The 70,355-nt window shown below is 34.1% G+C and overlaps 5 protein-coding genes and 3 pseudogenes across 5 annotated transcripts in view; 5 read left to right on the top strand and 3 right to left on the bottom strand.

The window, feature by feature from the left end:
- The window catches only part of ORC6 (origin recognition complex protein 6), a 3,056-nt gene extending 2,457 nt beyond the window's left edge, over window positions 1-599 (bottom strand). The window contains exons 1-3 of the mRNA XM_085714882.1: window positions 352-599; window positions 111-262; window positions 1-21 (exon numbers count right to left, since the gene is read on the bottom strand). The exon at window positions 1-21 is cut by the window's left edge and continues 60 nt beyond it. Coding sequence (XP_085571008.1) covers window positions 1-21; window positions 111-262; window positions 352-471 — 293 coding nt within the window. The 5' untranslated portion in view covers window positions 472-599. The remainder of the gene's footprint in view (window positions 22-110; window positions 263-351) is intronic.
- Window positions 600-9,673: 9,074 nt separating this feature from the next.
- On the top strand, window positions 9,674-12,156 carry LOC146921476 (uncharacterized; annotated as a pseudogene).
- A 1,292-nt stretch (window positions 12,157-13,448) lies between these two features.
- LOC146921475 (uncharacterized) lies at window positions 13,449-14,801 on the top strand (annotated as a pseudogene).
- A 7,725-nt stretch (window positions 14,802-22,526) lies between these two features.
- On the top strand, window positions 22,527-27,861 carry LOC146921474 (cullin-3B-like; annotated as a pseudogene).
- A 5,149-nt stretch (window positions 27,862-33,010) lies between these two features.
- Window positions 33,011-37,136, bottom strand: LOC146921473 (uncharacterized). Its single transcript, XM_085711318.1, has 4 exons — window positions 37,124-37,136; window positions 33,569-33,681; window positions 33,295-33,471; window positions 33,011-33,189 (listed from the first exon to the last, which is right to left on the bottom strand). Exons 1-4 carry the CDS (start codon window positions 37,134-37,136, stop codon window positions 33,076-33,078), a joined length of 417 nt encoding a protein of 138 aa, XP_085567444.1. The 3' UTR covers window positions 33,011-33,075.
- Window positions 37,137-37,327: 191 nt separating this feature from the next.
- LOC146921472 (cullin-3A-like) lies at window positions 37,328-40,472 on the top strand. Its single transcript, XM_085714878.1, has 2 exons — window positions 37,328-37,541; window positions 39,337-40,472. Exons 1-2 carry the CDS (start codon window positions 37,414-37,416, stop codon window positions 40,265-40,267), a joined length of 1,059 nt encoding a protein of 352 aa, XP_085571004.1. The 5' UTR covers window positions 37,328-37,413; the 3' UTR covers window positions 40,268-40,472.
- Window positions 40,473-45,032: 4,560 nt separating this feature from the next.
- LOC146921471 (cullin-3A-like) lies at window positions 45,033-47,929 on the top strand. Its single transcript, XM_085714877.1, has 2 exons — window positions 45,033-45,421; window positions 46,630-47,929. The coding sequence occupies exons 1-2, from the start codon at window positions 45,294-45,296 to the stop codon at window positions 47,612-47,614; spliced, it is 1,113 nt and encodes a 370-aa protein (XP_085571003.1). The 5' UTR covers window positions 45,033-45,293; the 3' UTR covers window positions 47,615-47,929.
- Window positions 47,930-49,500: 1,571 nt separating this feature from the next.
- POL{LAMBDA} (DNA polymerase lambda (POLL)) lies at window positions 49,501-56,848 on the bottom strand. The gene is made up of 14 exons (XM_085714876.1): window positions 56,749-56,848; window positions 56,519-56,656; window positions 54,044-54,394; window positions 53,710-53,788; window positions 53,492-53,622; window positions 53,012-53,074; window positions 52,733-52,912; window positions 52,583-52,636; window positions 52,075-52,163; window positions 51,360-51,450; window positions 50,856-50,936; window positions 50,369-50,436; window positions 50,044-50,128; window positions 49,501-49,958 (listed from the first exon to the last, which is right to left on the bottom strand). The coding sequence occupies exons 1-14, from the start codon at window positions 56,833-56,835 to the stop codon at window positions 49,860-49,862; spliced, it is 1,596 nt and encodes a 531-aa protein (XP_085571002.1). The 5' UTR covers window positions 56,836-56,848; the 3' UTR covers window positions 49,501-49,859.
- Between the last annotated feature and the right edge of the window lie 13,507 nt (window positions 56,849-70,355).

The following is a 70,355-nucleotide window of genomic DNA, read 5'->3' as shown; positions in this document are numbered from 1 at the left end:
TCCCTCACATCAAGCTTCAACCTAAACACAAATTCATCATTAAAAAATAATAAACCAAAAAAATGATAATTAAAAATGTAAAAAAAAAAGATTAAAAAAGATTAATTTACTTGACACCAATGGTATTGTGAAGTGAATTATAGGATCTAATATAACCCCTATCAGACATTCCACTAAGCTTCACCGCAGAAGATCGATCGAAAAGAACACCAAGCTTCGTCGCAGCGATTTCCATACAGATAATAGCTTTTGCAACTTCACCCTAAAACAAAATTGAACAAAAAAAACGGTTATAGAAAAAAGATAACTAAAAACGGTTATAGAATTGTAAGTAACGAAAAAACGGCTTACAACGCCGATGATGGAGGAATCGAAGTGGACATCGCAGAGGCGACGGAGTTCGGCAGCTTTACGGATAAGAAGTTTGGAATCGGAGAGTTTGAGTTTCTTTGCGATCTCTGAGATATCCATTTTTGTTTTGTTTTTTGGAAGTGAAGATGGGAAATGAGATTGGCATTTTAGAGGTTTTTATTTTACTCTGTTTTTTTGGGTTTTGAATATTCTCGCGCGCGTTGTTTGCCGGGAAATATTTTTCGTTTGGCGCTTCTGTAGTGTGAAATTTGGTTTTGATGATGATTTAGATTTGGAATTTTAAATTAAATTATTTAAAATTAGATGCACACTTTTTATTATCATCACTCATTGCTTTAGATTTAATTGATGTCACGTTTATGCAAACGTGACATCAACTAATACTTAAAGCAAAATTTCAAAAATCTTTTTTTTCAAAAAAAAAAAAAAAATCTTTTTATGCAAATAACAAACATGCACTATCTTTGAACTTATGAACAGGTGAAACATGTATTAACATCCATCTCAACATGCAATATGAACATACAATCTCTCCAGGACAAACTGTGGTCAATGGCAAGAATGAAAAAACAGAATGAAAGTAAAAAAAATGCAAATAAAAAGCTCGCTAAGTTGAAAACCCGAAAGGACGGCTTAGGCAAAAATGAGCACCCCGCTGATTGACAATCTATGAAGGCAATTCAGGCAAAAATGGGGCAATGAAAAGAATTTATTCCCGGTGAATCGAAAACCCGAAAGGGCGGTTCAGGCAAAAATGGGATTGAAAAATGAAAGAATGAAAAATGAAAATGAAAGCATTGACCACGGGTGCGACATTCAAAGTCTATCCAATGCTGGTTCTGGAGGACTGACGACCTCTGCCAAAGCCTTGTCTAAAGGACTTCCATGTGAAACATCCAATGTATATCCATTACTAATTCCTGAGAAATGGCGACTTCTGCCCGAGTTTGTTCGAAGAATTTTCAAGGGCAATTTTCAAAGTTTATCCAGCTTGCGACTTCTACCAAGGTTTTGATCAAATGGCTTCCCCCAAGAAGCATGTACTATTGCAAGTATGATATGATCAGGTTCTCTCAGTTATGGTTTTGATACGTCTTTCAACGACGTCATCCCCTTTGAAGATAGCCGAGTGCGTATGTTGTAGCTCAAGTCACTACGTGCCCAATCTTCCAAAGTTTTGTCTATCTCTGTGAAACTTTCTTGCTAAATTGTAAACCAATCATGCATTTCCAAGCATTTATACATGCATAAGCATGCATTTTACGCGCTCATACATTCAACGATGTTGTTATACCATACATACATGTTGCATTTCCAATCTCAACTTTCAATTTAACCCAATTTCAACTGTCAATTCAACTCAATCTCAAACTTTCAAATTCAACTCAATCCCCAGGTTCAATTCAATTCAATTTCAACTCCCAATTCAATTCAATTCCAACTCTCAAATCAAATATCAATATCAATGTCAATGTCTATGTCTATGTCTATGTCTATGTCTCTGTCTCTGTTAAACTCTCTATTCAATACCATGTCAATGCATTTGTCAACTTTCAATTCAATTCAAATCAATGTCAATTCACTCTCAATTTGCTTTTGGGCCAACAATAATGGTCATGTCTATTTTCAAATCAGGTCAATGTCAATTTACCCTCAATTTGTATCTTGTTAAATCAAACTTCCAATTTGAATCTTGTTATAGGTCAAGTGGCTAGTTCGATCCAAAGAACAGCTTGTACCTGCTTATATGCCTATGTTTCCGGTCAAACGGCAAGTTCGATCCAAAGAACAGTTTGTACCCTGCTTATGTTTGGTTATCGGTCAAACGACAAGTTCGATCCAAAGAACAGTTTGTCCCTACCTACATGTTGTGATACTGATCAAGCGGCAAGTTCGATCCAAAGAACAGCTTGTATCAGTCTTTGTCTATATTTCTAGGTCAAACAGCAAGTTCGATCCAAAGAACAGTTTGCACCAACCTACATGTTGTGATACTGATCAAGCCGCAAGTTCGATCCAAAGAACAGCTTGTATCAGTCTTTTGTCTATATTTCTAGGTCAAACAGCAAGTTCGATCCAAAGAACAGTTTGTACCTGTCTATCTGTTTGTATCATCAATCAAGCGGCAAGTTCGATCCGAAGAACAGCTTGTACCCATCTCTTGTTTGTATCTCTTGGTCAAGTGGCAAGTTCGATCCAAAGAACAGCTTGTACCTGCCTATCTGTTTGTGTTTTCAATCAAGTAGCAAGTTCGATCCAAAGAACAGCTTGTATCTACCTGTCTTTTGTTTGTATTTCCGGTCAAGTAGCAAGTTCGATCCAAAGAACAGCTTGTACCTATCTTGTATTTCTATTCCCAGTCAAGCAGCAAGTTCGATCCAAAGAACAACTTGTATCAGCCTTTTGTCTATGTCTCCAGATCAAGTGGCAGGTTCGATCCAAAGAACAGCTTGTACCCATCTCTTGTTTGTATATCTTGGTCAAGTGGCAGGTTCGATCCAAAGAACAGCTTGTACCCATCTCTTGTTTGTATCTCTTGGTCAAGTTGCAGGTTCGATCCAAAGAACAGCTTGTACCCATCTCTTGTTTGTATCTCTTGGTCAAGTGGCAAGTTCGATCCAAAGAACAACTTGTACCTGCCTATCTGTTTGTGTTTTCAATCAAGTAGCAAGTTCGATCCAAAGAACAGCTTGTATCTACCTGTCTTTTGTTTATATTCCCGGTCAAGTAGCAAGTTCGATCCAAAGAACAGCTTGTACCTGTCTATTTGTTGCCCGTTCTTTCTACCTTGATGTCTATAAATCCCTTGGTGGTGTGACACAGCCCGTAGATTCCGGTTCGATTGTCTTGCATTCATAAATGAAATGTTGCATGACATTCATAGTGTTTGAAAATGTGAAAGCATATTTTTAGGTCCAAAATAGCGTCATGTCTGATATTTAAGTATCTTCGTCTCGTCAAACAAAGACTTCGTCTTGTGATTCTCTGGACAAAGAAACTTAAATAGGGGCAGCTGTTATACCCTGATTTTGGACCTAAAAATACTGACTCAATTCTTCTTTTCTTGCATGTTAAAACCATCCAAAGGGTTTTTCTTGCATTTTAAGTCATTTGATTTGTCTCTGATCAATTGCATCTTTCTCTGCATCTTATTTCAATGTTATTTACAAAATTCATGAAAAAGGGTATTTTAGTCATTTCCTGCATTCAAATTCATTTTAGTCCTTGAAAATTGTTTGTGTCTTTTCATTTGATTTGTATAAGTCCTTGTTTAATTCCATGTCAAAACCAATTTCAAAAATCGCATTTAAAGTCATTTTGAGTCAATTTAGCCCCTAGGGGCATTTTGGTCATTTCCCATGTTAAAATTTCTTTCAATCCTTGAGAAATTGTCCCTGGGTCATTTCAATTGGTTTGAATGAGTTTTTGTTTAATGCCATGTCAAAATCCATTTCAAAAATTGCATTTGGAGTCATTTTGAGTCAGTTTAGCCCCTAGGGGCATTTTAGTCATTTCCAGTGTTAAAACTCTGTTTAATCTCTAAAAATTGTCTCTGAGTCTTTTAATTTGCTTGTATAAATTCTTGCTTTAATTCCCTGTTAAAAAACCATTTTAAAATTGCATCGGAGTCATTTTGAGTCATTTTAGTCCCTAGGGGCATTTTGGTCATTTCACACAAAATTTTGACGGAGAGAGGTTACTTTAAAGTGCCTCATTTAGCAGTCGATTCATTTTAGTCCGTTTTGTTATTTTTAATCGTTTCGCTTTACGTTAATTTTCAAATTACTTTTTAAATACAACTTTAGTTAATTTTTGCATTTTAGTCCTCAAGTTATTAAAATTGCATTTTAATTCATTTTTTGTCCAAGAAGTTAGTTACGCCACATGTCCTCCTCCCATTGGTCCAAAGATTCACACATCACCTATTTAATGGGTCCCATGGTCAAAGAGTCAACACACTAATCATTTTTTCACAAATACACAAAAATCACAAAAAATCAATTTTCTTTTCTCTCTTTCTTCTCCAAATCGCAAGCCCCTCCATCACCACCATAACCAACTTTTTCCACCACAACAACCTCCATAACAAACTCTTTCCACCACCTCTAACCACCCTAACTAACTTCTACCACCACAACTTCATCTTCAACCTCTCTCTAACCACCACAATCTTCTTCCTCCACCATCATCATCAACAACATCCACCATTAAAATTCACCACAAAACCTCCATAACCACCACAACCTTCATCTCTAACAAACTACAACCACCACAATTAACCTCAAACCTCCACAAATCCATTGCCAAATTCAAGGATTCATCCAAAATATTCATCAATACAAACCTTCAATTCCACAAAAATCACATCCATGAACAACAATCTTCAATTAATTCCATTGTGACCGAATTCAACAACGACGAACCGGAATCGGACGAAGGAAAGGAATACAATCGAAGCAAAAGGAGAAGAAAAACAGCACCTAATCCGAATACATAGGAAGAATCCGGAGCCATTCAAAGCTTCGTCAAGCATCACGGTATTGTTATTGATCCAAGCTTTTTTATTCCATTCTTTTTCCCTCCATTTGCGCGGCTGTAGCTATTAGATGTAGGTGGATTGATTGTGTTTTGGATGTTTCCGGGTTCATATTTGAAAAGAGGATAACGATCCGGTTTTAAAAGTGTGAAAAAAATTCGAATCGGAGCTCGCCGGAATCCGGAAGTGTCGCCGGAGTTATGAATTTTCCGGCGAACCTTTGAAGATTCCGGCGAGTTTGTTGAACTTTCCGGTGACATTCATGAGGTTGAAGATGAACATTTTAGAGAGAGGTGAGAGCAAAATTTTAGAGAGAGGGAGAACAAGAAGGAATGAGGTTTTCTACAGCAAAATGAATTTATATGCCTCTTCCATAGGCCCATTTTCGCAGCTAACCAAGGCCCAGCACTCCTCTTTCATTTCTGTTTCATTTCTCTACAGATTTGCTCCCTGCACCCCCCCTGTCTGTGTGTTTGTGATAATTTCTTGCTGTTTGCACCCCTATGCGTTCAAAAATTTTGCAAAAAATTCCAAATAAATTTCTATTAATTTTCTTGTGTTTTTTGATGAATCTTGATGCTGTTTGCATGTTGAATATTGATTAGAGGTGTAGGAAAATATTGTTGTGTTCTTGTTAATTCAATACTTTGATTCTTGTTAAAATTTTGTTAAAAAACTCTTAAGTGTTGGTGCACTTTTTCTTGTAGTAATTTTGGCACTTGAAACCTATCCTTTAAGATGTGGTTTCCTGCCAAAATTCACCTCAAGAGTATGTGTAACCTTTCCTTACTTGTAGCTTACTTTTTGTTAACATTTTTTGTGAAATTGTGGTGTGATCTTAAACCCGGATTTTGGCATATAATTGTGGTCTTGAATATGTAACTTTTGAAGTGAGTTTGCCCCTTGTTTTGGTGTATGCTTGCTGTTTTGATTTAGTTTCTTGTGGATTGTGTGTTTGGTAAATAAATGTGAAATAAAAGTGCATAAAGAACTTGAAAATCTTGTAAACTTTGGCATAGTTAAATCCTTAGATTCTCATGTTGATTTTCTCGAAACAAGTCATCCAAAACTTCTCCAATATTATGAGAATCTAGGCTTCAATCTAGTCTTAGTTTTGCATTAAGTTTCAAGTTCTTTTATCACTTGTTGTCAAGCTTGATTGGTTTACTTTTCTTGCAAGTTACAATAGCTTTACTATGCATTTTGATACTAGTTTCTATATCATTTGTGCTACTAACCCCTTTTGTTTCATGTCTCATTTCCATAGCATCTCACATCATATTTTAATCTCTTATTTCTTGCACTTTAATTTCTTGCACTTTAATTCATGCAAAGGTTAGAATGTAAAACTTAGGGATTTTGTAATATTTTTCTTATGCTTTTAAATTCTTACAAGACCATAGCATGTATCTAGGCCAATGATGTAAAGGACAATGGACTCTAATAATGTTGTACACCGACACAAGCACCGACACATGCACACACATCACATAGATATTTTAGATGTATGTTTAGGGTATGTATGTTTAGATGTATGCTTAGGAACCGCGATACTTAGAAAAATCCTTTTTCCAAAAAAATATATGAACAACATCACTCAAATCTTTTTCCTAATAAACTTTGGGATCCAAATTCCCATTGATTTTCCCTTTCTTTTCTTAAATAAAATCTTAATGAATTTTAATCATACTTTGACTTTCTTTTGCAAAATAACTAATTCAACCTCACAATTTCACAATCTTATGCCCTTGAGGCCTCTCTCTCTCATTCTTAAAAATTCCAATTTTCAAGCTTAAAATCAACCAACAAAAACAAAAACATTTTTTGGAAGAGAACTACGGTGGATTTGCTCCCTTAAAAGGGTACGTAGGCAAGGAATCAAAATTCCTTCAATTCAAATAAAATAAAAATTCAAACGCTTTCTTCTCCCTCCAATTCTTCACTTAGTAAACCCTTAGGTGTAAATAACACTTTTCAAATAGCATTTAAAAATAAAGCGCACACGTAGAAAATAAAGACGGTTCCTATATGATACTATAGTCGTTATGGGTGCCTAACACCTTCCCGTAGCGAAAACAACTCCCGGACCTCGATTCTCAAGGGTTTTGCTTATTTTTTCCCTTCCCAAAAAAAAAATAAGATATCAAAGGTTAAAAAGGTTCAAACGTAATCAACGTTTGACACCCGAAAACCAAGATAAAACACCGATCACAATTTGAAAACTAATATTATATCAAATCTTTGTACCGAAACAAAAAAAAAAAAATATTAGATAAAATCCAAAATGTTAGGGTTAATATTCATTCAAAACCTAGACCAGTTCGTCGATATTTGTAGACATACAAAAAGAATTAACACAAAAATATTTACTAAATAGTAACTAAGTATTACAATTGCCTTCAAAGGTACTCAACGAATTACATAAGTATTACAATTGCCTTCAAAGGTACTCAACGAATTAATGTTCAAGTAAATATAGAGTAGATTCTCTACATGATTTAAGAAATTAGCTACTCATGATCCAATTAAACATAGGCTAAGAGTTTATAAAGAACAATACATGAATATATGATTACCAGAAATTGGAATCTTGCCTCTGGATGTTTTTGGCACCCTCCAACCTTTAAGAACCACTTTTCTCATCTTCATATCGTTAAAAATCGAGTGAATGGAAGAATGGGAAGCTACATTTTTTTATTTGTGTTTCCCACGGATTTAGTAACAATCATGCTGGATGTACATGGCTTTGTGCATGGTGCGCATGCATACGCAGCTGACCCCTTGATTTTGGCTTCAACCTGCACGATAGGCAGGCTCATCATGTGTGCATCACATATGAAGACATGGGTTGCATCTTCTGATTCTCTTCATTTCTTGTCAATTTCTTCACATTGTAACTTCCATAATGATTATACCCCAAGAGGTCATCTAACATAAAAAACATAACACAATTTAGACTCTGTAAAGAGAATTCTTCAATTTGCAACAAAACTCAATTAAAACATGCATAAACTCGCCTAAAGACTCGTAAAATGACTAAAAAAGACTCTAAAAACGTAGTATGATAAATTGTCAACATAATACTCAAGCTTAATTTGTTTTGTCATCTCAACTTCTCTAATAAAGTGATATTTGATAGCTATATACTTGGTTCGATGATAATGAACCAAAATCTTTGCAATTGCTATATAGATGACATGTTGTCATCGTAGATCAAAGTAGGCTCATCTTATTGTCCACCCAAGTCTCCTAGTATTCTTCGAAGCCACATACCTTTCCTTGTTGCTTCAGTTGCTGCCACGTACTCAAACTCTATTATGGATTGTTCAACTTGTTACGTAAATGCCCATGAGAAAAATCTTGTTCATAACGAGAAGGTATAACCTGATGTAATTTTCCTGTCATCGATGGATCCTTCCCAATCACCGCCGGAGTAACCAAAAAGCTTTGAGTTGGACATACTTATTTGTGCCTTGCAAGTATCTTAGAATTCTCTTACTAGCTCCAAAGTGAACTTGACTTGGTTTTTGCATGAACCTCTATAAAATACATGTAGCATACCTGATGTTTGATCTTATGGTATTAAGATATATTAGACTTCCAATCAAACATTGATCAATTATACTGCACCAGGTAGTGAAATCATGGCTATCTGTTATAGAATCTATCATAAAGTCCTCAGTACTTTAAATACCAAAGTTAAACACATGAGTTTTCCGGGAAAAACAACATTAGTTCAGACTAATCTTCTGACTTCAAATGTTGCAACTAATAGACTAATTAGATGGGACGAAATAAACTTCCATGAAACTTGGGATCTTCAACAAGAGATTGAACCTGAACCCGTCCTTAATAAGGATATTGATCAAATAATACAAACTACTGAAGGAGATATAAAAGTTAAATTTACTCCTAGAAGAAGTTTAAAAATTCCAAGAAGTTTATCTTCTAGATACGAGAATAGTGATTTTTACACTGCACCTAGTAATTTGTCTAGGGCCTCTACATCTAGAGCTTCTACCTCTCAAATTAGAGAAGAATTAGAATCGGTTGAAAATATAATAATAAGTGAAAATAAAATTCCTCAAGGAATTTATAATCAACATACCACAAATAGGAAATCACCTACCCAATCAGAGATGAGTTTTCATCTCCCAGATCAATGATTTTTTATGGATTTTACACTCGGAAGTGATTTTAGAAAACTTATCAATGATGAGTTTGAAATGGAAAGATATGCTGAATTTAGAAAATGGTATTTTAAAATCTTTAAATCTTGGGAATTAGCCGAGATAAAACAAGATTATTATAATGATCTTAGTATGAAAAAAGATTATATTCCATTTGTCAAATGGTTTCTAAAGTATTTTTTAGAAAAAATTGAAAATGAGATTTTAGTTTTAAAATCAAAATCTTGGACTCTATCCAGTGGAGAAATTGTTGAGTCTCCCTTTCCTCCTGAACAATGCACAAGTTTAGGGAAAAACATTGAAGCTACTGCTTACATTTGTCAAAAAATTGGTAATAATCAAGTTACCCTTCAAGAGCTAAATCCTAATTACAGCTCAAAATTATGCTAATGCTTTCCTTACTCGTATAGGAGACCAACTTATTTCTTTAGAAAAAGAATTAAGTAATTTAAAAAATCTTTTTGAAAAACACATAATTCAAACAGAAAATAAATCTTCTGATTTTCCTAGTTCTTCTACCTCCGTTAGTGATGCTCCTATAATTCAACCACCTATTAATATAAAGGATTTTAAAATGGAAAAAGAAATTGATGAATTTGTTAAAATTCTTGAACGAAAACTTAGTCAATTAAAAATAAATATGGTATCTCAAAAGGATACTTCTGATATTTCTGATACTTCCAGTAATAATGAAAGCAGTAATAATGAGAGTGAAATTGGTGATGTTGACCAACTTACTGCTATGTTCAATAATCAAGACCTTAACGAAGCAGAAATAAATCCAATTAGTATTACTACAAGAGGCCTTCACCTCAAGATCTTCTTTTTGAAGAAAATGAATTTTATCAAAATTTTTATTCTGGAAAATCCATTTATGAATGGAATATTGATGGGTTAAATGAAAAGCAAATTCTTGATGTTATACATCGTATGATCATGTATTCTACTGTTTGTAAACAACAAGGAAACCTTGATAGTTCCATAGCCCAGTTTATTGTAACGGGATTTGTAGGTCAATTAAGAGGTTGGTGGGACCATTATCTCAATGAAGAGTAGAGGCTTGAAGTTCTCAAACATAAAAAAATTATTGTTAAAGTAGAAGGACCTAGTAATAATCCCGCTACTATTAATACAGAAGAAGAAGATGCAATTTATACTCTGTGTCTTGCTATACTTCATCATTTTGTAGGATCTAATATTCCTATAGCAGAAAAACTTGGTACTCTTCTTCAAAATTTGAGGTGTCCATCTTTAACTCATTTTAGATGGTATAAGGATACTTTTTTATCCAGAGTCTTTCAATTAAAAAATCCTCATGCGGACCATTGGAAATATAAGTTTGTAGATGGTCTTCCCTATTTATTTGCCGAAAGAATTAGGCAGCCATTAAGAAATAAAAATGATGGTGTAAATATTAATTACCCAGATTTAACTTATGGCCAAATTATTGGTACATGTATTAATGAAGGATTAACTTTATGTAATGATATAAAGTTAAAAAATCAATTAAAAAAGCAAAAATTAATAGAAAAACACCAAATAGGAGAATTCTGTGAACAATTTGCTTTTGATTTAGGAAAACCTCCTACTAATAAAAGTAAGAGAAAAGAAAAAATTTCTAGTAAAAAATCACATAGAGATAATAAAGGAATTTATAAATCTTCTCATAAGAAGAGAAATAAACATAGAAAGAATTTTTCTAAAAACAAATTTTAAGAAAATAATCCTAAAAAGGATTATAGAAAAAGAAAAGCCAAAAATATGGATATAACATGTCACAAATGTGGCAAAGCTGGCCACTATGCAAATCAATGTTGGACAAAAAAGGCTCTCAATAAAATCGAAGATGAAAATCTTCGTATTCAATTAGAAAAGGTTCTTCTTATCGAATCTGATAGTGAAAATGATAGTAAAAATAATTCTTCAGATAATGATATCGAGGTTATCAATGAATCCTCTTCAAAATCTGAAAATTCTAATGAAAATTGCCAGTGTGATTATTGGAAAGCCATTGTTGAAATGAATGGATTAAATGTTCTTACTAAAGATCATGATGAAGCTTTAAAAGCTCTAGAATCTATTACAGATAATGATCTGAAAAGAAAAATGATAGAATTTCTTATAAGGGAAAATTCTAAGAAGGAAACGCCTCTAATTATAGAAGCGCCTTATCAATTAAGTGAAGTCTTATCAAGATTTCATCAGTCTAATATTAAGGAAATTCCTGTTTCAACCAATGATTTAAAAAGAGAGATAAGTCTCTTGAAAACTGAAATTGTTCAAATCAAAAGAGATAATAATATATTATCTCAAAGGATTAATGCTTTAGAGAATAATAAGAATGCTAATCTTTTTAAAGAAGAAATTGCTTCTGATGATAATCCTGAAAAGGGTTATTTAAACCTTTTAGAAAGAGTAACTTCACAAAAATGGTTTGTTAAAATTACTCTTGTTATTAATAAAGAATTCATTCTTGAAGATGAAATAGCTTTAATAGATAGTGGTGCAGATCTTAATTGCATCCAAGAAGGAATAATTCCAACTAAATATTTTGAAAAAACCACTCAATCCATTACTCATGCCGGAGGTAATAAACTCCAGGTTAAGTATAAGTTAACTAACACCTATGTTTGTAATCAAAATGTTTGTTTACCAACTCACTTTATTTTAATAAAAAATTTAACTCACAGAATAATTCTAGGTACACCTTTTTTAAATAATATTATGCCTATTGTCAATATTGACCAAAAGAGAATTACTACTTTTATAAAAAATAAAAAAATAATTTTTGAATTTATTACTGATCCTCAAACTAAAATGTTAAACGAAGTTAAAGACATTTTTCTCAAAAAGGAAAAACAATTATGATTTCTTAAAGAAGAAGTTAATTTCCTTAACATTAAAGATCAACTTAATAAAGATGATGTAAAAAGACAAATTAAGTTTATTGAAAAACAATTTTATAATGAAGTTTGTAACGATCTTCCTAATGCTTTTTGGGAAAGAAAGAACCATGTTATATCTTTACCTTATGTAGATGATTTTAATGAAAATTAAATTCCAACTAAAGCTAGACCAACTCAAATGAATCAAGAATATCTTGATCTTTGTAAAAAGGAAATTCAAACCCTTCTAGATAAAGGATTAATTAGAAAATCTAAATCTCCTTGGAGTTGCACAACTTTCTATGTTAATAACGCAACTGAAAAGGAACGTGGAGTTCCTAGGTTAGTTATAAATTATAAACCTCTTAACAAAGCGCTAAAATGGATTAGATATCCTATACTAAATAAAAAGGATTTATTAGATAGGTTAAGCACTGCTTTAATTTTTTCTAAATTTGATATGAAGTCTGGGTATTGGCAGATTTAAATTAAAGAATCTGATAGATATAAAACAGCCTTTACTGTCCCTTTTGGGCATTTTGAATGGCTTGTCATGCCTTTTGGGCTTAAAAATGTCCCTTCTGAATTTCAGAACACTATGAATGATATATTCAATCCTTATTCTGATTTTATAATAGTTTATATTGATGATGTTTTGGTATTTTCCAAAAGTATTGATCAGCATATAAAACATTTGAAAATATTCAAAGATATTATAAAAAGAAATGGGCTAGTTTTATCTGCCCCAAAAATGAAAATTTTTCAAACTAAAATAAGGTTTTTAGGTCATGAGATACATAATGGAACAATTATTCCAATTCAAAGAAGTATTAAATTTGCTTCCAAATTCCCAAATATCATTAATGATAAAAAACAAATAAAAAGATTTCTCGGTAGTCTAAATTATATTTCAGATTACTACAAAGATTTAGCAAAAGATACAGCTATTTTATACAATAGACTAAAAACTAATCCTGGTCCTTGGACTGATAATCATAATAAAGCTGTCCAAAAAATTAAATCAAAGGTTAAATGCCTTCCTTGTCTATCTTTGGCTAATCTAAATTATTTCAAAATAGTTGAAACTGATGCTTCAGATATTGGGTATGGTGGCATATTGAAGCAAGTCATTCCTGAAAACTCAAAAGAAGTTTTAGTTAGATTTTATTCGGGTAAATGGAACCCAACACAAGCTAAATATTCAACTATTAAAAAAGAAATGCTTGCAATTATTAAATGCATTTCTAAATTTCAAAGTGATTTACTATATGAAATTTTTTTATTAAGAATTGATTGTAGCTCTACTAAATCAATAATAGAAAAAGATGTAAAAAAATCTTGTTTCAAAGCAAATCTTTGCTGGATGGCAAGCCCAATTAGCTGTCTTTGAATTTGACATTCAATTCATTAAAGGAGAAAATAATTCTCTGACTGACTATTTGACTCGTGAATTCTTACAGGGAAATGACAACCCCTAATAGGGGAAGAAGCAGAGGCCGTGGCTCTGGAAGCTATGGCAGAGGTAGAGGTAATAATATATTACCTTACCAGGAATCAAACATTCCCCTAATAGAGGATTGGACTACAATATCTTATAGCAAGGGTAAACCATCTTTTACCCAGAAAAAGGAAGAAGCATCTTCTTCAAAGACTTCTGATAAGATAATATCTTATAAAGAAGTAGCTATTAATGAACCTCTTCAAGAACAGATTTCAGATTATTTCGAAAATCCTGTTACTGAAAATATTTTTCATATTGAAGAAGAAGATGTCGAAATGGCCAATAATGATGGTTGGTTCATAAAAACCAGATACCTTGAATCAAGGGGATATCCTGGTATGTTTGGGAAATCTAGCCCTTATTTAAAAATTCTTTTAAAAATCACAGAATATGTGACTATCACTCATTATTATCATAATAATGATCCAAATTTTTTTATAAATTTTAGCAAATGTCATATTACCAAAATCTTGTCTCCCAAAGAATGGGGATTAGATCCTAATGGAGAAAAGGCTATTAAAATAGCCGATTACAAAATTATTTCTTTTAATTACTGGGACTATGTCCAAGCTTTCACACAAGCTTTCTATTATCAAAATCCAAAGAATAAACATTCTTAGTTTTTCTCAATTAATCCTCAAATTATTAATAGACCCATACCAAATTGGTTTCTTGATTGGTGGACTAAATTTGGTCCCATTACAAATGAAATTTTGCCAGAAAATCTCTCATAATTATATAAAAAATGGAGTGACAATAGTCCTCTAATTTCTAAAATTAGACCAGATAAATTAATAACTGGACAAAGTCCAATGTTGTTCTTTATAAAATTCCAAATACCATGGATATGGAGGTGGTCACTTATAGTGACTAAAGACAAATTCAATATTCCAGTTCTTCAGAGAATATTCTTTTATAAATGGTGGTAAAAAATGAGCACTGAAGATGTTCAAACATTAATCAAAAATGTTGAAAGTATTATTAAAGAAGACCAAATTAATAAAGAAAAAGAACAAAGTTCTCAGAGTAATCTTTTAATTCAAATGAAGAATTATTTTTAGAGGAAATATCCTAATGAAACTGAGGACCAAATCATGTTCAGAACATTAGAGCATATGAAGCAGCAATTTTGCTCCACTTTTTCAACCAAGACTCCTAAGGAGGATACCATGTCAACCTCATCACAAGGATCTTTTGATTCTAATCTAGCAGGAGAATCACAGCCTGACGATGAACCTACTCCAGAAAATATCCGGGATGCCATGATCTACACGGCTGGTTCAAAAGGTAGCAAAGGCAAAGAACCTCAAGGATAAAGTTGAAAATTCCGGATCAATAATTGAAGTTAATAAAATCAAAAGATTCCATTATAATGGAGATAGATGCAGTGGCCGACATTAGTTACTTTTTCTTTCGGTGTTTTTGTAATTTTCTGTTTTTGTCTTTGTTGATGTGATCGATGGGGCCCACAAAGTGCACCCTGCATCAATAATTGACTCTTTAATTATTTTAGTTTGTCGTTTTGTAATCATGTTGGTTACCGGTTACCGTTTGTAATAGTTTTGTTTTACTGGTTCAAATAGTGAACCATTTCCCACTATATATAGAGGTTTTTTGTGCTTCATGAAGCACGCTTTTCTGCACTAGAATAAGTACTACGCTCGTTGTAAAATACTTCCATAAATAAAATCTTTGTCTTCATAATTCTGCATCCAAATACTTTTGCTTCCGTACAAGTACTCTTTAAGGTTAGTTTATTTCTTTACTTTATATTATGATATTATATATGTCAGGCTAAATTAAATAAGTTATGGTGAGTTAAGCACCTTTATACAGTGGCGGAGCCACGTATCATTGAGAGGATGCACTTGCATCCCTTGACTTTTATAAATTACTCCTAAAATTTTAATTTTTTTTCCACTCTGCACCTCCTGACTTTTTTACTTTGCACCTCCTGACCAACTCTCACAACTCAGTTGCATTGCTTCTTTCTTTCTTATCGTAGCAGTTTGTACCACATTCTCTCACTAGAGTTTGTACCTTTTTGACACTTCTTGGTTCACTTTTTTGCAAACTGTACATATTAAGTGATAAACTATGGTTCACTTCTCTCTCACATATGCAAATTATATATCATTTTTATGGGTAGAATATATGTTATTTAATAATTCATAATTATAAGAATATATGTGTGTAGTGTGTGTAATTTTTATTAGTAATCAAAGTTGAAAAGCTTGACAAAAGAAAGTGAACATTTGATTTATCAACTAGATGTGAACATTTTTAATGTTATTAGAGTTTTTTTTCTAACAACAAAAGAATCAATACCTTTAAAAAATGAAGAATCAATATATTCACGACTAAATTCACATGTAAGGATAAAGTACATGTGAGTAATACGCATCAAGTATATTGTATGGTTTTGGCAGGGTCGCCCTAGGTATGGTTGGGAGAGCGGCAACTTAAGATACCATTTTTTAAAAACATCAAAATTATTATTTTTACTTAGTAATTAAAATGAGATATGATCAGGACACAAAAAATCTTAGGATCGACTTTAGATTTTAGCCGCAAACATTTAGCATTGTGTCTGTTTTTTTTTTGTTTTAAGAATTTAGCATTGTGTCTTTATAGGTGTTAGTTTTGGCATAAGAATATTATATATATATATATATATATATATATATATATATATATATGATAATTATTAATTAATTAAAAATTTAAAAGTTTGAACCCTCTGACATACATACATATATATATATATAGAGAGAGAGATAGAGAGAGAGATATATATAGAGAGAGAGAGATAGAGATAGAGAGAGAGAGAGAGAGAGAGAGAGAGAGAGAGAGAGAGAGAGAGAGAGAGAGAGAGAGAGAGAGAGAGAGAGAATATCAAATGAGAAAGCCCAATTTTTTTACCCTTCCACTCGATGAGTTACCAAACAAACGAAGTCATTTCCTAAAATTAGATACCCTGGTGTACTGATGGTGATGCATGCATCCAGGAAATGCCCCAGATGATCATCGCAATCTTCAGACTCCTTACTTGAAAATTAGTTAGTTTCTAAATTATTCAGCACGCTATTCTTGATGTCAAACACAACATGATTTGCTTATTGGATCTCAAGAGACACTTCATCCAAGTTGTCTAGCCTTTTGTAATCTCCCAAAGTGATGTGAGGATTCTCGTGTTCCATTTATGACTCGTCTGATTAGTAGTCTTGAATTCGGACGATTTCCGTTTGATTTGTCCTTTCCTTAGTTTACTTATTCAGTTTTGTATATGTTTGGATCCGGTGGCAGAATACCTGAATCAGTATGACGCATGAAACAAACTCATGTGAAACTATTTTTTTTTTTGTATTTTTGATATAAAAAATGCTAAAATAAAAAGATAGATTACATAAACTAAACCTAAAAGCAAGTAAAATAAATTTCCTTATCGAAACTATCAATAATCACTGGCAGCGGCGCCAAAAACTTGATGAACAATTTCGGTAAGTGTACCAAATCGTTCACAAGTAAAAAAGTGATAAGTCAGATCGTCTCCACAAAGATTGTCGTTTCAACTCGGCAACTAGCGTTACTTATTAGAATTGAAAATAAAAACAAATAAATAAATAAAAACGGTAAATTAGGGGGAGTTTTGCAAGTTTGATTTGATTGCATAAAACAGTAGTGAGTTAATAACCTTGTTTGATAATAGAATTTAGCGGCGGTTAGGATTCTTTGAAGAGCAATGCTAGCGTCAGTTGTTGTACCACTCGCTTTTAACCACACGCTGTTATATGGTGCCACGTTACCCATTTACTCTAATGACTAACCTGCTAACCGGTTCAGCATTTGTACCTATTTTTAATTTTTATTTCTACTTTCAGAAGAAAAAAAACTGCAGCATCAGATGACACTCAAGCCATCTAACAATTTCTATCATCTTTCTACTCTTTCTTTTTTTCAACAACACACTCCAAAATCTGATCTAAGTTTCGACTACTACTGATCTCTTTTTCTCCCAGCTTACATCAGCCATGATTTATGAGAATAGTCTTTCTCTCTAGATTTTCTACCGCCACAACTAGTTTTACAATCGAAGAGAAGATCCGAATCCTTTACTGCAAGCTTTTTCAATTTTCATTCTTCTTTTATGTTTTATGTTATGTTAGGACCAACAACAAATATTATCACATTGAACATCTCTTGCAAGCTGTTCTCACAATTGAAAACCACAATCCAGATTAACATCAAAAGTAAATCTTCCCAGAAAGAGTAAGGCTAACGACGAAGCGATTGCTGGCAAGGTGGGAGAGATGAGGGATGCGGCGGGTGGTTTGAAAGATTGGAGATTTGGCCTTTTTTTTTCCAAACCGGTTGTGCCGGTAGCCTTTCACAATGTTTAATTGAAAAAGTGACGTGGCAGTTTAGCATAGGGTGTGTTGAAACGCGTCTGTTAAAACGACTGACGGTAGCATCCCTCTTCTTTGAATTCCCTCTATTTACTTGTTGGATTTAAAAGACAAATCGTCATTTAGTTATACGACCTGGGTTCTATTTAAGTTATGAGATCGTAGGGCAGTATGTCCCTCTAGCTGTAAAATTTCACCTCCTTATCACTATAAGGTTATACACAACACTAAAGGATGCAGGGTTGTCAACCCAAAAGAGGTCAGTAGGCCAACTTACAGAATATTAGAATGGGGGTCTTACTTTCTCAGAGGTAATTGAAACATAAAAGAATTGGGATTCCTAAATTATCATCTAAAGACTCCAACTTCATCTATGAACATTAGAAGTCCATAACATACTCTTTCTTAACTTAATAGTTCTACAAACATGCATCCCTAGGTCGTATACCTTACCAAAAGGGGAAGAATAAAATTAATGTGCAACATTTGTAAAAGAGTGTTTTCTCTATTTCTATGTTCAGGCATAAGTCCTAGGTATGTTACACTCCGTGAAAATCATTAAGACTTTTGCATAAGAAAATTAAATAGAAATTTTAAAATTAAATTGACTAAAAGAATTGAATGAAAATAATCCAACAAACAAATTAAATAGGGGTCCATTTTAGAATCCTACTAAATTATGGTTTAGTTATTCATGGTAACTAAATACAAAATTACAAAAGAATAAAACATACCCTAGCGACTAAGGATGAGGAGAGAGACTCCTTCCTTTAAGCTCCTAGTGCTTGTCTTCCTCTTGAACCGTTTCATTCTGAATGAATAATTGTGAATGAGAGGAGTTGTATTTATAGGTTGATTTCCAAGTGGATTTGGGCTGGAAAATTGGGATTTTCCCTCGAACCCGCAATGAAAAACAACAAAAAGTTGTTTTCTCCCGGAAGCGCATTCCCCTCGGATGCCAGTGCTTTTTCAGCACTTGTTCGAACACAAGGGCGCACAATAGTACGCCTGGGGCGCGCCACTACTATCCTCCAGTGGTTTTCCCCCCTTTCTCTCTTTGTATTTTTAGTGTTTTCTTCCTTGAAACTTGTCTTCGAACTTGCAATAGAATTTCTCAACTTTGTAATGTCTTTAGAGGCCTCTTGAATCATCATCCATTGTCTTCCAAAATCTTCATGAGATGCTTTGCTTCATCGATTTGCATGATTTTGCGTTGAATTACATCAAAAACACCTAAGAACTACGGTTTCGAGAAAACTAGAATTACATAAAACTCAAAATGAAAACATTTTAAAATGTCCCGAAAACATATGCAATTGTTCTAAAACTCCTCTATATTGGATCAAAAGTTAACTAAAATGACTGAAAAATATGCTGAAAGTAACGTAAGATGACATGTCACTCCATTATAAACAAATGCCACAAAAATCACTTGCACTTGACCAAACACATAGAGACTCGCATTTTTATGTTTTTTTTACATATTTCAATAAAGCAAAAATTTCGTGTTCATTTTCAACAAAGGTATGTTACTAATTTTTGAATGTTAAAAATTCACAAACATTACTTGTTTAATGAATTAATTAGTAAAGATGAAAGTTTGAAGAAAAAGGATAGTGTATAAGCATGATAAATGGTAAAAATAAGAAAATAATCCGCACTTCGACAACCCCAGATATTCAAGAAATAACTGTATGTACATTTTCTTTTTGTTATAGATTCGACAGAATAATAGAGGTCTCATTCATATCTTAATTATGGATGGGATAAATAACAAAATGGATAAATAAAAAAGACAATAATATAGAGATTCATTAAAAAAGACAATAATATAGGGATTCATTGAGATTCTAAAATTGGATGGAACGATACTTAATTTAGGGTGAGCCAATAGGATGAACTGAAAAAGTTCTGTATCATTAAGTATTTAAGATGTACAGTAACATCAATTAGATATCCGGCTACGAAAAAGAAAAAGTAGGATTAAAGAAAATCAAAAGAAATGGACCGAATTTTTTTATAATGTATCTCAGATAAATTTTGACTATTCTCACCTCTGAACTTCCCTAGATTAAACTTTTTGGCCTTTCAACCAAGTAATTTTCCGATTTGAATATTGTACGTTTAGACTTTACTGTTGGTAAATGTTTATAATTTCCATGATCTTCTCTTCTTCAATTATGAAAGTGATGATGTTGAGAAGTTAAAAAAGAAAATGAAATGGGTTTTTCATATGAAATTGCAAATTAAGAAGTACATGGATAACTATAAGTTATAACATTGCATACAGTAATGCAAAAGAGAAATGATGTCTCTCAAAACAATATGAGTATTTTAAGATGTAAAGACTAAATGCAAGTATACATTGTCCAAGTTATAGTATAAAAAGATATTGATCCCACAAAGATTGGGGAGCTATAGCTCTCTATAGCTTTCTAGTAGAAAACTTGTTTGCAAGAAAATAAAATAAATTATTTGTCACAATACTAAAATAAAGTTGAAGGTTTGGGAAAGATGTTAAAAAAAGTTAGAAGTTCTTAAATTTAAAAGCGTGGTTTAAACAGAGATTCAGTTATGACAAAACTTTGCTACGATATACAAAGCTATAGCTTTATATGGCATTCTGGCAACCTGGTGATCACTAGGAGTATATCACAACTCAACCTTCATGTTAAGCACGTGAAGACGTCAAATCAAAGTGTAGTCAAATAATCTTAACATGTTAGATTGCTGGGTTAGGTAATCAACATTTCCCATCAAAGTCTTATTATGTTGAGCCTTTGGCCTATGACAAGAGTCCTAGTTAGATTTCAGCGCTTAATAGGCTACTCCAAGATCTAGTACTCGTGTGAATTAGTCTATCTTGTTCCATTCACCTTTCAGTGCATAGAGACTAACTCATATCAAACAAACATTTTCCATTCCCTTTCCCAATCAATGTCAGGGAACTATAACATCAAAAGTAAAAGAGATGAAGTTTTACCTTTAAAGATTTTGAGTTAAAACCGTTTGTTTGAAAGAAGCGTGAAGCTATAACTTTATAAATCTTAAGTAAAGAATATCATAACCTCATCATGTCTAAACCACAAGAAGGGGTATAACTCATGATGAGTTGAACCTCAAAGATGAAGATGAAATGAAACATAAATGAAGACATGAAAAGCTAAATTAATAGATAAAATAGAGCTAGTACAAGATTACAATCCTTGAAGGAGAGATGTGAGCTAAAAGCATCACCAAGTAATCCTAACTCTAATTCACCAAGAAATAGCACTCATGCTTATCTGTGGAGAAGATGAGATGGAGTGAAAACTCTAGTGTTGCTAACCCTAGTTGGAACTTGGCCTCTCAATTCACTATGTAAAGTTTTGGACCCTTGACACTAACATGTAGTTGTCTTTTATAATACAAGGCCAACCACTACAAGTTGTACCCTTTGGTTATTTCCCCTATGAGCCGTCCTTTATCTTATCCCACCTACTCCAAACATATTCCTTTTATTCATCGTACCACCAATCATTGGCGCCAACTTATATAACTTAACCATTAAGCAATGATAATAAAGCGTCTAATGGGTTCATACTATTGTACGACCCGACTGGAAATCCATGGCGCTACATCTTTTCATATCCTCAGTGAAGCATCCTAATCAACGTTTCTGCTTCCCAGATCTCCAGTGTTATTCTTCACCCTGTTCCATTAAACATCCAAAACATGCATTACTAGCTCAAAATGATTAAATAACACTAAAAACTAATTAAAACTATAATAAAATCCTAAATATGCACTTATTATATGTTTTAGGTCATGCTTTCACTCAATTTCTCGTTCATTATGGAGAATAAGTGCAACGTGATAACCAACTATTTTGCCGGCTATCAAGAAGCTTAGGACTTTATCATAGAAAGATTGAAATATTCAACAAATTCTGCTTATGGGTTGATTCACTAGCCGAGCCTGCATTTGCCTAGTGAATCTGGCAGAACTCATAATGTTGAAAATTGACATGCCTCCAAGATGAAAAATGATTTGCAGCATTGTTTTTTAAAACTTATTAATGATTAATTGAATATTTTAACCATATATTTATAGTGCATTAACTATATAATTTGTTGTCAATTTTATGCTCATAATTTTACCATTTAAATATATTGATCAATTTTTTTTTTAAAATTAAATCTATCGATCGACATAATACATACTCCATCCGAAATGAAATACAGACAAAAATGATAGTTGAATGAAATATAAACAAAAATGGTAGTTGAAAAGTTGATGCATAAGGTTAAATATTTAGTCTACATACATCAACTTTTCAACTCTCACTTTTGCTTATATTTCATTCCAAAATAAATACTTATATAAATATGTATTATCAATTATTCCTTTAATAAAAAACGTATTATCCATTACTAACGTGAATATTTTTTTTTTTTTGAAGAATAACTTGAATATTTTTATCAAGTACTATATTCAAACCCGTGAAACACATGCACGGGCTTTCCACGTAATAAATGAGGAAGTATCTTATAAATTGGCCCATATGACGATTAACAGGTTATTCCAACCCTAATCAATTTTAGGGTTTTTTGGAATCTGAGTTGGACGAAAACTGTGTTCGGGTTTTCGTTTGAAAGAGAAGATGAATATTCGAGTTGCAAGTGATCCGGAATATTTTGACAAGAATTGGAACATTCTACAACATGCAATTCGTGAGATATTCAAATGCTACCACAACGCTAGGCATCTTAGTTTCGGAGAGCTTCACAGGTTTTTTCTCATGATTCCCATTGTTACTTCATTGAAAACTTTGTCTTCGTTTCATCATAATGTGCTTGTCTTTTAAGATATGTAGTTGTAGTAGTTGTCGCTTGAATTTGTTTAGGGTTTTTGAAACGACCAAATTGGTGCCTAATAGAGCTAATTTTCAGAAATATTTGGAATGTTTTATGGAAATCTATGAAGGGCATGCACACGACAGACACACAAGTAACAATTTAATAAAGTAGATTAATTGAATATAATTACATATTTCGGTGTCGTGTCAAACCCATGTTAGATACCTAACAAGCTTTCAATCAGAAGCATATAGTTACATAATTCGCAATTAGCATTGGTAAGTACAAATACTGTTCACGGTACGCGACAAATACTCTTCGCGGTACGCGACATGTTTGGTAGCATGAGGATACAAAGCTTCGGTACACATCTGTTCGTAGTGCCCGTACTACCAAATTTTTTATCCAATAAACGTCTTTCATACTACTTGATACTGTCTCAGCTCCGGCACTCAAAATCTCCTAATATTTAATCAGTATAAAAAAGTAGAATTATTATAATAGCCAGCTGCAATAAACTAGTGCCTACTTACCACAACATTTTTTGATATACCCTTTTCTTTCATTTCTTTCATCAATGTTAGTTTGCAAGAGATATTCTCTTTCTCTAAACTTCAAAGAGGTTTTCTGCAAAATCTATTTGCACCATCGGAGATTTTCCTTTATCTTTTATCTTCTCCTCAACCTTTACTTCACCTATTCTTCAAGATGTAGGTCCAAATGATGGTGGTGCCACGAGGTACGGCCTCCGCATCACCTCACCTCCGTCTTTACGGTGACCGTTGCGCCGGTGGTTGTAGGAGGTTGTACCAACACAGCTCACGGTGGTGTCTGGTTTTCTGGTGGAGATGGTTTGCGATTCACGGCGGTTTTCGGGGAGGTTTTGTGAGTGTTGGTGTTGGCTTTTGTGGAGGTGCTAGTGGTGATTTGTGGTGGGGGATTCAAATCCAGATCGGAATATGAAACCAGAGCCGGATCTGGATCTTCAATGATTTTTGTTTAGGTGACCATGGACAAACTCTTTCCCTCTCTGTTACCGGCTTTCTAACATATCTTCTCTTCCCCTCTCTCTAAGTGGTGGTCAGGTGGCGGTTTGTTGTTCTTTTTTGTTTGTGTGGAGGTGACGTGATGGTGGTGATAGGTGGTGGTGGTTGTGGTGAATGGGTGGTGGCTGGTGGTGGACAGGCAGTAGTGGTTCGTGGAGACTTGGTGGTGGTGGGTGGTCGTAAGTCGGTGGTGGTCCGGTTCGCTACTGTTTCTGTTTGTGTGGTGGTGACGTGATGGTGGTGATACGTGGTGGTGGGTGGAGTGGAGAGGGTGATGTGTGGGGCCGATATGTGTGATCTGTTTCCAACGGCTGAAGGTGTGGCGTTTTATCTTCCATTCACGATTAATCCTCCTTCAACGAACTCCCGGATCGTTTGTTGTCGTAAGGATCGTGATGGTTGTGGTTGTTCACGTCGGTGGTCGTGGTGCTTCAGATTGTGCTTGTTTGGTGGCAGGCATTCTGGTTGTGTTGTGGTGGTGGTGAGGGTGGCTTAGCGTGAGGGATTGTGGGGCTGTATTAGTGAGATTTGGTGTCAGAGCGGTTTGCGGATGGGAGCGATATAAGGGGATGGGTGTTTGTGGGGGGTGATTCCTTTTGGAGGCTGACTCTATTGCTCGGGTCCTTGTTCGTCGTCACTAGCTCTCATTTTTTTTTGTTGGGTTGTTAAGGTGTTTAGCGTGTTTGGAGGGTGCGTGTCCATTGCGATGAACCTTTTCCTTTTGATTTGCTTGTTGTTTGCACCAATCGCATATCGCATATCATGTCCATCGTCTTACATATATTGTGCTGGTGTCTGGTGGGCCGGTTATTTTTGCTTCGAGATCGGGAGTAGTTGCAATCCTGTTTGACTTGATATGGTGTTCTCTGGTGTACCGGGGGCGAGGGGTGCCCTGCTGATTTGGTTCTAAAGTTTGGTGGGCCGATCACTTTTGATTCGAGATCGGGAGTCAGCTCTTTGGCTTAAGTTGGTTTTTGGGCTTTTGTTTTGTGCTCTTTCGGTGGATCGGAGGTCGAGAGGTTGTGGAAGCTGCATGTTCATTTGGTTAGGAGTTTTTCGAATGTGGCTCAGCTTGGGTGTTGAAGTCTGGGAGTTTTATTTTGAGGGGTGTTCTTTGGGGGTGAGTAGTGACGATGGGTGGTTGTGGATACTTTGTTTACAATGTTTTGTTTCTGTTAAGGTGTCCGTCTTAGGTGGTGATGTGTTTTGGTGAGTTTATCTTCAGGGGCTTTGTTTGGTGGTTATGGTGTACCGTCTATATGCGGCACCATTTGTATCTTGTTTCGTCCATACCCTGCGTTTTGCGGGGATGACGTTTAATAATATTTGCTGATTAAAAAAAAAAAACCTCTACTTCACCTACTTATCCCAGTTAGCCTCGAGGAATTATAGGAAAATTTGAGCGAACCAATTCACAAAAGTACCACGAACCAGTACACAAATACTAGTTCGTGGTTAATAGCATGTCAAGATAATTATAAGACTATGATATGAAGTGTCGGTGCTATATAGATGAAAATTGATGATGTTTTGTCCTTTGGTTTTCAAATGTTATGCTGTTTTTTTTTTTTTTTTTTTAACTGTGCTTGTCTTATTAGATATGTAGTTGCAGTAGTTGTCATTAGATTTTACTTTAGGTTTTTTTGTAATGATCAAAATGGTGCCTAATAAAGAAACTTTTCATAAGTATTTGAAAGAACTTAGGAAAGTTGATGATGATACGGATGCGATAAGGACATGTCGACATTTCTAAGTTGCTAATGTTAAAAAAAACAGGACTCCGATACATACATACATGCTCATGAGCTTGTGTACACAAAAACACACATAATTTTCTTGTAGGGAGCGCACGCGCACATATACGTGTGTGCAATATGTGTCGGAGCAAAGAAAATAAAAGTTTTTTAAGGACAATTTTCTAAATAATCTGACACGTGTCGTGCGGGGTTATGGGACATGTCTAATCATTGGAGTGTTCGTGGTCCATAGATGATGTATATTGCTATAGTTTTCAGCTCATTTAACAAGTTGCTTATTGTCATAAGCTGCTTTCAGATTATGCAGAGTTTACCCTCATGTCCTCTTTGATTAAAGAAATATATTATATATGAGGTCTTATATGATAAACACTTGCTGAATAATTGTTTCATTAAGATAATTTATCTAAAAGTTCCCTGTTCTCTTTTCCTTTATTTCATATTCAACAGAATATTTGTATAATGACTGGTGTGCATGTTCATCTGGCTGCTTGCTTATCAAGTAAGAGGGTAGAGATTTATTCAACCGAATTGAATCAATCTATGAAGCTTCAATTTTGTATGCAATTAAATTGAATGACGTTGTCACCTCAAAAATAAAATAAAATTGAATAACGTTTGATCAAGTCGCTCATGTTGAACAAGTTGCTAATTATACTATGGATTTGCTAATAATATTCATTGATTAGGAAAGGGTCGATGTTAAGGATCCAAATAAGAATTTTATTTGGAAGGAAAGCATTTATTACATTTTTGTATTTCTGATGTAAGAAATGCTTTTTTACCAATAAAAACAGTTCCATTGTGATAAGAATAATGTAAAGCTGCTATTGCTAATATGGCTAGGACATAAAAACTTTGTTTACGTCATTTGAGGAGTTTTGGTTTACCACCTATAGAAAAACTTTGGATTTTATCCTTGTAATTTGAAGATTCGTTGATTATGGACCTTTGGTGAATTTTGACCGTAGATAGATGATATGACAGGAGGTAACCCAAAATTTGCTCAAATTATTTGGGACAAAAGTACACCATTAGAGAGAGAGAGTAGGGGTAGCAACTATAGTAGAAAAGTTGGTAGAAAATAGGCTTAGATGGTTTGGACATGTAGAGAGAAGACCCGTAGATGCCGTTGTTAGAAGAGTAGATCAAATGGAGGAGAGTCAGGTTAAAAGAGGTAGAGGAAGACCTAAGAAAACCATTAGAGAAACCATTAGAAATGATTTAGAGGTCAATGAGTTGGATCCAAATATGGTTTTTGATAGAACACTATGGCGTCATTTGATCCATGTAGCCGACCCCACTTAGTGGGGTAAAACTTGGTTGTTGTTGTTGTTGTTGTTTGTATTTGGGACAAAAGTACCTTAAATTTTGAAATTTAATGCCAAGAAAGGTCCAAAACAAAAAAATATTCAAATTACAAGGTTGAAATCCAATTTTTTTTAGGGTAAAACAAAACTCGTCTAAATAGCAAAGGGATAAACACCATTATTAAATCTTGTGGAACACAAGATTTTTGACACATTTTACATGAAATTTGAGTTAAAATGTTACAAGTTGTCATTGGACATTCATTATTGTCCTAACCTTGATTTATTATTTCACACAAAATCTAAAATCATGAATCATTTTGGCATATAAGATGATTATGCCAGCTATATAAACATTTTCCCATGGTTATGTGCATATCAAATGGATGTTGTATTTTTTTTTTCTTCCCCTTTCCATCATCGCATAGCGACAAATTTCAGTTTCTAATATTTTATTATCTTTATTTTGTGGATACAGACATGCTTATTACATGGTTCTTTACAATTTTGCTGACAAGCTATACTCTGAGCTGGTTGCTACCATGACTTCCCATGTCAAAGAGATAGCCAAATCTGTTGAAGCCACTCAAGGAATTTCCTTTCTGGAAGAATTAAACACAAAATGGAATGATTATTATAAGTCGTTACAATTGATTAGAGACATTCTGATGTACGCGGATAGGACTTATATCTCAAGCACTAAAAAGACACCTGTTTATGAACTTGGTCTGAAACTGTGGAGAGAAAATGTTATTTATTCAAACAAGATAAGGATTCGACTGTTGATTACGCTTTTGGAGCATGAAAGAAGGGAGCGTGCTGGGGAAGATGTTAATAGAGAACTGATTAGAAATCTATCAAAGATGCTAATGAATTTATAAGGCCCTTCTATTTATAAGCAAGAATTTGTGACTCCGTTTCTGTAAGTTTTAGCTGAATCTTACAAGGTTGAATCCAAGAAATATATTGAGTTTGTGTAGTTGCTTTAGTTGGAATCCTATTAAGGATACATGTTGCAATTTTAAGTGCTTCCTAGTGTTATTCTAGTAAGTTATTATAATTAGCGATCATACTTCTTACCATATCTGTAAGCATTTTGTTTCGCCTTTCAACAACATCATTCATAGTAAAATAACTTCATATAGTGTGTTGTGAGAAAATAGTGCATTCCTCTAGGAATTTAGCAACTAGTCTTGGACGTTGTTCACTTGAATCATCATATTTTATTTTTTGATCAAAATGAACCAACATATCTACCACAGTATTCAGCACCACGATTAAATTTGACACTTTATTCTTAGGTTACATTGATTCTCAACTACGGCCTTAAATTTTTTGAACATGTCCAGTGACTTTGCCCTTTCATGAATGAGATAAATGTAGCCATATCTAAAAAAATTATCTATGAAAATTATAAAAAATTGTTGACTATTTCAAGCAACTATAGAAAATGACCCACAAATATCGCATATCTAAAAAAGTTGTCTATAAACGTTATAAAAAATTGTTGACTATTCCAAGCAACTATTTAGAATGACCCACAAATATCGGTATGTATACGTTCTAAGACATCTAAAATCCTATTGGCCTCAAATCTCATTGTATAGGTTTGTTCCCCTATTACGCAATTGATGTAAATATCAAAATCTCAAAAAATCAGTAGGTCTAGAATTTCATTTGACACAAGTCTTTCTATTCTCCATTTCTCTTGTGTCATAATGCAGCCAAATTCTCATTGACTTATTTCCTTTTTTATACCTCCTATTATTAATTGTAGTATTTCATTAAATGAAGCAATTGTGTCTATCAAACAAAGATTATCGTAACCTAGTAAAGGACCAGAACCAACCAATGTTGTATCTTGAAAGAAACTAAATTTTCCATATTCAAATGAACAAGAGAAACCAAACTTGCCCAAAGCAGAAATAGAAATTAAATTTCTTCTAAAAGACTCTACGATAAATGTTTCAAAAAGATCCAAATAAAATGCATCCTTTGACAATTATCTAAACTTTTGAATTGCATCAACTTGAATTGTATTCTTGTCACCAATTCTTCTCACACCCAGACTGACCCTTTCCCTATTGACCGATCATATGCCTGATGGATTTCCAAAGAGGCCTCTTTCTATGAAAGGCCAACGATGGAAACACATCGTTGTTAAAGAGGAGAAGAGGAGAAAGAAGAGGGTGTGAGAAATTGTAAGGAAATGAGCCTATTTATAGGGAGGGAGAGTAAAAAAAGGGTGTGAAAGCCATTAATGCAGTCAAAAAAACGTGTAAAAACGCGTTTTTTTTTACTTCAGCAACCTTTGAAAACGTTTTCTTTGTGGTGCAGACCACCGGCCAAAACTTTTGGTGCAGTCCGAAATATATAATCCTGATTATACATGGATTCCGGATTACGTATTCCGGAAAAATAAGATAATGGGGTTTACCAAAGGGAAACTTGGGACTTTGTGTATGGTGAGGGTTTGGTTCGGATTTTAGAATCCGGATTGCTTCAGCATTGGATTCTTCTGTGTGGCCCACATTGCACCGACAATTTTTGTGGTCCACAACACCCAAATACCTCTATAAATAGGGGTCCCTGATTTCATTACAATTAAACTACATCAGAAAAAAAATCATGGAATTCCCTGGCTTTGATCCAAACACCAAGCTAGCGGCAGTCTACTATAAAGAGACCATTAACATTTTTGTCATTGTGCTGAGGATCTTTGTCATGCTGCCGCAAAATAAATTGCTCTCTATGTGACAAATAGATTGCTCTCTATGTGCCAGCATGGTGAAGATCCTCAGCATGCTTTCAAAAATATATAGATACTCCTTGCTGCCTCCTTTATAGATAGATAACTCAAAAATATCAAGAGGTTTCTATGAGTTAGATTTTGCTGTCTGCCAGATGAATCCTCTTGAAACACCTTGCCTTTCTTCATTATGTTGCAGATCTAACTCCAAAGAAGAGGTTCTTATGAACTTGATCATGTCGGCCAGCCGATCGTAACATGTCAGTTGGTAGGCCGGCATGATCGAGTTCAAAAGCTCCTCTTCGAACACCTTCCTAAAAGATTCATCATTTCTGTTATTATGGTTTTTTTAACTGTTTATTTGTCTTATGTTGCTTCTATTTATGTTATTTACTTTTGTTCTATTTTTTTCCAAGGCATTCGCAACAAAAACGATCCAAATAGGAGGGTCTGGTGCAGTTCGGACTTTATAATCCGGAAAAACTTCATGCATTCCGGATTATAAAATCCGGAAACCCTCAGTAACATTTTGGCCAATGACATTTCACCAAAGGTTAGGCCGGTTAGTGGAGTTTGAATGCATTTTTTGACGGTTTTGAATGTGAACACATTTTATTTGACTGTGATTAAGACCTATGACTTATATAAGGCTATAAAAAGGCTTGGATCTTCAACATTTTCCTTCATTCTTCTTCACCTCCTTTCTTACATTTTCTTCAATTTTTTTAAGTTTTTTAGGTAGCTTTTAGGAGTGTTTGTGGTGTCATGGTCATTGTTGACCGCTCATACGACCCCTGCAATTGCATTGCAGCTTATGCGGGGGTCGTATAAAGGTCAACAGAGACCCTTGACATCAAAGAAAAACACAAAATTTCATAGCGTATGCGTCCTGGTTTTAATTCCCGGAAACTCTTACAATCTGGTTCAAAAAACGAAATCCGGACCAGGGATATTATAGGAATTTTTGCAGGGCGCGCGAGAAGGCAGCAGGGTAGAAAAAGTAATACTCTAACTATTTTTAATATCAGCCCAACCCAATTTTTCAATCTAAGCCCAACCTAATTTCCCAAACTTGGAAACATTGAGGTTTATGTACCGTATGTAATTTGGTATTGTGAATTTGAGTAAATTTGGTACCATTTTGAATGAAATATATAACGTGTGATTCAAAGAAATGAACTTGGTACTATATTATATATATTGATGTAATCGGTGGCTATATACTTTTAAAAAAAAATTAACTATTTTTTTCATAACAAAAATTGGGTACCCATGAACCCAAACCGAACAAACCCATTAAGAAAGAATGTATAAGTGAAAGAGAGAGAAAAATGAAACTTATTCCAACGTGAGTAACGTTTTGGACCAACTTGAAACTTTTAAAACGTAAGGGACCAACTTGAAACTTTTAAAACATAAGGGACCAATTTGAAAACTAAAATAAACATAAGGGATCAAACATACAATTAAACTTTTTTTAATGTTGTTCCTATTGTAATTCTATTGCACAGGATCTTATATATGTTGTGTAATAAGTGATGCATTCATACACAAATATTTAAGCTATGTTTTTAGTTATTTTCTTTGTATTTGGAGGCAAATAAAAGGTCGTTTAGAGGAGTTGTCAATGATTTGAAGAATATTTTGTATTGTTTTGAGTCTTTTTAGTGAGAAATCTTGTAAAGTAGCAAAACAAGAAATCACATCAAGGATATGAATAATGAAGATCAATGGTTATTAGAAGGTTTTTGAAGACAATACAAGTTGGAGAAAATTCATCCTAAGTTCCAAGGCATTTCAAGACCTTTATACGCATATATCTGTGAAAAAAATGTAGTGTCACCATTATACGCATATTAGTGTCACCATTATACGCATATATCTGTGAATTTTTTTTTTTCAGTGTATTGATTTGAGAAAATCAATATAATAAAATTTTAGAAACTCATCACTATTTTTTCAAAATATTAACATTAACATAGTGTTTATATTAAATATATTTTTTTATTTTATATGTAAAACACTTTTACATCTGCGGAAGAAATTTTTTATGTACTGATATGAGAAAGTCATTATGATAAAATTTTGAAAACTCGTAATTATTTTTAAAATATCAACATTAGTATAGTGTTGCTATTAAATATTTATTTATTTTATTTTATATGTAAATTATTGAGATTTATAGATTAAAAGAGATAAAAATAAATTGTTCTTTTGTATTTATATTTATGGTATAAGAGATGAGAATAAACTGTTTTCCTATATTAATGGCATAACAAAGTAATTTATTTATTTGTAAAATGGTCATTAGACCCATAAAATTAAAAATTATAAATTTTTTTGAATAATAAAAAATTATAAATTTAATTGAGGTTAATTATAATTCTTCAAAAAAAAAAATTGAGGTTAATTATAAATCCTTATTTATTAATTTTGTTACGTCTGCAACAATTAACCTAATTTTTTCCCGCTCATTTGCTTTATTAGGTTTGCAATTACTAGAACGCCGACCCGTGCATCGCACGGGTCTCATGGGCCGGAATAATTTGATACATAATAAAACGAAGAATTAATTAAGTTTTTAGTCCCTATAAATATATCAAATTTCGTTTTTAGTCCTCATAATTTTTTTTGATAGATTTTGGTTCCTATAAAAAATTTCAGCACGTAGTTTTAGTCCCTATTAAATTAAAATTTGTTTAATTATGCTTAAAATTTTAAATTTTTTAATGATTTTTTACATACTTGTTTAAAACATTATAAAATGTTCCTTCGCTTAAACACATACTAAGCAAAGGCAAGCATACTAACTTGGTTTTGTCAATCTGTACTTTTAATTTAACCTGTGAATGCGCAGGATCTAGTTACTCAAGCCAAATCAGTATTGAGTTTTCTTCATCAAGCATACCAACTTGGTGAATGACTATCTAACATTCAGAAAAATATTAACACCTTCCGGAGGTAGATCTAAAAATAAATTTCGTACATTTAGAGGTCGAAGCGCTAATAAAAGACAATGATAATAAATTTTTGAAATAATACTTATGCCAATGAATAAATTTATTTAGGTGGACTGGAAAAAGTTTCCTTAGCTAAGTAAATATAGCCGACACAGCAACTTGAAGAAATTTAAAAACCAAACTGTAAAAAACTAAAGGAAAAAACACAGATTATTTAATGTCTGATTTATGCAGATTGAAGAAATTCAATAACAAAGCAAACGACTCCAGCATTCGAGCAAGCTAAACATCTTTGCCGTCCTTGTGCTCAATTTTGACACGAACAACTCTGGTAGGTTTTGTGACCGACGTCTGGCCAGCTTCATCATCATCAACAGTCACAGAGTCAATGCTATTAGAGGACCTCTTAGCACCTGTTTTGGTGGTTGGTGCGTCAATTACACATGTATTGCTGCATGAGTCCTCAGCCTCTGATACATCCTGCAGACATTGGCGACAAACAATTTGATCAATTGTGTTACGGATTAAACCTTTACGGACTCATGAAAGATTAATGTAATAATTACCATCTGAACATTTGAATTGTTTGGCGCAGCACCATCCACACTAAGCTCAACAACAGATCCATCGTCGGGTTTCTATCACGTATACATCAATAAAGGAAAGCAATTAGCAACACGATTCTTCCTTTATGTGCATTATTCTATAACAATTATAAAACCGTAATATCAGTTATGTTCTACCTTCAAATTATACTTAAACATAAACTGCTCAATAACACCAACATCATCAGATGCCTTCTTTACGGCATAATTCCGATACTTCTTTACGACATTTCCTTCACCAACCTCAACCTTGAAAAGAATTTGCTTGTCAATCAACACATTAAAATCAGCAGGATAATCATTGCCTACTGCTCCCTGCTCAAAAATAATAAAATGGTATTACAAATTTTCGTCGGTAGATATACCTCATATATAGACCACACATTTATACAATTATATAATACACGACTACCTCATCACGTTCATTGATCAAGTCTTGCACATTACGCCCAATAAACTGGGTCACCTGGCGATCAAAAAGAACAAAAGTAATGGACCCTGTGTCAGAAAGCTTGGGGGGATAAGCTGAAGTAGAGATAAATATGAAATAGTTGTTTCGGAAAAATAGGGTTATAGATAAATATGAAATAGTTGTTTCGGAAAATAGAAGAGATAAATATGAAATAGTTGTTTCGGAAAATAGAAGAGATAAATATGAAATAGTTGTTTCAGAAAATAGAAAAGATAAATATGAAATAGTTGTTTCAGAAAATAGAAGAGATAAATATGAAATATGATCAATGGCTAAAATTGAATGGCGCCAAAATGTGCAAGATCCAATGGCTCAGAAAAGTGGAGGGAAAAATGGGGGGAAAATATTAGGGTTTGGGTTAGCTTCAGGGGTTAAGCTTTAGTAAGTAAGATATAATACACGACTACCTCATCACGTTCATTGATCAAGTCTTGCACATTACGCCGTATAAACTGGGTCACCTGGCGATCAAAAAGAACAAAAGTAGTGGACCCTGTGTCGGAAAGCTTGGGGGGATAAGCTGAAGTAGAGATAAATATGAAATAGTTGTTTCGGAAAACAGAAGAGATAAATATGAAATAGTTGTTTAGGAAAAATAGGGCTATAGATAAATATGAAATAGTTTTTTCGGAAAATAGAAGAGATAAATATGAAATAGTCGTTTCGGAAAATAGAAGAGATAAATATGAAATATGATCAATGGCTAAAATTGAATGGCGCCTAAATGTGCAAGATCCAATGGCTCAAAAAAGTGGAGGGAAAAATGGGGGGAAAATATTAGGGTTAGGGTTAGCTTCAGGGGTTAAGCTTTAGTAAGTAAGATTAGGGTTAGGGTTAGCTTGGGGGGATAAGCTGAAGTAGAGATAAATATGAAATAGTTGTTTCGGAAAACACAAGAGATAAATATGAAATAGTTGTTTAGGAAAAATAGGGCAATAGATAAATATGAAATAGTTTTTTCGGAAAATAGAAGAGATAAATATGAAATAGTTGTTTCGGAAAATAGAAGAGATAAATATGAAATAGTTGTTTCGGAAAAATAGGGCTATATATAAATATGAAATAGTTGTTTCGGAAAATAGAAGAGATAAATATGAAATAGTTGTTTCGGAAAATAGAAGAGATAAATATAAAATAGTTGTTTCGAAAAATAGAAGAGATAAATATGAAATAGTTGTTTCGGAAAATAGAAGAGATAAATATGAAATATGATCAATGGCTAAAATTGAATGTCGCCTAAATGTGCAAGATCCAATGGCTCAGAAAAGTGGAGGGAAAAATGGGGGGAAAATATTAGGGTTAAGGTTAGCTTTAGGGGTTAAGCTTTAGTAAGTAAGATTAGGGTTAGGGTTAGCTTGGGGGGATAAGCTGAAGTAGAGATAAATATGAAATAGTTGTTTCGGAAAACAGAAGAGATAAATATGAAATAGTTGTTTAGGAAAAATAGGGCTATAAATAAATATGAAATAGTTTTTTCGGAAAATAGAAGAGATAAATATGAAATAGTCGTTTCGGAAAATAGAAGAGATAAATATGAAATAGTTTTTTCCGAAAATAGAAGAGATAAATATGAAATAGTTGTTTCGGAAAATAGAGGAGATAAATATGAAATATGATCAATGGCTAAAATTGAATGGCGCCTAAATCTGCAAGATCCAATGGCTTAGAAAAGTGTAGGGAAAAATGGAGGGAAAATATTAGGGTTAGGGTTAGCTTGGGGGGATAAGTTGAAGTAGAGATAAATATGAAATAGTTGTTTCGGAAAACAGAAGAGATAAATATGAAATAGTTGTTTCGGAAAAATAGGGCTATATATAAATATGAAATAGTTGTTTCGGAAAATAGAAGAGATAAATATGAAATAGTTGTTTCGGAAAATAGAAGAGATAAATATGAAATATTTGTTTCGGAAAATAGAAGAGATAAATATGAAATGGTTGTTTCGGAAAATAGAAGAGATAAATATGAAATAGTTGTTTCGGAAAATAGAAGAGATAAATATGAAATATTTGTTTCGGAAAATAGAAGAGATAAATATGAAATGGTTGTTTCGGAAAATAGAAGAGATAAATATGAAATATGATCAATGGCTAAAATTGAATGGCGCCTAAATGTGCAAGATCCAATGGCTCAGAAAAGTGGAGGGAAAAATGGGGGGAAAATATTAGGGTTAGGGTTAGCTTTAGGGGTTAAGCTTTAGTAAGTAAGATTAGGGTTAGGGTTAGCTTGGGGGGATAAGCTGAAGTAGAGATAAATATGAAATAGTTGTTTCGGAAAACAGAAGAGATAAATATGAAATAGTTGTTTAGGAAAAATAGGGCTATAGATAAATATGAAATAGTTTTTTCGGAAAATAGAAGAGATAAATATGAAATAGTCGTTTCGGAATCCGAAAATAGAAGAGATAAATATGAAATAGTTGTTTCAGAAAATAGAGGAGATAAATATGAAATATGATCAATGGCTAAAATTGAATGGCGCCTAAATCTGCAAGATCCAATGGCTTAGAAAAGTGGAGGGAAAAATGGAGGGAAAATATTAGGGTTAGGGTTAGCTTGGGGGGATAAGTTGAAGTAGAGATAAATATGAAATAGTTGTTTCGGAAAACAGAAGAGATAAATATGAAATAGAGTTGTTTCGGAAAAATAGGGCTATATATAAATATGAAATAGTTGTTTCGGAAAATAGAAGAGATAAATATGAAATAGTTGTTTCGGAAAATAGAAGAGATAAATATGAAATAGTTGTTTCGGAAAATAGAAGAGATAAATATGAAATATGATCAATGGCTAAAATTGAATGGCGCCTAAATGTGCAAGATCCAATGGCTCAGAAAAGTGGAGGGAAAAATGGGGGGAAAATATTAGGGTTAGGGTTAGCTTCACGGGTTAAGCTTTAGTAAGTAAGATTTAACCTAACAAATTCCATCTAAAAAATGCATTGCACACCAATTTCATTCCTATCCGTTTGTCTTTGTTTTTTTGAAGAAAATACTTTCTACCATATCAATGATCTTACGGGTTAAAGATTATTTATTGGTCTCTATTATAGTCGAGAAAACCCGTGCGACGCACGGGTCAAAAGTCTAGTATTTTCTTGAGAAGATAACTACTTCAGTGTTTATACTCCATCCGGTTCTTAATATAATAAGAAAAATAAAAAAAAAACATCAAAACCAATACAATCATTAATTGTTACAATTTTTAAATAATGTTTTTACAAATATACACTCGTAAAATTTTATGAAATAATTAAATATATCCACTAGTATTAAAATGATAAACATTAAATGAGGACTAAAAAAGTCTTTTACGCATTAAATACATCTTAAAAGTTGTGACATTTTCTTATAAATAGAATCAATTTATTATATTTTTTTAAAATTTTCTTATATAATGTACAGGATGGAGTAATAAATAAGTGAAGGAGTATCTTAGAAATTTGTAACAAAAAAAAATCTTAGAAATTGTGGCCCACAATTAACAAGTGACTGACGCGTAACATACATGTTGTCAAATGAGGCCAAACCCTTCTAGTTCTAGGTTATATTCCAACCCTAACCAAAATATATATTTTTGACAAAACCCTAACCAAAATATATAAAAAGAAACCCAGAGCTACGTTTCGCAGAGATCATCGTTCCCCAGCTTCGTCTCTTACAGTAATTTCTCTAAAACAATAATATTGTTCTTGTTATCAATCTTTGTTACAATCCTTCAATTTGAGGGTTTTTTGGAATCTGAGTAAGAAGAAAGTTGCGTTCGAGTTTTTGTTAGAAAGAGAAGATGAATTTTCGAGTTGTAAGTGATCCAAAATATTTTGACAAGAATTGGAACATTCTACAACATGCAATTCGTGAGTTATTCAAATGCAACGATAACGCTAGGCATCTTAGTTTTGCAGAGCTTCACAGGTTCTTTCTCATGATTCCCATTGTTGCTTCATTGAAAACTGTGTTCGTTTGATCACAATGTGCTTGTCTTTTAAGATATGTACTTGTAGTAGTTGTCGTTGGAATTTTGTTTAGGGTTTTTGAAATGATGGAATTGGTGCCTTATAAAGTTTTTTTTTCCAGAAATATTTGGAATATCCTATGGAAATCTATGAAGCACATGCACGAAAACCGGACACACCGACGCTAACGCGTTGACACTAGTAACGATTTGAGAAATTAGATTAATTTAATATAATTACATGAGTCGGTGTCGTGTCAATGTCGGACACTAACACATGTCTAACACCAAACACACTGTGAGTTCTACATATATGAAAATTGATGATGATATATGTCTGTAGTATTCGAACATTATGATGTTTAATTTTTGGCCAAATACCACTTTTGGTCCTTTTAGTTTCACAAAATTCCCAAGTTAGTCATTTAAGTTTCAAAAGTTTCAATTAGATCCTTTTAGTTTGACAGAATTCCCAAGTTAGTCCTTTAAGTTTCAAAAGTTTCAAATAGATCATTTTAGTTGATAAACTATTTCACCGTCACCGTTTCAAAAGTTTCAAATAGGTCATTTTAGTTTGAAACTTTTGAAACTTAAAGGACTAACTTGGGAATTCTGTCAAACTAAAAGGACCTATTCGAAACTTTTGAAACTTAAAGGACTAACTTTGAAATTTTGTCAAACTAAAAAGATCTAATTGAAACTTTCGAAACTTAAAGGATTAACTTGAGAATTCTGTCAAACTAAAAGGACCAAAAATGATATTTGGCCTTAATTTTTTTTATCATAACTGTGCTTGTCTTTTAAGATATGCAGTTGTAGTAGGGGTTTTTTGAAATGATCAAATTGGTGCCTAATAAAGCAACTTTCCGCAAGTATTTGGAAGAAAATAGGAAAGTTGATGATGATATAAACATGATAAGGATACGTTGACATTGCTAAGTTGTCAATGTCAAAATACATAGGTCACCGATATATACATACACGCGCGCACACATACACACACACACAATTTTCTTGTAGCGCGCGAATGCACAGGCGTGCACACACGTGTGTGCAAGGTGTGTCGAAGCAAATAAAACAAAAGTTTTTAGGATACTTTTCTGAATAATCCGATATGTGTCATGTGGGTGTTATGGGACATGCCTAATCATGGGAGTGTTTGTGCTTCATAGAGGATATATATGTCAATAGTTTTCAGGTCATTTGGTAAGTTCTTCCAAATTTGCAATTACTCATAAGCTGCTTTCATATTATGCAGAGTTTACCCTAATTTTCTCTTTGATTAAAGAAGTAAATTAAATATAAGGTCTTATATGATAAACACTGGTTGAATAATTGTTTCATTAAGATAGTTTATCTAAAAGCTCCCTTTTCTCTTTTCCTTTTAAGGATTGTTTGAATTACATATTTATGTTCATTGACTGGTGTACATGTTTATCTGGCTGCTTTATCAATTAGGAAGATAGAGATTTATTCAACAGAATTCCATCAATCTATCAAGCTTCAGCTTTTTATGCAATGAAATTGAATGAGTTTGTTCAAGTCACTCATGTTGAACAAGTTGCAAATTCTGCCATGGTTTTGCTAATAAAATTAATTAGGAAAGTGTAGTCATGTGATAAGAAAAATGTGTAGCTGCTAATAGGGGAAATAAAATAATTGTGTAAGACACGATTTTTGACATTTCTTTGCATGAAGTTTGAGTTAAAATATTATTGTTTCTAATATTTTATTGTCTTTATTTTGTGGATTCAGACATGCTTATTATATGGTTCTTTACAATTTTGGTGAGAAGCTATACTCTGGGCTGGTTGCCACCATGACTTCTCATCTCAAAGAGATAGCTAGATCTCTTGAAGCCACTCAAGGAAGTTCATTTCTTGAAGAATTAAACACAAAATGGAATGATCATAATAATGCATTAGAAATGATTGGAGACATTCTGATGTACATGGATAGGACTTATATCCCAAGCACTAAAAAGACACCTGTTTATGAACTTGGTCTGAACCTGTGGAGAGAAAATGTTATTTATTCAAACCAGATAAGGACTCGACTGTCGAATACGCTTTTGGAGTTTGTATTCAAGGAGCGTACTGGGGAAGATGTTAACAGAAAACTGATTAGAAATGTTACAAAGATGCTAATGGATTTAGGTCCTTCTGTTTATGAGCAAGTATTTGAGACTCCTTTTCTGCAATTTTTAGTTGAATCTTACAAGGCTAAATCCCTGAAATATATTGAGTGTTGTGACTGCGGTGATTATCTCAAGAAAGTTGAGAGGTGCCTGAATGAGGAAACGGATAGAGTTCATTACTTGGACCCTAAGACTGAAAAGAAAATTATTAATGTGATCGAGAAGGAGATGATTGAAAATCCCATGCTGAGATTAATCAATATGGAGAACTTTGGGTTAGTAAACATGCTTTGTGGTAATAAATATGAAGATTTGGAAAGAATGTATAACTTGTTCCGTCGTGTTCCTGATGGTCTCTCAAAAATACAAAAAATGATGATCTCACACATTCGAGTGTCCGTTAAAAAGCTTGTTACTGATCCAAAAAGGTTGAAGGATCCTGTTAAATTTGTGCGCAGGCTCTTGGATGATGTCACCATGGTCGCGAGGCTTGCTTCAATCCATATAAAGATTTCCTTAGTCTCAACACTTGGCCTTCATTTGCTTTGACTACAATCCTTGTGGATTCTCCACATAGATCTCTTCTTCAACTAAGGTATTTAGAAAAGTAGATTTCACTTATAGTTGAAACATGTTCCACCCTTTTTGTGCAAAAAGAGCTATCAAGGCTTCAATAGTGTCTAGATGAGAAACTACATTAAATGTCTCGTTGTAGTTAACTCCGGGTTGTTGTCAGTAGCCCTTTGCGACTAATCTAGCCTTGTGCATCTCTATTGAGCCATCATGATTAAGCTTTTTTAAATACACGTTTAATTTTAAAAATATTTTTTCCGTGTGGACAATCTACAAGCTCCTAAGTATTATTCCTCTCGATCATTTTAATCGTCCTCCATTACCTTGACCAATACTTCTTATTTTGATGCAACATCAAAGTTTTCAGGCTCAAGCATGACCATGTTACAAGTTACACACACACACACACACACACACACACACACACACACACACACACACACACAAACACACACACACATATTTATGTATGTTGTGAATACGGAAAAAAAACTCACATGAATACTTTGATATGTGGAGCAAAGTTAGCAACAACTAAAACTCAAGTGATTAAACAAGCATAAACAATATAATAAGGTAAAAGGAGAAAGAGAAGAAGAACACAACATTATATGCTTACCTAGTTTGGTCTAAATTGACCTACTTTGTGTGAGAGATCAACTCTCTGTTCCATTAATCAAAGATTTTACAAAGAGATATAAAGGGTTATAAGAAATTAGCCTTAAAAAAGTTCTATAGGAAACAAACCTTAATTTCTATCCTTTTCTCGAATCTCTTCCCCTGGCCGAGACTCATGATTTATCGAGGTGTTTCCCAACCCTAGTTTATATACCATAAGGAGTAAAACATTAGCCTTTTGATATCACTAGGACTCCCCTATTTTGTTAAACCATAGTTTGCCTCACTTTTGCTTTTTAAATATCCCTTCTTTTGATAACCTAACGATTTCCCCTTTTGCTTAAAAATAAATGAAACACTATATATATATATATATATATATATATATATATATATATATATATATATATATATATATATATATAGTATTGGCCTCCTTATTTCTTTTTAAGTCTAGGCGATGTGGGACTTCTTATATATGTATATTTTCAACTAACACAAACAACTTCCACCTTGATTGAAAATGATACATCTACTTCCATTGTCATATTCCACTTAACCTAAAAGTTGACAGTGATGCCACTTTAACCATCAACCGACTAGTTGTTTGTCCTAGAAACTACACTTTTTGTCCCACAATAGTTAACCTTTACCTCTTAAACCCTTGGAAAACTTTCCTCCCTCTTGAAGATTCAAGCACTCAACTATGTGAGTCCATGCGCCCCGCACATGGCTGCGGCCATAAATTGTTTTACTTGTTTTTCAAGCTGGATCGGTAGAAAAGTCCAGTATTCATCTTTTAAACCCTAAGTAATGATGCACTATAAATAGAGAGTCTTGCACACATTTTTATTCATTCAAAAAGCTAGAGGTATAAGGAAAGAGTCAAACATTAGAGCTTCAAGGTAGATGATTTCCCTCCTCTTCCTCCTCTTGTTATTTCTAGGTATGTTATTATATTGTTTTGTAATGATGTATGTTTCTATGTGAAGCTAAGCCCTTGACTTGTCCTGTCCTCGATCACCCGATCAGGTCGCTTTCCGAATTCATGAGCCAACCGTAGTACATTCTCCTGATCCCTATCACACACCCCCCCCCCCCCCCCCCCCCCCGTTTTGTGCCACCATGGCTGGGAGAACCGACGCGGTGGCATTAGGTTAAAGCTAGGGCTGCCGAATCTCTCTCTCTCTCTCTCTCATCATTTTTGGGAAAAATTATCAAAAAATAGTTTTTATGTACCGATATGATAAACTTCTAAAAACTCATGATTGTTTTTTCAAAATATCACCATTAATTAAAGTAGTGTAGAAAACATGGAACATTGAAACGTTACCTAATGTATTGAAGTATAATTGACTTCTAAGAGTGATTAAACATAGGTTTTTATTAGGATTGAAATTGGTTTTGAAACAAGTTAAAAATGAGACGAACTTTAAGTTTTTTTAGAAAATAAACGAACCTTGTGAAACCAAAATGCTATGATTGATTACCCTAGATGTTAATTAGGTGACATGTAGGGATGTTTTTAATGATATGTAAGGACATGGAACCCTAATTTTGTTGATGAAATTGAAAATAGACGATTTTTGGGATAATAGACGAACTTTGCCAAAATCGGGTTTTATGATTTCACAACTTGTAAATGGATTGTATTCACGATAATATGACGAAATGGAAACGAATCAATGTTGGATTGGTGTTTTCGATGTGGGTGATTATGATTGGTGAATTGTTATCTATTTGTGAATGGTGTGAAACGATGTGTGTTCCCTTGTGGTGATGAATCTTGATGATGAATTTGGTGATGACTCTTTGTTGATTATGACTTGTTGAATTGTGTGGATGTAAATACTTGATAATGAAAATGATGGTGAATTGGTGTATATATTATATGATGATGAAAATTGTATAATATATTTTAGTGATATGTTCATTGTAAAGTCTTTGCTTGAAGTCCATGCATTCCATAGTCATGTTGAGTCTTATGAAGAATGTAAATGGAGGTGTACTTTTACATTGCTTTGATGAAATAACGTATTGGAGGTGTAGTTTACGTTAGGTGTGGATTCAATGCCGTAAAATTATCTTTGGAATCCAGTTGGTACCACATGCATGTAGAAGTGTCTAGAACATTGCATGCACTTAAAAATTGGTGAAATATGTCATAAATGACTATGTGAATTTTTTGATTTTGTGTATTGGTGAGCTTTGGTGAATGTTGTAAGTATGTGAAAAGGTGAATTTGTATATGTTGTTTTGTTGTACTTGTATGCTTAATAATTAATGTTGACGTTAAAATTCATTGTTGATTGATTTAATTAAGTGGTCATTGATTATTTGAAAATGAACATGTTACTTTACTTTTATTTGATTATATATTATTTGTGGAATATTATCTAACCTCAGTGGTCGTTTGGTTGACCGCCTGCCTATTTGTATGAATGAGTAGACGGCGTGCAGGAGTGATCTTCTTATTGCTTGTGAGTTGCTTGAGGACTAGCTTTGGAACTATCTCACTTCTTTTCTTTTGAGTCTTGGTTAGGCCTCTGATTGAGGTGCCAGACTTATGTTATTTACTTATGTCTTTTGAGACTTGTTGCTAATTTATATGTTGAGATTTTAGATTTTTGTTTGGTGATGAATTATGAGACCTATGACATGGTTATGGAGAACTGTTTATGTTGTTGAGATAATTTTATATGATTGTCTTCCGTTGCGAATTTTTATGAAAACCGATTATGCATGTTTTGAGAAATGAAGGTGTATCATCTAAACTTTTTTCAAATAATTATATATTTGCATGATTTATTGCTTGAGGGACCCCTCCCGTTGAATCTCACCATCGGAGAATGCGAGAACCGACGCGGGGGCCTTAGGTTGAACCTAGGGCCTGCCACCTCCCTCTCTCTCTCTCTCTCTCTCTCTCTCTCTCTCTCTCTCTCATCATTTTTGGAAAAAATTATCAAAAACAAAAGTTTTTATGTACCGACTTGAGAAAATCGATATGATAAAATTTTAAAAACTCATGATTTGTTTTTCAAAATATCACCATTAATTAAAGTAGTGTTTCTATCAATTTTTTTTTTTAATTTTACATGCAAAACACCGTAAATATTTGCACTACACTTTTTGCAGATTTTATGTGCTTATATTTGCCGAAACAAATTTTTATATATGAACATGACAATTTTTTTTTTTGACATCATATGATAAAGTTTTGACAACTCATGACTATTTTCAACTTGTCAATATTAATTAATGTAGTGTCACCATTATGCGCGTATATTTGTGAAATCAAATTTTAGTGTATTGATATGGGAAAATCAATATAATAAAATTTTAGAAACTTATGACTATTTTTTTTAAAATATCAATATAACGTAGTGTTTCTATTAAACATATATTTTTAATTTTATATGTAAAACTCTTTAAATATTTGCGCCGCACTCGTTGAGGAATTTATGTGCTTACATCTGCGGAATACATTTTTTTTATGTACTGATATGCGAAAGTCTTTATGATAAAATTTTGAAAACTCGTGGTTATTTTCAAAATATCAACATTAGTATAGTGTTGCTATTAAATATTTTTTTTATTTTATTTTATATGTAAATTACTGAGATTACAAGACTAAAAGAGATAAAAATAAATTGTTTTTCTGTATCTATATTTATGGCATAATAAGATGAGAATAATTTTTTTTTCCTATATTTACTTCGGTGTTTATACACCATACCATTCTTATTATAAGAAGAAAAATAAAAAACATCAAAACCAATAAAATCATTAATTGTTACAACTTTTTAAATGTTTTTACAAATATACCCTCATAAAAATTTGTGAAGTATTAAATATACCCACTAGTATTAAAAATATAAACATTAAATGACGACTAAAAAAGTCTTTTACATAACAATACACCTTAAAAATTGTTACTTTTTCTTATAAATAATACTGAATTTTTTTTTTTTTGGTTTAAAGTTTGTTATATAAATGACAGGATGGAGTAATAAATAAGTGAAGGAGGCGTAACATACTAACAAAACATGTTGCCAAATCAGGCCAAACCTTGCAAATACTAGTCAGGTCTAGGTTATATTCCAACCTTAACCAAAACGTATAAAAAGAAACAAAAAGCAACCTTTCGCATTGCTCATCGTTCCCCAACTTCGTCTCTTTCAGTAAATTCTCTAAAACAATAATATTGTTCTTGTTATCAATCTTTGTTACAAGACCATCGATCTTTCGTTGCTCTTCCATTTGACAATTAACATATCAGATTTGCAAAGAATAGTCTAGGTTATTCCAACCCTAATCAATTTTAGGGTTTTTTGGAATCTGAGTTGGACGAAAACTGTGTTCGAGTTTTCGTTTGAAAGAGAAGATGAATATTCGAGTTGCAAGTGATCCGGAATATTTTGACAAGAATTGGAACATTCTACAACATGCAATTCGTGAGATATTCAAATGCTACCACAACGCTAGGCAACTTAGTTTCGCAGAGCTTCACAGGTTCTTTCTTATGATTCCCATTAAGATATGTACTTGCAGTATTTGTCGTTGGATTTTGTTTAGGGTTTTTGAAATGATCAAATTGGTGCCTAATAAAGCAAATTTTCAGACATGTTTGGAATATCTTATGGAAATCTATCAAGCACATGCACGAAAACCGAATACACCAACATTGACACTTTAACACCAGTAACAATTGTGTCAAAAAAAAAAAAAAAACACCAGTAACAATTTGAGAAAATAGATTAATTGAATGTTATTACATGTGTCGGTGTCGTGTCAATGTCAAACACTGCACATGTCAGACACCAATCACACATTCGATCAAAAGTGTGAGTTCTATATAGATAAAAATTGATGATGATATGTCTAGTTTTCAAATGTTATGTTGTTTAATTGTTGATCATATTGTGCTTCTCTTTTAAGATATGCAGTTATAGTAGGGTTTTTGAAATGATCAAATTGGTGCCTAATAAAGCAACTTTCCGCAAGTATTTGGAAGAAAATAGGAAAGTTGATGATGATATAAACATGATAAGGATACATTGACATTGCTATATAAACATGATAAGGATACATTGACATTGCTAAGTTGTTAATGTCAAAATACATAGGACTCCGATACATACATACATGCGCTTTGCACACACACGCGCGCGCACACACACACAAAATTTCCTTGTAGTGCGCAAATGCGCGCGTGCACACACACACACACACAGATGTGTGTGCAAGATGTGTCGAAGCAAATAAAACAAAAGTTTTTTTAGAATACTATTCTGAATAATCCGACATGTGTCGTGCGGGTATTATGGGACATGCCTAATCATGGGTTTGTGCTTCATAGATGATATATATGTCAATAGTTTTCAGCTCATTTGGTAAGTTCTTCCAAATAGCTTATTGTCATAACTCATAAGCTGCTTTCATATTATGCAGAGTTTACCCTAATTTCCTCTTTGATTAAAGAAGTAGATTATATATAAGGTTTTATATGATAAACACTTGCTTCATAATGGTTTCATTAAGATAATTTATCTAAAAGCTCCCTTTTCTCTTTTCCTTTTAACGATTGGTTGAATTACATATTCGAGTTAAAATGTTACAAGCTGTGACACTGATTGGACATTTAATCAGAATTTGTGGCTACTTTCACCTAGATATATTATTGTTTCTAATATTTTATTGTCTTTATTTTGTGGATTCAGATATGCTTATTATATGGTTCTTTACAATTTTGGTGAGAAGCTATACTCTGGGGTAGCTGCCACCATGACTTCTCATCTCAAAGAGATAGCTAGATCTCTTGAAGCCACTCAAGGAATTTCGTTCCTGGAAGAATTAAACACGAAATGGAATGATTATAATAAGTCATTAGCATTTCTTAGGGACATTCTGAGGTACATGGAAATGACTTATATCCCAAGCACCACAAAGACACCTGTTTATGAACTTGGTCTGAACCTGTGGAGAGAAAATGTTATTTATTCAAACCAGATAAGGACACAACTGTCGAATACGCTTTTGGAGTTTGTATTCAAGGAGCGTTCTGGAAAAGATGTTAACAGAGAACTGATTAGAAATGTTACAGAGATGCTAATGGATTTAGGTCCTTCTGTTTATGAGCAAGTATTTGAAACTCCTTTTCTGCAAGTTTTAGCTGAATCTTACAAGGCTGAATCCCAGAAATATATTGAGTGTTGTGACTGCGGGGATTATCTCAAGAAAGTTGAGAGGTGCTTGAATGAGGATACGGATAGAGTTCATTACTTGAACCCTAAGACTGAAAAGAAAATTATTAATGCAATCGAGATGGAGATGATTGAAAATCCCATGCTGAGATTAATCAATATGGAGAACTCTGGGTTACTAAACATGCTTTGTGGTAATAAATATGAAGATTTGGAAAGAATGTATAACTTGTTCCGTCGTGTTCCTGGTGGTCTCTCAACAATACAAGAAGTGATGATCTCACACATTCGAGATTCCGTTAACAAGCTTGTTGCTGATCCAAAGAGGTTGGAGGATCCTGTTCAATTTTTGCAGAGGCTCTTGGATGATAAAGATAAATACGACAAGATTATAAACTTGGCATTTAGTAATGACATGTTTTTCCGGAATGCTTTTAAATCCTTATTTGAATTTTTCACCAACTTGAAGTTGGAAAAGTCATTGAAGTTGGAAACTTTCTGAAGCTTTCTAGAAACTTCCTCTACGACTTGGAGTGTGATTTGTGAACTGTCAGAACTGTGAAATATTTGAAATAAAATAATTGCATACTCAGGTTTGTTGAGTTGGTTATATAATTTGTGCAAGCTTAGGTTTTGAACTTGAACTCAATTTTATGTGACAATGTCATTTTGTTGATTCTTTTTATGTTCATTCAATCAAATTTTTTTCTTCTTCAATTTTGTTTATTAAGTTCCTCTACATTTTGTTCTTGTTGTAATGAAGGAAGATGTAATTATCCAAAATATTATAAACCTAATGGGACCATCTTTGAAAACATTATGTAGGCTAACAATAACATTGAATTGAAGAACTCTCCCTCTGCAACAAACAACCGGCCCTAGTTTTTCCCACCTAACATCTCTCTTCTATTTTCTTCATTGAGATGGTGTTTTGCGGTCTTTGTTGACCCGAAATTATCTCTCTTCATATTTATCTCTTATCTTTTAATCTAAATAAGTGATTTTTACATAGATCTAGTTTTATGTATCATGATTTCGTCGTCTTAGTGTGGTGTTGATTTGTTTGTCGTTTTGGTGCGACGTTTTTGTGCGGTGTTCTTTTGGTTCACGTTGATAGATCAACTTTTACCAATTACACATTCAATCAACAAGAAGAAAAAATCATGAGAAATCTTGGAATACTGTGATAGATAAACCAAGGAATAATGAGTCCAATGCTAAGGGTTCATTCAGAATCTGTTACATCAACTAATTCCACCTTTGTCATGGGTCAGAAAATCCACTGGAACAACAATTCATATGCCAGCTATATAACTAATGTGATAAAAGACTCTGCTGGAAAGGAAGAGCAGCCATGGAAAGTGAACATGGAATTTGCAGCAAGGAAAGGCTGTTTCTACCCAAAGCTTCTGTAGTTGACACAACACGAATTGTAAAATCTGCGGCAGCCAAATGATACAGGACTGACACAGTATTTGATGGAGCTTTTCTGCGAGGAAGCCATGCAAGTCCTTGGCAAAAGAAATCGGAGAATCTTTCAGAAGATTGGCGGATTAAAGCCCGTAATGGTGCCCAATCTATTCTACCAAAAGATGGTGCCCAGTCTCTTTTTCATTTGTGAAGATATATGGACACCTAAGCAGTAGACATGAATCAAAAATTAAAAAAAAGTGATATTTTAAGTTCAATTTATAGTTAGCAAGATCATATACAGAATGATCAGTGTCATATTGGAGGTTGTCAAAAAGATGAGTCACTGAGAACTAGCTAGTCAAATTCATGTGCTAGAACTTTTTTTTTCAATAGTCTCAGTGTCAGACTTCAATTTCTTTTTTTCATTAACTACTGAATAACTTCTATCAAAATTTGCAAAATCCATAGGATTAACAACTTAGATAACTTCAAACAGCCTATCAATGATGGATGCTGAAGAACCAATGCATGCACTTTATTCGACACCTTCAATTATTATGGTTTTGTTAAGATCATTAATCTTTTTTTTTTTTTTTTTTGTTTCTTTTCGCAAACCATTGCAACATGGAAAATTAAACTTCTTCGAATCGTGAGATACAATTAACATTTACGAAGCAAGCTTAATTCATAAAAAACAGCAGTTTTAAATCCCTGCATTTCTGGAATAATAAAGTGCTGCTAACTTACTTTTCAGATGGCATGCTAAGCAACCTTGAAAACAAAAATGAAGGATTAAACAGTGAAAAGTAAAAACAAAGATGCATTCAAGTGATGCAACCCTTCATTGTCTTCATAATCCTTGTAACTATAATCCTAGTATGAATTACTATACAGCAATAATATCACAAACATCCACTTAACGTGTTACCTTCATCTCAAAATTAATAAAACTTTGTAAAGTACATAAGATCGACAGCAAAATCTAACTTCCATTCTGCATATTGTTCCAATTCTTCATATCATTTTGTTTAAATCTGTGGCTTAACATTGAACCTAATAAATTGTAGGCAAATCTCAGAAGAAAAACGAAACAACATTCATATCATTGAGCTATTTGTGTACAAAATCTTTTGAAGATGACACCAGATTTGTAAACCTGTATCCTCCCAACATATATATTTACAAAGCAGCGCCCAGTGAAAAATACAGATTGGACCCAGACGAAAGCCTTTTGGCTCGACATACAATAGCCTACAATGCGGGCATAACAAAACGCACAAAAATCTTGCAAGAGACCCCTTTCCAACATCACAAGAGGGTATTGTACCTTGAAACTAGAGATTTCTTTCATGTGGTTCAAGCCAAGGAAAGCCCAAGAATTCAAACACCTCCTTTTCAGTATACAACTTCATATTTGCAGTACCTTTTGTGCCCTGCAAAATCAAGCATATCAATACAACATCGTTCTAATCTATTTTGTAATTTAAAAATTTTATGAAAACATAAAATACATCATACCCGTTTCCCACCAGAACCCTGAATAGCTGGAAACAATCCTGTATCATCAAGACGGAATCCTTTAGATTCTGCTTGCTGTCTCAACCTGTATTCAAACACCCAAGAAGAGAAAAAGCAACATAACTCCCCAACTTTAGATCACAACGAAATCAATGAAATAGATATATACATGAAATTCCATCAAATCAGTAATCGTAAGTATGGTTTTGTAAGCAGCCACAATTCATTAATCCATTAACAATCCACTAAAAATTATTTAAAAAAAAATCCAATCCAATCCGTTTCAGCCACAATGAAAGTTCAGAGTAAAAGGAAGCAAGCATACCTCCTATTTAATACATCATTTCCGGTCCAAGCTACAAGTCCAAAAGCATATATGTCTCTTGGGTAAACCTGCCAAAACATTAAAATCCATCATATACATTGCTGAGTTGTGCATGACTAAGAACTATGGATGTTAAAAGTTGGCCAAACAACAAGGTACAATGTAAAACGTGAACAATTGAGAACTGCACCAACATTTTACGATAGTATTCAATGGTTCAGTGCTAAGTATTTGACAATAAGAGAAAAATGGAAAAACAATACTAAAGTATGAATGGTCACAGAAATATCATACAAAAACTACAATAAAGAAAAAATTGAGAAAAACTGAAAAACAATACTAAACTACAACTGTACAATGTTATATGTAGCGAAAACTACCAAAGAAATTGTCTAAACTCCCATCAGCCATCGTCAGACATTCTACGAAGATTTTTATTTTTTTTTAACTTAGAATAAAGAAATTTAAATACAATGTTATACGTCACCTTTAAATCAATACGATGCCGTAACTCCTGTCCAGGATAGGTGCAAAAACCAAAGTATGTATCAACACCAGAATCAGTGCCCTGTGCATACAAGGAAAGGTTACTGCAGAAAAATCCACCTGACTGACTTACATACAAGGAAAGGTTACAGCAGAAACATCCACCCTATTGACTTGGACAGAAAAATATTAGTAGATATTGAATCAGTAAAATGGATATTTAAGCTATAATCATTTTAAAACTAAAGGAAGATAGCACTATCTTAAATAGAGGATTACATTATGAGCTGCTTATAGGATAGGATGATGGTTTATGTCAGATTCTCATGGTGTATAGTACAAAATAACAGATAATAACATGCGCCTTATTTTATTAAGATTATCAATTTTCAATATTTTAAGACATTCATGTAAGTTCTAAATGCACGGACACACTTATTTTAGATGTTATCAGGAAAGTTCTAAATGCACGGACACAAAGACAATAAGAAGAAGCTAACAATACCTCTTCACTGTGATTACTGAAAATCAAATCCTCCCTCAGAAAACTCATATCCTTTAAACGCTTTACAAACTTAGCCAAAAACCCTTTGTGACTGCAAGATATTAACAAATCTACTAAGCCTCTCAATATGAGAAAATAATGTTCTACAAGTAAATGAGAAGTGCAGAATGATGATCAACGATCACATTTTCCTAACAGCAAGAGTAAAGGCATAGTCACTGCATCGTTTATACATTTTTTCCAATAATGGAGACAAAAAGAAACAAAATAAATCAAGGAAACTTCAAAATTAAAAACTTAACTAACCTATTTAACATTTCATAACACCGACAACCATTCAATCAATCAATTGGAGCAAAAACTGTATATAAAGTTAGCTTACTTTTAAAGGAATCTTTTAAGAATTGTGTGTTACCAAGGGAAATTTCGGCTGCATGGTACCAACAAAATATTACCATATTCAATATTGGTAGTTTGACCTTATAACCTTAAGAGACGGAGTTCAAATTCGCTCAAGGACGGGTGTAAAGTTGTCAGTAGTCTCACTTTAATTAATAATAATTTCTACCGTCCCCAATAGAAAAGAAGAAACAAAAAAACAAAACGACATATATATGAGTTGATTGAAAAGCATACTTTCAGTTAGAATTCGAAAACAACTACATTTAACCGCATATTTCTCGGTAAATACACAAAATAGAAAACCAAGCAGTACCTTGTTCCATCTGGATGTGTTATAATGATATCAATGTCCCCGCAGGTAGCTTTTCCACGTCTATATGATCCTCCACAAATAATCGTAACCTAAATGAATTAGTAGCAGAGTAACTCGGTTATCAATGGCATGCTTCATTTCTGGCTGAAGGAGCAATAAATAAAAAGACTTTGGTGTATATGACTAATATAAGAATTATCACAAATCTTTAAGTGAAAGCATGAACTGAAATACATGAGGAGTAGATTTTAGAATCTAGGGATCCCAAATATACGAGTAACATAATGTAAATTGCAAAAATTGAGAAGTATGATTTCAAAACAAGACAGGCGGAAGTTTGCGATTGGAGATTTCTTAATAAAGCTTGAATCATTCATCATCATTTCTATATTATTTGCGTACCAAATTATGTTGACATATTTCATACAACAAATTCTTATAAAAAATTCATGACTAGATAGAAAACTCATATCAAAACTCAGTTTTGCCAAAATTTTGTAGTGCTCACCCCAGGCAAAACATTCTCCCCAACTTTCTGCAAAATTTGTTCCATCTCTTGAACCTATCAAACCAAAAAGAGCATCAGTAATTTGGGGAAAAATAAAACGAGTAAATTTTTTTTGCAAAATAAGTGTATAAAAGGTACCACCAGACAGACCTCATGGCGTGGAATCCGATGCCTGATATCATCAAAGTATTTCAACCCTAACTTCTGTGCATTTGTAAGTGAATCATCGTTCTTAAGATCATCTAATGTTCGATGTCCTTTCTCATACAACTTCAGTGCTGTGGCTGGACCTATACCCCATACTTCTCCAAATAAGGATATTGTTTGCACCTATTGTTGAATTAAATCAGATTGAAGACAATAAGGCAGCAAGATTGTAATTAAAATGTCAAAATATACAAGGTTTAAAAAAGGCCAAGGAATTAATACCTTTTCATCAGTTTCAAAGTGTTCCAATTTTGATAACTTCCCAGTAGTAATTATCTCCTGAATCTGAACACAGTAAAAACAATTGTTTGTCTATTACCTGACCCAATAAATTGCTGAATAATTACATAGGCACAAATGTCTTATTGAGGACCAAATTCATATGTTTGTATTAACATTGGAGAGTCATTCCCTTTACAATGAATAAAATAAATTTTAGAAAACTGATAAAAGAAAAAAAGTAGATAAGAAGCATAATTGAATATTAGAACCAAACAAATATGTCACTATAGCAAACATCATTTGTTGACCTAAAACAAACTTTCTAAAAGTCCGAATCAGACAACAAGGATCATAGGATAGCTGACATTTTAGCTGAGGAAAATCTAATAGGAGAGAAGAACCATTAAGTTATAGCAAATTGTCATTCAAACAAGCATCCACAGAGTCAATAAAGAATGTTTAATCACAGAATTCACTTACATGATCCTCCATTGATTTTCCAATTGAAGGGAGGTTTTTTATCTGGTCCGCACTTTCAATTTTAAATGGCAACTTCTCAATCACTGAAATAGCCTTGTAATAGCTAAAGGATCTCCGGTCCTCACCCAATGCTTTCAAACATCATTAGCACAAAAAAACAAGAGCATTAGAATAGCCGAGGAAAAAAAACACAGCAAGGAATTATATGAGCCTTATACCTCTATATATGTTCACAAGTTTCCCGAATATCTCTATAATTTTCTTGTTTAGGTCAGGTGGGCAGTACGGCAAGGACAACTGCAGTGAGCTCGCCATGATAGATAAGTTTCAACAAGGAATAAAAATTAGAGTATGAGCTTAAAAATAAATAAAATTTCATGAATGTGTTATGTGTGTGCTTCAAAGCCATTTACATTAATTTCCCTCCATTCTATAATCTAAAATTATGTATTTTTTTTGTCAAATTTATACTATTCAGAAGAGCTAGAGGAAAGTTTCGGATGAAATATATTTAAATCAAATAATCTTCAACTGTAGGGATAAAGATCTCACTGCCTCATTTTCAGAATCAAGGTGTTGCGGTCTGCTGTCTATACAATTTAAACTCTGAACTTCACCATGACTGCTTGCCGTGTTTGTTGATGAAAGTGGTGCATTTTCTCTTCTATCTTCACTACTTTCAAGGTTTACAATTTCAGCATCCTCGGAAGATGATTTGATCTTCTTATTTTGTAACTGCTGAGGTTCACTAGAAAGGCTACCATCAATTGGTGCAGGATCCAAAGATGTGTCAAGTTCATTGATACCTTCACCTTGAGGATCCAACTTCAGTACATACAGATCCTCTGATAGTTTCTCCCCTGATTTTAAGCTGTCTTCCAGCCACTGATAAAGGAGAAGTGACTGCAAAAAGCATCATCAACCAATAAAAATGAAAACGTGTAATGTAAAAGCCCATTGGGACCCTGGACTCCCCAACACTCAACAATTCGGATTATGTGTTATTTGTACATGGCTTCCTTTTACTTTGATTTCAATCACTAAGCTTATTCATTTTCTCGGACTCTCTTTATATACAAGAGTGAAACCAAGAAATATATTTGGAACAGACTCTGAATTACAAGGTCTTTATTTTATTATAAGAGCAACCCAATACTTTTCAATAGTCAATGACGCATAAAACAAATTTTAAAATATGGGTCTTTTTTGTTGGTTGGCAAAAAGTGAGGGTTTTAGTAGGGGGTAATAGTCATTTTGGTCCTTGAATGTGTAACGAGTAGTCACAACAGTCCCACAATTAATCGAAATTTCAAAATAGTATCTGATTGTGCACTATGTTAGTCAAAATAGTCCTAGACGTTAAAACAGTCCTTCAATGTTGACACTAACTCTTTTCTTATAGGGACTGATATGGCAGTAAGCAAATACTTATAGGGACCAATATGACAGTAGATGAGTATACTGAGGGACTGACTTGACAATACTAATGGATCATTATAACGTCAAGGACTATTTTGACTAACAGAGTGCACAATCAAGAATTATTTTAGAATTTTGATACATTGAGAGACTATTGTGTTAGTTTTTTTCCTATTCCACGTGAGCTAATCTTTGAGTCAAAAATGAGTTGTGTTGGATTGCTATTCTTAGGGAAAAAAAACTTGTTGAGTTGTCCACTCCTTTTCCCACAATCTGATGCACACTCCTATAGTAACTGAATAGTGCTAAAGATCAACCCACGTTTCCGGACTTTGTGATGGGCAAGGCTCTATAAAAGGGAAACGTATTCACTCTGTTTCATGGTCACTGAACATACTCTTCTCTCTATAGAAAACTACACCATCGAGTTTGAGTGAGTTAAGGATTAGAATAGTGAAACAAATCGATTGCAGCAGCAGCAAGCTCTTTCCTCACATAGCAATGGCTGGATGTTAGTGTTCTTAATTTGCTTCCGCTTACTGGTTTAAATGTGTTTTTTATGTTGTTTAACATTAAACCGATTAGAAATAATTTACATTTGGTATCAGAGCAATTTGTAAATTGAACAACTGCGTAATTCAACAAACATGCTCATTAACCATAATTGAGAGAAAGTAAATAAATTACATGGTTTACCAATGCAAATCATGCTTAATTATATAAATCTAGTGACATAACACCTGCCTGTCTGTGGGCTAAATTTTACTCGATTATATTCAGATTATATCTCTTGATTTACCCGCAGGAGTTAAGAAAAAGGAACATTCGTAAACTTATAATCTGAATCTAATTGACTAAAACTTAGGCCCACGGGCAGGTGTTATGTCACTAGATTTACATATTTAAGCATGATTTGAATTGGTAAACCATGTAATTTATTTACTTTGTCTCAATTATGGTTAATGACATTTTGGTTGAATTATGCAGTTGTTCAATCTACAAATTGCTCTGATATTGATAGTAAATGTAAATTATTTCTAATTGATTTAAACATGTTAAACAACACAAACAACACATTTAAACCGGAAGCAAATTAAGAACACTAACCTCCAACCATTGCTATGTGAGGAAAGAGCTTGTTGCTGCTGATACAACTGATTTGTTTCACTATTCTAAACCTCAACTCACTCAAACTCGATGGTGTAGTTTTCTACAAAGGGAAGAGTAGCTTCAGTGACCATGTGTGCATCAAATTATGGGATAAGTGGGAAAAGGAGTGAACCAACTCAGCAAATTTTTTTCGCTAAGAATAGCAATATTTTTTACTCAAAAATTGGCTCACGTGGAAGAGGACAAATAGGAAAAAAAACGAACATATTGTGTACTCACTACACATTTAGGGACCAAAATGACTATTAACCCTTAGTTTTAGTAGCCTTACCCTTTGGCCTGACCCTATTTATTATCTATTAAAATTTGGGTTGGGCCTAACTCAACCTCAAAAAAACAGAATTGCTTTCGCTTATAAACACACAGTGAAATGTCGATCCTAGATAGATATAGAAGAACTCAACAAATTAGAGAAAGTTAGAAGTTAAAGAAGCGAACCCCTTTGAACCGTGACAAACGTTGGCTATCAAATTCATGCAAAAGGGTATGTGAATCAACAGCAAAAACATGAGTAACCCGTTTTGAAAATCGTTCCTCTATCACACCACCCATCTGCACCATTCTCTGCTTCCAAATCTTACAAACACACAAAATGAAAGAAATTTGAAAAAAGCTAAAAACTTTGAAGCTGAAAATGAAAGATAGAAAGTGGGTTTTGAGAAGAAAACCTGTAATCTACGTGCTTGAACTCCTTTGGAGACAAAGTAGACAACCATACCAGAAAACATTCCATTTTGCTCTGCATTTTTCTTCATCGATGCTTCTTCTAAGTGACGACATTGAAGTTTGATGTAACTATGTTCTGTTCTAAGTTCTTGTTCCTGTCACACACGTGTGGACACTACATAGAGAATAGTAAATTACTCATCAGTTTCAAAGCAATTGACTTTTTTTTTTTTAGGATAGTTCCAAAATAATTGACTTATTTAAAAAAAAAAAATATGGCAAAATTATTGATCTTTTCAATTTTGGATATTACATTAATCATCTTTTTTCAACTCTACAAACTATTAGTTAATTCCCACAAAAAAAAACTATTAGTTTTTTTTGGTGGTGGTCGGGGGTTTGAACCCGAACCTTACATATATTATGTATTGTCCATACCAACTGAGTTAAGCTCACGAGGATAAAAAAAAACTATTAGTTAATATCATTTTCATCACTTTTAAATAATTTTTTATTATGCATTTATGATAAATAACTAGTGTATTAACATGTGTAATGTAATGTAAAGATGATAAACTACTAGTATTTTTTATTCTCAAAAAATATATATTTTTATTTACTTATTAATGAAATTATTTATCCTGTGTTTTTTTTCATATTTTTTATGCCGCAAAGACAAATATGTTCCTAATGTTTTTTATGTTTATTAGTGGTAATTATATGTATCATATTTTTATTTTATGTATCAATGAAAAATATATTCTTTTATTTTTTATATTTATTAATAAAAAGAGTTTGTCTTTTTTTTATTATGTATTAATCACAAATATATGTATTTTTTTAGTTTTACCAATGAAAAATATTTCTCATGTTTTTTTTTTTTTATGTATCAATGAGTGATATGTTTAAAGTGTTTTTTATATTTATCATTGACAGTTATTTTAACCATAATTTTCTTACATCTCAAAGACAACTATTTACCCAATGTTTAATTTTATATTTATCATAACAAACATATGTTGTATTCATTATTGACAAATAATTGCCTTATTTTTTAGAGTTTAATGGTGGGTTGACGGTCAAAAATAATTTTGTACACACAATCAATCAAAACATTTAAAATTGATGTGATAATTTTAAATGTTTTGATTGATTGTGTATAAAAAGTTGTTTTAAACCATCCACCCACCATCATTAAACTCTATTTTTATATATTCATCAGTGATAAAAATTTTGTAAAAAAAAAAAAACATTGTGATACCCGTATTTTTATTTGCATAAATTGCAAATATTTGCTTCATGTGTTTTTGAAATTTATCACTGAAAAATATATGTCTAGTGTTTTCTTGATATTTATCAATGACAAATATTTGTCTCGTGTTTGTTTATGTATCAGTGATTAATAGTGAGTCCTATTATTATTAATTATTTTTAAACTCCTGTGTTTTTCCTCTCCAAATGAAAGAAATGAAGAGACTAATAAATGGAGAAGATCTTGACTCATTTCAAATACTTGTCTCATGTTTTTTCTGAATCAATAACAAATAGTATCTAGTTTGTGTTTTTTAAATTTTTTAGTGATATGTATTCGTTAACATTTCCCTTTTTTTAATGTATTAGGAACAAATATTAGACCTACATTTTTTTCTTTGTATATGACAAACATATGTCTCATGTTTTTTTACACATAACAGAAAAATATTTGTCCTATTTTATTTAATATATTTTTTTGTCCTATTTAATATATTTATTAATGATGAATATTTGTCTTGTATTTTTTTTAAAGTAGTTGTAACGAATATTTGTCTTCTGATTTTTTTTATATATTTTTAAAAGATAAACATTTATCTCTTTTTTTTACTAAATAAATATTCATCTCTTGTTTTTTTAAATGCATCAATGACAAATATTTGTCCAATAGATTTATTTATATTTATTAGTGACAAGTGTCAAATATTTGGCCCGTGTTTTTTATGTATCAATTGCTAATATTAGTCTTATGTTTTTCATATATCAGTTACTAATATTTGTCTCGCGCTTTTATATATTTATTTGTGATAAGGACGAAAGTGTTATCTAAAATTAAGTTAAAGGACCAATTGTGTAATTTTGCCTTTAATATATTAGGGTTGATTAAAAAAAACCGTGGTGGTAACCTTTGAAACTAAAACAACATCAACAATCACAAAATCAATAAGCATAAACATATCAGATTGCAGGCGGCAACGATTGTTGGGTTGAAACCTTTGAGGTTGATTCATGATTGCACCACAACTGGTTTTGGATATGGTGTTTACAAAACAAATTTACCTCATGGAGATCCTATTTATGGTGCATTTGTTGGAGCCGTTGGAGGTTGTGTGGCGGCGGCGATGATGTGTGGTGGAGCGTGGTGGAGGTTTTCTCTGGTTGTTTTCGCTACTGTTTTTCGTGGTGGCTGTGGATGGGTAGTGATGGCCTATTGGACGGTAGGTGATGGTATTGGTTTTTGCATGGGTGTTTGTGCGGTGTGTTAGACGTGCTCCGTGATGGTTGGGGGAGATTGTGGAGGTGTGGCTTTGCGTGGGGGTTGGAATGGTGTGGTTTGGATGGGGTGGTCGTGGATAACCTTGGACTCGGAGTTGGTGACAGAAGCTTTGCAGAAGAGAGCTATTTAAGAGGGGGAGGGGGGGGGGGGGGGTGTTTGGTGTTGTGTTATGTTAGGAGGTGGCTGTTTTGTGGTGTTTGTTGTGGGTGATTTCTTTTGGAGGCCGCCTCTGTTATTCGGGCATATATCGGTCGTCGCTAGCTCTTGTTTGAGTTTTTGGGTTGTTAGGATGTTTTGAATGATTTGAGCGTGAGTGTCCTTAAAGCTTAGCCTTTTCCTTTTGATTGATGCTTGCACCACCGCAAATCTTGTTGTTTGTCTTACAAATTTTGTGTTGGATTCTGGAGGGCCATTACTTTTACTTCAAGATCGAGAGTTGGTGTCCAGTTGCATTCTTGTTTGGCTGACTATAGTGTTTCTCTTGTGTGTCGGGGATGAGGGGTGCCCTTCTGTTTTGGTCCTAAAGTCTGGTGGGTTGATCGCTTTTGATTTGAGATCGGGAGACAATTCTTTGGTTCAAGTTCTACTTTGGACTTATTTTGGTGTTCTCTCGGTGGACCGGACGTTGAGAGGTGGTGGAAGCTTAATGATCTTTGGAATATAACTATTTTTGAATATGGCTCAGCTTTGGGGTTGAGGTCTGGGTGTTTCATTTAGAAGGGTGTTTCGTTTGGGTCGAGTAGTGACGATGGGTGGTTATGGTTTTCGTTTGGGGTGAATAAGGAAACACAAGTTGGGTGCTTCATAGGGTGGTAATGCTAGGGTGCTTCAAAGCCACATTCTTATTGATGGTGTTTTTCCTTGTAATAATGATACACAAGGAATTGAATTTTTCTCTCTTCAAGACCAATATACTTGAACAAAACACCATAATGAAATCATCGTTTCATATTTATCTTTTTAATTTCTAACCGGCTAAAGAATTATATTTTTTTGAATAGATATATGAATACAATGATTGTTTCATGTACCAAATGAGCACTAGGTTGAATATGTCCGGTTTATGCAAAGCAGTCTAAGAAAAATTAGCTACAATTATATTCCATCTCCAATTTGTAGAATGATTTGGTAGAGGTGGACTTTTTTTGTTGATTTCAATGCTTGTGTAACACCCATATTTGACATTATCTAGAATAATCAAATGAGCGTTATAGGATGATATTGGATACATTAATTATACAATACAGAAACGACTTTAAGTCGGAAGTTAAGATACAAAGATTCCGAGTCATATGTTACAGTATTACACACCAAAGTTTTTGCTTCATAATTCAAGTTACGAAGTCTAACAACATAACTTAAATAATATAACATATGCATCCTTAATTCAACTCCACTTTGATTTCTTGCAGACTCGATCAATCCAAAGCTTTTTCCTTGCCTTTTCTTTGAGCAACCTGTGAATCTGAACAAATAAGGAGTTGGATGAGACATAATGCCTCAGTGAGTTCTATCTAGTCTAGGCTAGTGATGACCTTGGGGAAAAACTTATGGTCATCACGTGTCTAAATTACAACCTGCCGGTTGATTATACGTGTGTGAATCTTCTTATCTAGACGGTAGTGCATGCTATTCGTCATAGATTCTTACAATCTTACTAAAGGTCTTGCTGCTCTAAACATGTCATGGCGATCAAGGGAAGAGTCTAAGATCGCTATATCAAGATACGCACTAAGTATCAAGAACTATCTTCATGACACATCTCTAAGTCGGACGTTTAAGTAAAACCTAACTCGTCATCGACATACTTTCTTTACTTGATTCTAAACTTGTACATATTAATTCATATCTTAATTCATACACAAGCATAATACATGTTCAAGCATTAGGTTAGAAGTTAGCGTTGAACAATCAAGAATATCTGAATACATTTTATGGATTAGTTCCGAGTGGAGTAACCCCGGAAGTTCATCCCTTACTACCGGTAAAATGCCTAGCAAAGGCGTACCGGACTCCCTTAGTGAACATGCGGGTCCCTTACGGCTTACCCCATTCCCCTTGGAGAACCTTTTGTACCCATCCTTGGAAGGTATACAAAAGACACGGCACCTTTACTTTCTTAATGGTCTTGACCATGTGATTCTTGTCTTAGCTTACTTGCTTAAATCTCTTGTGATAATGATATAAAATCATCACTTCTTAGCATAAACAATTCTATGCAAAACTATCTAGCTTCTCGACAAACTATGTCGAGTCTCTATGTTCATTCCCATTCTTAATATATAATTCGCTACCCGATTATGAATCTGTAACTTCTCTCGTATGCCTTGCCTTATTATACCAATTAAATACTTGCTTCTCGTTTAAGGAATCATTTTAAAACCTATGCCTTGGAGTCTTGATTTGAGGGGTTATTGTTAAAAGATCGCTTAAAGAAAACCGCTCGCGAAACACCCGAACCACCCATGACGAGCAAAACAATGAGGTTCCCCCACTGTCTGCTCACTATGGCGAGTAAAGTTGTGTGGGAGGCGAGCTCCTACTCGCCACTGCGAGTTGGGGGCGAGCAAATCCCCAGTTCTGGTGGTCTAGCTCGCCTCGCGAGCTCTCTGCTCGCCGTGGCGAGTTATGACAGTCCAGGACTGTCAAAAATGGTGTTTTTCACTCAAAAACCTCAAATCCAAGCACCCCAAAGCTTATAATGACTCTAGTGATCATTTGGAACCTGAAAAACAGTCATTAAGCAAATATTCACTAGCATAATGGGACAAGACATAAAAGGGGTAACTTTCTGAAGGAAAATCGAATAGAAGAATGGAGTAGAAGCAGCGGAATAATTTCGATTTTCTTTCCTTGGATCATTACGAAATTCAAACATGAATCAGTGATTCGATTGTTACCTCGAATTGTGAAATCTGAAAGCTGAAAAACTGGAAACTGGAATCTCGATCACAGCCAAGCAAGCAGCAAGCAGCAAAGCCTCTAGCAAGTCCACACGAACAGTGCTCCTCCAAAACTCGGTGCTAGCCAAGGAATCAGAAGTGCAGAGAAGAGGGTTGCTTCAAAACCGTGTAACCAAAAACTTCAGCACCAGAGTTTTATTTATAGAACTTCTAGTGTGCTCTGCAAGTCATAAGTCACTATTGGGCTTCAGTAAGCCCAACAACGAGTTTAGTAATTTTACTAACTAATTAGGGTTATTTACTAAACGCACCCCTTATATAAGTCATACTTATATATTTCTCTTTTGACTGTTCTTTGTGTGTGACCCTATAGGTTCTAGTCACGTTGGCAATAATATTAAATCTAATATTTAATATTATAAACAATGAGCGGTATCTAGCAACACATCATTGCCACCCAAGTGACAAGAATGTCAAGTGATCTGACGAAACCTTTCCATGATAATACTCATGTGTACACTTACTCCTTTGTCTCGATATCTTTATTGATCCCAAGGCATAGATATTGTCACCCTTGTATAGATCAATGTTTATATTCCTTGATTCTGAAATATACTGAATAACGAATAAGTCCAATATCTTATATTGACTTAGTTCGGCATGGCCATGCAATTTTACAGTCATATTTCATCAAGAGGCCTAAAGATATATCTCCTGTTTATGAGGAGGGACAAATCCCATCTAGGACACTCATGTCCCTCAGCATGATTCATCAAGTACCCATCAACCAACGTTATGGTTATCCTTTTACAGACAACGTTAGAATGGCAACAAAGCACTTGAGTCCACATCTAGGGATCATAGTGGTTTCAGGTCTAAGAGCGATATACATTATTATCATTGTGAGAATATCTTATGACATTTTCATAACATACTATGTAGTATTCTCACGGTGGGTCAATCCAGTATAAATATTACCCCTAATATTTATACCTATGTATAGACTTAATATCTCAATATCAATGACCCATGAGATGCGGTCATCAGTCTACATACATAATAGTCTTTATGCTTTATTATTATCCCAATTCATATTAAAGCTTGACTATGGATATGTTTAAGAATAGTGTTCTTTACGTAATGTAATCTCATGATTAAGTCACACTTAATATTCCATTACATGAACTATCTATTCTAGGGACTTTATTATTTTGAAACATAACAAAATCAATAAAGAAATGCCTTATTATTATATATATTCACAATATATATTTATATCAATATCATGATACAAAGCCAAACCCAATCAATATTGATTGGATATTAGGGCTTACTCCAACACTTTCTTTATGAGTAAACCCTAGAAATATATGTAGTTTTCTTGCAAGCTTAACACACATGATCCCATGGTTGGAACTAACTAAGAAATCACCTTTGATGATTTGAAATTAGACTCACAAGCTCAAGCTCTTGAAGACAAAGTCCTAATAGAAAAACCCTAGATGGGAGAGAAGTGTGTTGGAGAAGTTTGCTTCCAACTCTTTACCAACACCCTTAGCAAATCCTTGCTTAGTTCAACTTATGGAAGATTGAATGAAGATTGGATTGATTTTGTGTGAAGATTTTGAGTAGAGGGAAGTAGAGGAAAGAAAATTCTTAGAGAGAAGGGAGAGCAAAGTTGCAACCCTAGAGAGAGAGTGGAAAGAAAGTTATGAAGATTTGTGGTCTTCACCCACATAAAATATCTTCTCCACGTGAAAAGTCCAAAATGCCCCTTGACTCACTCGTTGCATTTTATCGCTCTAAATAACATATCAGTCTTTAAAAGCGGTATGTTACAATCTACCCCCCTTAAAAAAAATTCCGTCCTCGAAATTTAGAGCATACCTGAAAACAAATGTGGATACTGATTGATGACATGCTGTCATTACGTAATTTTTAGGACTTATTGTGGCATTTAGATAGAGTTCTCATGCAATTTATACTGTTCTGGAGTGCAAAAAGCTTAAAATTTGAAGTCTGTTCGAAGGAAATCGCGCCACGCCAATTTCAAGCCGTGCTGCGATTTTTGAAGCAAAATTTCACACTTCCTGTAAAGAGGAAATCGCGGCACGCCTATATACATGGCGCGGCGCGATTTTGATGGGTCAGGCCCATGACTTCTATAAATACTGCACTCAATCTGAAGAACAAGGGTGACGATTTTGGAGAGCAAAGTGCGATTTTGAGACATCGGAGACGGCTAGAAGGGCGATTTCTTCAACCTTTTACCAATTCATGTATGTTTTAATTATTTCATTGATTATGCTATTTGTAAACTCGATTATGAGTAGCTAAATCTCTTAGAGATTAGATCCGAGATGAATCTTTGTAACCCTAATTGACACATGTTGCTGTGAAACTCTATTTTGTTTATGAATTCAATTCTAGTTTATTCAATTCAATTGTTCTTAATGCTTTTTATATCTTGATCACATATAACTTGATTTCGTGAGAATGAATGACCACTGACCATGGCTTTCAACTTAGACCTAATTGAATTGTTCTAATAAACAGGGTTAGTCTAGGAATAGATAATCGTTTGTTAGTGATAATAGGTTAACGTTCGGTAAAACCTTCAAGAATTATTAGACCACCTAAGGAATTAGGGGCTGTAGTTTAAGAAGAGGGTCCTAACTCAAGGGATTGATTAGGGCTATTTTGTTAATCATCGTAAACTAGAAGAGGGTTCATAACAAATAGGTGCAGTAGACCAATTAGGGGAACTTAGAGGATTCGACGGATCTGATCTCATCTTTCTCTCCTATTTTCTTAATCAAATCTTTACTTCTTTATTTGATTTCTTAAAATCAAACCAAATCTACTGCCTAGTGGCAAAACAAAATAAATTTTATACATCCTAATTATATAACGCGATTGAATTATTGAAGTTAAAACAGTCCTCGTGGGATCGATATTTTTACTACTTCGATAGTTATTGGTACACTTGCCAAACGTCTATCACTGATCAAACATCTCTGATTCAAGTTCCCATGTAGCCTCACCATCTGGCGAACCTTTCCATATCACTTTCACTATAGGAATCTCTTTGTTCCTGTGAGATTTGACATCGCGGTCAATTATTCTTTCTGGTTCTGGCTGAAAAGTCAAATCCGATCTCAATTCGATGGAATCTAACTCGACTGGCTGAAAAGGATCTGGCATGTACTTCTTCAATTGAGATACATGAAACACATCATGTAATCCCGACATAGCTGGAGGCAAAGCTAGCTGGTAAGCCACCGGTCCGATACGCTTGAGTATCATAAACGGTCCTACATATCTAGGACACAACTTCTTGGTTCTGAAAACACCTCTCAAACCCAGTTTAGGTGTAACCTTCAGAAACACATGATCACCTTCTTCGAACTCTAAATGTCTTCGCCTATTGTCCGCATAACTTTTCTGACGACTCTGTGCTATTCTCATCTTCTCTTGTATTGACTTAATCTTCAAAGTCGTTTCTTGAATAATCTCTGGTCCAATTATGCTCTTATCTCCAACCTCCGCCCAACATAGAGGGGTTCTGCATTTCCTACCATACAACGCTTCATATGGTGCCATTCCGATACTCGAATGATAACTATTATTGTAGGAAAATTCTATCAGAGGTAAATGATGGTTCCAACCCCCTCCATCTTCTACAACACAAGCACGTAACATGTCTTCCAAAGTTTGGATAGTCCTCTCTGACTGTCCATCCGTTTGCGGATGATGCGACGTGCTCAACTTCAAACGAGTTCCTAAGGCCTCTGAAAGGCCCTCCAAAAGTGCGAAGTGAAGATAGGATCTCTATCCGACACAATACTCACCGGAACTCCGTGTAGCTTGACGATTTCTGAGATGAACAATTCGGCATACTGAGATGCTTTGTAGGTAGTTTTAACTGGTAAGAAATGAGCGGACTTAGTTAACCTATCTACAATCACCCATATTGAGTCTTGACCTCTCTGTGTACGAGGTAAACCTCCTACAAAGTCCATAGTAATGTGTTCCCATTTCCACTGAGGAATCTCCAATGGTTGTAGCATACCAGCTGGTCTCTGATGTTCTATCTTGACTTGTTGACAAACAATACACCTTGCTACAAATTCAGCAATATCCGTCTTCATGCCAGGCCACCAGTACTCCCTCTTTAAATCTTGATACATCTTGGTAGCACCAGGATGAATTGAAAAACTACTCTTATGCGCTTCATCCAGAACCAATCTTCTAAGCTCTTGATTATTTGGAACACATAACCTTCCTTCAAACAATATCGCTCCATCCGAAGCCATAAAGAATTCTGGGTGAACACTCCTTCTCTGAAGTTCTGTGTCAACAATCTGAGCCTGTATAATCCTTGACCGTAAATCGCATGAAACTTCCAATCTGTGCAACCAAATACCATCATCATCTTCTGTGACTCCAAGATTAAGGTCTCAAACCTTCTCATACATGTTACAAGTGTGCATTAAGACTTCAGCTTGAGCTAAGGCCTTACGACTCAAAGCATCTGCCACCACATTGGCCTTTCCTGGATGATATTTCAAGTCAAAGTCAAAATCTTTTAAATATTCCATCCAACGTCGTTGCCTCATATTCAAATCTCTTTGATCAAACAAGTACTTTAGGCTCTTGTGGTCACTAAACAATTCAAAGTGTGCTCCATACAAATGATGCCTCCATATCTTCAAAACGAAAATTATGGCTGCCAACTCCAAGTCATGAGTAGGATAATTTCCTTCATGCGTCTTGAGTTGTCTAGATGCATAAGCTATCACAATATTTTCCTGCATAAGTACTCCACCGAGTCCCTTAGACGATGCGTCACAAAACACAACATATTTCTTCTCCGGATCAGGTATGGTTAGAACTGGTGCCTGTGTCAACTTCTTCTTCAAAGTCCTAAAACTTTTCTCACATTCTTCATCCCACACAAAAGGTACATCCTTCCTTGTGAGTCGGGTTAATGGCAAAGCGATTTGGGAAAACTTCATAATGAATCGCCGGTAATATCCAGCTAACCCCAAAAAGCTTCGAACCTCTGAAACATTCTTTGGTCTAGTCCAATTTTGAACAGCTTCTACTTTCGACTGATCAACTGCTACTCCTCCTTGAGAAATAACATGACCCAAGAACTTAACTTTTGACAACCAAAACTCACACTTGCTAAACTTTGCATAAAGTTGTTTCTCTCGGAGAACATCCAACACTGTTCTCAGATGTTGAGCATGCTCCTGTGGATTCTTAGAATAAATCAATATGTCATCAATGAAAATAATGACAAACTGATCCAAAAACGGTTGAAAGATCCGGTTCATATAATCCATAAAAACTGTTGGAGCATTGGATACACCAAAAGGCATAACTAAAAATTCATAGTGTCCGTAACGCGTTCTGAAAGCCGTTTTAGACACATCCGAAGATTTGATGCGTATCTGATGATATCCAGATCTAAGGTCAATCTTTGAGAATACGGACGCTCCTTTAAGCTGATCAAGTAGATCATCAATCCTTGGCAATGGGTACTTGTTCTTGATGGTTACCTTATTCAACTGGCGGTAATTAATACACAGTCTCATGCTACCATCTTTCTTCTTGACTAACAACACCGGTGCACCCCAAGGAGATACACTAGGCCTGATGAAATACTTCTGTATGAGCTCTTCCAGCTGAGACTTTAGTTCCTTAAGCTCCAAAGGAGACATTCTATAAGGCGCTACCGACACCGGCTCTGCTCCTTGAATCAGATCAATTGAAAACTCAATTTCCCTTTCTGGTGGTAAATCTGTGATATCGGCCGGAAAGACATCCAGGTACTCACTGACAATCGGAATATCATTTGGACGTATATCTGTCTCTGAAGTCACGGTGAGCATGACGTAAAAACCCTTATCTTGAGCACAAATAAATTGAGCCATTTGATATGTGTGTTTTAACAATTCTGATAAAGCCACTCCTTCCACCGTGTTAGTAGTTGGCATGTAAATACTCTTCTCTGCACACCCTATATATACATGATTCGCCGACAACCAATCCATACCTAATATCACATCAAGTTGCTTCATCGGAAGACATACCAAGTCTATATAATAAGTCTTACTAGATACGATGAATCATCTCCCATTTTGCATGGCCCAGCATGTGTCCTTCCACATTTACTGCAAATAAAAAAAGAGTTGGATGAACCCATCTATCTTCCCTTCTGAGGAGACCCCTTCTGAGGAGACCCTCTTGGCTTCAACTTATCATGATGCCTATCAACAAAATTGCCTCTTCTTCTATCAAAAGACGTGGTACCCTCTCTGACAGCTTTATCATAACCTCTCTCAGCCTCCAAACTATTATGCACCATCTCATCGAAATTTGTTAACCTTTGCTGACTGACTACCGCATAGAGTTCACCCCTCAAAGCATGCTTATATTGGTTAACTTTCCACATCTCATTACCCGCATACTCATGGTGAGTAGAGTAATAAGATAATTCCTCAAACTTCTTTGTGAAATCTGTCACCGACATTTGTCCCTGTTTCAAATGAAGAAATTCTTGCTCCTTCCTGACCTTGAACGACAAAGGAATATATTTCTCTTTCATCACTTGCTTAAAGTTCTCCCAATTCACTGGCATTCCATTTGTCACCATCCTGCGTCGAGCAGTTTCCCACCAATCCTGTGCTGCGCCTCGGAATTGATTAGTTGCATAAACTACCTTCTCTTCCTCGGTACAATTAGCCATAAGAAAAAGCTTCTCTAAATGCTTGATCCACCTCTTAGCTTCAGGCGGCTCCCCACTACCGTCAAACTCTGGAGGATGGTTCCGATTGAATTCTCGGAATGCTGTATTCCCCACAACTGGAGGTGGTGGATGCAGTTGATGCAATCCCGGACCTTGTTGCATAGTTGCAGCCCATTGCTGCTAGGACTGTGCGTTCTGCTGGATCTGTTGTTGCATCATCTGCATCATCTGCTGATTCTGCTGCATCATCTGTGCCCACATCTGAGCATCAGGGTTAACATTCTGATTGGCTCTTGGCCGGCCTCGTCCTCTTTGTGCTCCAGACATTCTCGCTCAAACTGTCATATTTAAGTCAAAGTGATCAATTTCAACCAAATATAACAATGAGGACAACATCCTAAACTCAAAAGAACAACTACTTGGATTGTAATATTAATGACCCAAGGCACGATCTGAAACGACCTGCTCTGATACCAATTGTAACACCCATATTTGACATTATCTAGAATAATCAAATGAGCGTTATAGGATGATATTGGATACATTAATTATACAATACAGAAACGACTTTAAGTCGGAAGTTAAGATACAAAGATTCCGAGTCATATGTTACAGTATTACACACCAAAGTTTTTGCTTCATAATTCTAGTTACGAAGTCTAACAACATAACTTAAATAATATAACATATGCATCTTTAATTCAACTCCACTTTGATTTCTTGCAGACTCGATCAATCCAAAGCTTTTTCCTTACCTTTTCTTTGAGCAACCTGTGAACCTGAACAAATAAGGAGTTGGATGAGACATAATGCCTCAGTGAGTTCTATCTAGTCTAGGCTAGTGATGACCTTGGGGAAAAACTTATGGTCATCACGTGTCTAAATTACAACCTGCCGGTTGATTATACATGTGTGGATCTTCTTATCTAGACGGTAGTGCATGCTATTCGTCATCGATTCTTACAATCTTACTAAAGGTCTTGCTGCTCTAAACATGTCATGGCAATCAAGGGAAGAGTCTAAGATCGCTATATCAAGATACGCACTAAGTATCAAGAACTATCTTCATGACACATCTCTAAGTCGGACGTTTAAGTAAAACCTAACTCGTCATCGACATACTTTCTTTACTTGATTCTAAACTTGTACATATTAATTCATATCTTAATTCATACACAAGCATAATACATGTTCAAGCATTAGGTTAGAAGTTAGCGTTGAACAATCAAGAATATCTGAATACATTTTACGGATTAGTTCCGAGTGGAGTAGCCTCGGAAGTTCATCCCTTACTACCGGTAAAATGCCTAGCAAAGGCGTACCGGACTCCCTTAGTGAACATGCGGGTCCCTTACGGCTTACCCCATTCCCCTTGGAGAACCTTTTGTACCCATTCTTGGAAGGTATACAAAGGACACGGCA

The sequence above is a fragment of the Medicago sativa genome, chromosome 5, assembly GCF_051527215.1.
Source record: "Medicago sativa cultivar Bolivia chromosome 5, Bolivia_mono, whole genome shotgun sequence".
Taxonomy (NCBI): Eukaryota; Viridiplantae; Streptophyta; class Magnoliopsida; order Fabales; family Fabaceae; genus Medicago; species Medicago sativa.
Note: the sequence above shows the minus strand (reverse complement) of the source record. Positions and strands in the feature narration are given on the sequence as shown.

What these genes read in the sequence shown, in the direction of transcription:
- LOC146921471 (XM_085714877.1), top strand. Translation starts at nt 45,294, where the DNA reads ATGAATATTCGAGTTGCAAGTGATCCGGAATATTTTGACAAGAATTGG. An exon ending in AGTTTCGCAGAGCTTCACAG is followed by an intron (nt 45,422 to 46,629) that starts GTTCTTTCTTAT and finishes TTGTGGATTCAG; the next exon opens with ATATGCTTATTATATGGTTC.
- LOC146921472 (XM_085714878.1), top strand. Translation starts at nt 37,414, where the DNA reads ATGAATTTTCGAGTTGTAAGTGATCCAAAATATTTTGACAAGAATTGG. An exon ending in AGTTTTGCAGAGCTTCACAG is followed by an intron (nt 37,542 to 39,336) that starts GTTCTTTCTCAT and finishes TTGTGGATTCAG; the next exon opens with ACATGCTTATTATATGGTTC.
- LOC146921473 (XM_085711318.1), bottom strand. An exon ending in TGATCAATGAACGTGATGAG is followed by an intron (nt 33,472 to 33,568) that starts GTAGTCGTGTAT and finishes ATTTTTGAGCAG; the next exon opens with GGAGCAGTAGGCAATGATTA. An exon ending in TGTTTAAGTATAATTTGAAG is followed by an intron (nt 33,190 to 33,294) that starts GTAGAACATAAC and finishes TATACGTGATAG; the next exon opens with AAACCCGACGATGGATCTGT.